Source organism: Zingiber officinale, chromosome 10B, assembly GCF_018446385.1.
Source record: "Zingiber officinale cultivar Zhangliang chromosome 10B, Zo_v1.1, whole genome shotgun sequence".
NCBI classification, from domain to species: domain Eukaryota; kingdom Viridiplantae; phylum Streptophyta; class Magnoliopsida; order Zingiberales; family Zingiberaceae; genus Zingiber; species Zingiber officinale.
In genome coordinates, this window is record NC_056005.1 from 42828 (window position 1) to 112608 (window position 69781).

The 69781-nt window shown below is 38.0% G+C and overlaps 9 protein-coding genes across 10 annotated transcripts; 5 read left to right on the forward strand and 4 right to left on the reverse strand.

Moving 5' to 3' along the window:
• The first annotated feature begins 3113 nt into the window (after positions 1 to 3113).
• LOC122029484 (probable hexosyltransferase MUCI70) lies at positions 3114 to 11122 on the forward strand. Of its 2 annotated transcripts, XM_042588483.1 has the most exons (10): positions 3114 to 3380; positions 3538 to 3817; positions 4723 to 4941; positions 5022 to 5235; positions 5454 to 5563; positions 5686 to 5885; positions 8431 to 8534; positions 9701 to 9888; positions 9983 to 10182; positions 10734 to 11122. In XM_042588483.1, the coding sequence occupies exons 2-10, from the start codon at positions 3592 to 3594 to the stop codon at positions 10938 to 10940; spliced, it is 1668 nt and encodes a 555-aa protein (XP_042444417.1). In that variant the 5' UTR covers positions 3114 to 3380; positions 3538 to 3591; the 3' UTR covers positions 10941 to 11122. The 2 variants fall into 2 exon arrangements, with proteins under 2 accessions (XP_042444417.1, XP_042444418.1); XM_042588484.1 differs by having other exon boundaries at positions 3115 to 3750.
• A 299-nt stretch (positions 11123 to 11421) lies between these two features.
• On the reverse strand, positions 11422 to 20845 carry LOC122029466 (dolichyl-diphosphooligosaccharide--protein glycosyltransferase subunit STT3A-like). Its single transcript, XM_042588454.1, has 23 exons — positions 20636 to 20845; positions 20415 to 20477; positions 19879 to 19934; positions 19720 to 19791; positions 19521 to 19626; positions 19371 to 19421; positions 18965 to 19060; positions 18738 to 18797; positions 18549 to 18662; positions 18343 to 18429; positions 17771 to 17874; positions 17582 to 17677; positions 16887 to 17007; positions 16199 to 16279; positions 15982 to 16113; positions 15594 to 15875; positions 13540 to 13683; positions 12898 to 13084; positions 12716 to 12813; positions 12222 to 12301; positions 12043 to 12130; positions 11776 to 11862; positions 11422 to 11698 (listed from the first exon to the last, which is right to left on the reverse strand). The coding sequence occupies exons 1-23, from the start codon at positions 20753 to 20755 to the stop codon at positions 11636 to 11638; spliced, it is 2388 nt and encodes a 795-aa protein (XP_042444388.1). The 5' UTR covers positions 20756 to 20845; the 3' UTR covers positions 11422 to 11635.
• A 2857-nt stretch (positions 20846 to 23702) lies between these two features.
• Positions 23703 to 24170, forward strand: LOC122030339. Its single transcript, XM_042589551.1, has one exon. The coding sequence runs from the start codon at positions 23703 to 23705 to the stop codon at positions 24168 to 24170; it is 468 nt and encodes a 155-aa protein (XP_042445485.1).
• A 374-nt stretch (positions 24171 to 24544) lies between these two features.
• Positions 24545 to 25902, forward strand: LOC122028528 (gibberellin 2-beta-dioxygenase 5-like). Its single transcript, XM_042587369.1, has 3 exons — positions 24545 to 25035; positions 25109 to 25466; positions 25538 to 25902. The coding sequence occupies exons 1-3, from the start codon at positions 24551 to 24553 to the stop codon at positions 25739 to 25741; spliced, it is 1047 nt and encodes a 348-aa protein (XP_042443303.1). The 5' UTR covers positions 24545 to 24550; the 3' UTR covers positions 25742 to 25902.
• LOC122028527 (NADP-dependent malic enzyme-like) lies at positions 25871 to 32349 on the reverse strand. The gene is made up of 20 exons (XM_042587368.1): positions 32189 to 32349; positions 31766 to 32004; positions 30021 to 30141; positions 29848 to 29922; positions 29606 to 29757; positions 29428 to 29533; positions 29262 to 29327; positions 29047 to 29142; positions 28897 to 28968; positions 28716 to 28799; positions 28481 to 28579; positions 27937 to 27984; positions 27779 to 27832; positions 27583 to 27681; positions 27161 to 27250; positions 26960 to 27037; positions 26781 to 26855; positions 26596 to 26686; positions 26301 to 26429; positions 25871 to 26226 (listed from the first exon to the last, which is right to left on the reverse strand). The coding sequence occupies exons 1-20, from the start codon at positions 32216 to 32218 to the stop codon at positions 26138 to 26140; spliced, it is 1893 nt and encodes a 630-aa protein (XP_042443302.1). The 5' UTR covers positions 32219 to 32349; the 3' UTR covers positions 25871 to 26137.
• Positions 32350 to 38540: 6191 nt separating this feature from the next.
• On the reverse strand, positions 38541 to 43716 carry LOC122029545 (hexokinase-2-like). Its single transcript, XM_042588576.1, has 9 exons — positions 43322 to 43716; positions 43055 to 43205; positions 42772 to 42954; positions 41480 to 41554; positions 41222 to 41377; positions 40946 to 41044; positions 40726 to 40856; positions 39275 to 39356; positions 38541 to 39170 (listed from the first exon to the last, which is right to left on the reverse strand). Exons 1-9 carry the CDS (start codon positions 43597 to 43599, stop codon positions 38841 to 38843), a joined length of 1485 nt encoding a protein of 494 aa, XP_042444510.1. The 5' UTR covers positions 43600 to 43716; the 3' UTR covers positions 38541 to 38840.
• A 57-nt stretch (positions 43717 to 43773) lies between these two features.
• LOC122030340 lies at positions 43774 to 46024 on the reverse strand. Its single transcript, XM_042589552.1, has 3 exons — positions 45730 to 46024; positions 45493 to 45668; positions 43774 to 43779 (listed from the first exon to the last, which is right to left on the reverse strand). Exons 1-3 carry the CDS (start codon positions 46022 to 46024, stop codon positions 43774 to 43776), a joined length of 477 nt encoding a protein of 158 aa, XP_042445486.1.
• A 4438-nt stretch (positions 46025 to 50462) lies between these two features.
• On the forward strand, positions 50463 to 51690 carry LOC122029546 (syntaxin-related protein KNOLLE-like). Its single transcript, XM_042588577.1, has one exon. The coding sequence runs from the start codon at positions 50541 to 50543 to the stop codon at positions 51480 to 51482; it is 942 nt and encodes a 313-aa protein (XP_042444511.1). The 5' UTR covers positions 50463 to 50540; the 3' UTR covers positions 51483 to 51690.
• A 5868-nt stretch (positions 51691 to 57558) lies between these two features.
• Positions 57559 to 64006, forward strand: LOC122030341 (probable LRR receptor-like serine/threonine-protein kinase At5g59680). Its single transcript, XM_042589553.1, has 13 exons — positions 57559 to 57705; positions 57797 to 58358; positions 59561 to 60039; positions 60453 to 60588; positions 60673 to 60744; positions 60882 to 60953; positions 61026 to 61097; positions 61629 to 61789; positions 61894 to 62153; positions 62547 to 62673; positions 62906 to 62974; positions 63042 to 63237; positions 63338 to 64006. The coding sequence occupies exons 1-13, from the start codon at positions 57579 to 57581 to the stop codon at positions 63756 to 63758; spliced, it is 2754 nt and encodes a 917-aa protein (XP_042445487.1). The 5' UTR covers positions 57559 to 57578; the 3' UTR covers positions 63759 to 64006.
• The last annotated feature ends 5775 nt before the right edge of the window (positions 64007 to 69781 follow it).

Below are 69781 nucleotides of genomic sequence, written 5' to 3' on the forward strand. Positions count from 1 at the left end.
CATGACTATCAATAGAGAAATGGAACAAATATTCATCGTAACAATGGAACCTCCAATATAATCAAATAGTATATGTTTGTTTTCGAGAGATAATGATGTAATAATAGTTAGGTTTTTTAATAAATAATTAAAGGATTTAAATTTGAATCTTAGTTATGGTATACTGATGAAATTCTCTCTAGTAAAAAATAGGTCTAAGAATAGTACTGAGCCTCTATTAATATTTTATAATTTATCCGTGTGACGGATGGAAATTCTCATGGAATCGGATCAATCATCTCCAGAATTAATCAGTTCAAAGAGTTGAATACCTGAATTAAAAAAAAAATTATTACAAGTTTGCTTCGCTCATGGCATAACCGAGTTGATCATCATATGGTATATTTATAGAAATGGATATATAAGGGTCGATTCTCGATGAAGACGGTAGAAATACCCTTTCATATGATGATATGCTCGATTTCCTGATTTACTTCTCTACATATATGGTTGTGAGGCCGACCTTATGGGGCGTTTGGAGTTAGCATATGACCTTGTAGAAAATACTATAGGTTTGTTGTCCCCATAAGTTGGTGCAATTGGTACTTCATCCATAGGTGGTTGCTCCAATATATAGGTCTTGGGGTCAATTTTCAATGGATGTAAATGTCTCTTTGGATGCCTATACCATCGATTGGGTTAGATCCATCGAATTGACTTATCTCATCAAATAATTTAAACGAATTGGATTAAAATTTTATCTCAATACATTTAAAGATAGGTCCAAGTGGACCTACTCACGTAGGCCCACTACCCACATGGGTTGACACACAGTAAGCTTGGATTGACTTGATTGGACTCGTAGTGTGACTTAATCATCTCTGATGCTTCCATCATGCATGTTTGTTCAGATGTAATTTATTTTTAGTTGTTGGCCTCTTCTTATGGACCAGTCCATCCCTTTCAGGTTTCAACTCATTTATCTTCACCTCAACTAAATAATTACTTTAATTGTAATTACTATTAGATCATCTAAATCCCTTGGCCTTTGGCTTAAGAGTATTTATCAAATTTATATTAACTATAATTCAATTATAAAATAGTCCACCCTTATATATTTTTCCTTATGTTTTGGTACCTATATTACATATAAAATATTTTACTTACATGATTAAATTTTTATACGAGAATTGAAATTCATTTGAAATTCTAATTAGATTTTGATTAAACTTTTTATTTTTTCCCTCCTTATCTGTTATAGAACTAAATTTAAAACTTAGATGCTATTGTCCGAAAGGAGGCGTGTGGAAAGTTAGAAGGTGATGACTTCGCTGATCGGATGTAGAACTTGCTTCAATATGTAAAATAGATGATGTCAGTACCAAGCCAAGGAAGGGGTCCTCGATGTTGGTCCTCCGACTCTTAAGTCAGTCATCAAAATATGAAACAGAAGCAAAGCAACAATAGAAATATGTGTCAAAAGTAGATCATGCGCACCTCTGTCGATGATTGATCCTCCTTTATATAGAGCTCTGGTGGACGATGTACATACTCCTCGAGACATGGACACCTTCTCTAATATGTTCGTGGTCACATTCTTCAACACATTCATGATCACGTTCTCCAACATATTTAGGGTCACACCCTCCACTATGTCCTATGAAAGGATGTCGCGATGACCACCGTCCTGCTGCTAGGCCGAGCGGATCAGCCGCTCGACCAGGAGTTCTCCACTCTGTCAACTTCCGTTGCCATTCCGCGCAACGTCTGTGTAGTAACCTGCATTTCTCCGTTCGGACAAAATGATCTGATCTTCCTCATCGTCTCGATAATATGACTTGAGCGTCTCCCTATGATATTCTCCCGAGTCGGAAGGATTATCCGCTTGGACTTGTCCTCCGCCGATCGAGCCCTATTTGTCCCAACTGGCCATTGTATTTATCCTCCGTTCATCTCTTTGACAGTTGGACGTTGACCATCTTAATTTTGACCTCTATCTTGATGATTAACTCCGTACCAAATGAGCCTCCTCCTATTGCTGCATCAGTCTCTGTAAAAAAAATTATAGGTAAATTAGTTTTTCAAATAATAAGGGCTTCTGTTTTACTAAATTAAATACAATAATTTTTTTTAGATGTGCCTATAATAGAAGAATCAAATAACCTCGAATACAAATATCAATGAAGAAGGCTAGGGGGCTCACGTACTCGCCTTGCCACCATTAATGAAGAAATTTTATAGAAAATAATTTAGACTAAATTTTAAATTTTAAGAATGTTTTAGTGACTTTGGAACTTATGAGTAACTTTTAACGGTAAAGATATCATTTGGCAGCATTCGAACAGTGGAGGGAGGGATCTTGGCCCACATGCTGTGGGGCCCTTTCGGTGGTGCCCTGTCTAACCTAGGCCTATTTGATCCATCCTTGCCCCGCGACGGTGGACGCCAATGGTAGGGAAATGCGGAGGATTTTCTGGTATTTTTTATTTTGTCGACCAGGGATGATTGATCGTAATCCAATTTAATTACTATTAGTTATGATTTTTTTTTTAATTTATTTTTTCACCTAGATTATAATTTAAAACAGGACAAACGATAAAGATAATCCGGAGACCATCATGATTGACAAAGTTACCGGGCTACCATGCGCTGAGTAAGAGATGACCTAACAACTTTCGACCATCTGTTCAATCTAAATTACAATTTAAATGGAAAGATGGAATATTATAATTAATTATGATTAAATTATAATCATAATCTAATCACAGTTAAATTGTGGAACATTCCTTTGGTCCTTAAAATTTTTTTTTTTTTAAAAACCAAAGGACCGGTCTCAGAAAATGCACTGTGGACAACGAGCGACGAGCGGTCTCTGGATTGCATGCGGATGATGAGTGACAACGGTAATGGAAGCGGGTATATTTTTTATTTTCATACCCATTTATTATTCATTTTTTAAGTTTATTTTCATCCCATTAGATTTTCAATTTTCATCCCAATAATATATTCATCGGGTGAGCCTACGAATCGAAAGCCCACAAGCATATTCCTCATTATGTGTGTCTTAATGAATATTCCTCATTTTTATTTTTATTTTTATTTTTAAAATAACATCTCTTATGTTTTAACTAACCCTAGTTTAGTTTAATTCACCTGCGCTGGTTGTTTTCTTGTCTTCTCTTTCAATTGCTTCCAACCCGACGCTCGAAGGCCATCGCCAGGGTTTCGATCGGTGAATCCCACAGCTGAAAGCCTAATCTTTGGATTGATCGGAGAAATTGCGGAAACCGAAGAGAAGAGATCCTTCACTTCGTTTCCAATCTATTCCTCGCTTTCGTAATTGTTTCCCTTGAACTTGCATTCTGATCGCTCGCCCGGAGCGGTGACGAAGTAGACTGACTGTAATCCCCCTTCCTGGAAATAAGAATTTCTTATAACGGATATTATTTGGATAATTTTGGAGTTTTATCGTGCTAGAATTAGTAGATCTGGTCTCGGATTTTGGTCTGCTGGCTTCAGGAAGCGGAGATTTAGAGATTTTGATTCATTTGATGATAGGATTATGCAAAGGATCAGGGAGATGAGCGGGTCTACCTTTGGCAGGGAGGGACGATGACTGCAGCGTCATTGGGCTTTCGGTCGGGAAGTAACGGATCATTGCATCAACAGCTACAGAATGGTGCTTTTTCGGCAACTCAACCGATCTCGCTTCGAAGGGCTTCAAGATCCGTATCCGGAAGGATTTACAAGTTTGTGGGGAGGAGGAGGAAGGTCGGAATTCTACTGATGCTCATGATTTCAGTTACAGTACTATCGTTTGTTTCGGTTATTAGTAGAGGTCAGTTACAAGTTTTATTATCTCTAGTGGTTAATTTGATACAGAATTGTAGGTTGGTTATTACATTCATAAGCAATATCATACTTCCATGTATTTGATATTGAATCGTGGGTAGGTTATTCATTCGTGAGTAATATCTAGTAATTAATAATTATACTTCCATGAGATCATGAGTTTTCTAGTCAAGTGGAGGTTGGTTATTCATTCACGAGTGATATCTCCTGAGTTTTAATGATTTTTTATTTTCTGAGTAGAGTAACATAATCTTTTCAATGTTTTGTTATGCTATATCCCAATTCCTCTCTGTCTTCTGAATCATTTGTGGGCAAAAATTTAGTATTAGATAAGTTGTGGCAATATAGATTTGCTTGTCCCTATTGCGGAGACATAACCTGACTGATTTTTAGCTCTGGACTTGACAGGGAGCTCAATAGTTTTCTTTAGCCCTTAGGCATATTGTATCAGGCGGCGTTCCATATGGAGTTGCATACCCTTGATTGTTGTAAATTCTAAGACTAAATTTACTTTGCCATGAGTAATAGCGCATTGCTGGTCATATTGCATCTAACTTGACGTTTGTTGATTCTGAAAACATTTTAAACAGTTACTGTCGAACAATAGTCTTGATTATGATTTTTTTTATTTCATGAATGACATTTTCTATTGTGCTAATACAAATTACAGTTAAGTATCAAGACAAAACCCATATCCTGGATGCAAAATAAATGCTTATTTGGATGCAGAAGGATGTCTATTCCTTCATGAATTATCCTTGCATTCTTCAATATTTTTCCTTTGTTGTTTTCAATTTCATATCCCATTCTAGACCTTCTTGCAGTTTTGATATATGAGCTATTCCGTTATGCATCATCATGGCATATGATAGACCTCCATTACTATTTCAGATGAAGATTCATTGGTAGGTTCTACTACCACACTTACGTATTCGGAAAATCTTTCAATGAAAAGCTTCAAGTCCCCATTTATTGTTCCACATGAAGAGTCTTCAGTTAGACAGAATACAAGTCTTATTTCTCTTCCCTCTCGTCGCACGACACCACATCCTTGTGAAAGATTCCCTGTTTCTTCTCCACCAATGGATAAGAGGCACACTGGCCCACGTCGTATGTGATGATCTCTGATCTATATTCATAGCAACTTTTAGATTATTTGTCACACTGACTATGTCATTTCTATTTTGCAGCGTGTCCTGTATGTTACATCCCTGTAGAGCAGGCTTTGCTTTGCATGCCTTATTCAGCATTTCCATCACCAGTTCTTAAGAATTTACATTATTTTTCAGAAGATAATTTAATTTCGTATCAGCCAAAAGGGGGTTCTAACTTTGGTGGACTTCCATCTTTACAGCATAGAAATGAATCTTTCACTATAAGAGAATCAATGACTGTGCACTGTGGGTATATTTCATAACTCTTCCTACAAATCCATTAATCTTGTTGGATAAATTGTAAATGCATGAATATAACAAATTGTAACGACATGAACCTACAGACTAAAATGTGTATGATTGCCTCTTCTCATTCTGTAGTATGTACTTGCTTATGTAAGTGGATTGAAGATCCTATTACTGTTATCATTCTCATCACAGTTTTAACTAGGTTTTCTACTCTGTTAGATTTGCAAATGGAAGGAAACCTGGTCAAGGAACTGGATTTGATATCGATGATGATATCCTTCTGGAAATGGAAGAATGTCATGATGTTGTTGTAGCTTCTGCTATATTTGGTATGAATACAACGACAATTCCATGACCTTTCCACCTTTTATGTTCTTTCTCTCATTCCTCATTTCTTCTCCAGGTTCTATTTGCCCATTTAGATTGATTTGTTGCTCGTCATGTTAACCAGGAAATTATGATTTAATGCAACAACCCAAGAACATTAGTGAATATACAAAGAAGAATGTGTGCTTTTACATGTTTGTTGATGAAAAAACTGAAGCCTATATGAGAAATTCTAGTGGACTAGATGATTCTGGAAAAGTAGGTCTGTGGAGAGTGGTGATGGTTCAAAATCTTCCATATGAGGATTCAAGACGCAATGGGAAGGTATATTTTACTCTCTTTACTACAACTGGATCACTATAACTGCAATTAGCATCTTTTGACATCTCAAGCTATCATCCAGGATTATGCACCAGATACCATTTAGATTTGGTTGTTTTACTGATTAAAGTCAATTGTCCTTTTCTGGTTCAACTGTTCAGCATATTTTATTAGCATTTTATAAGGGGAAATAAAGTAAACATAAAAAAAAACATGCATGTTTTTTCACCCTCTATACCGTACCACCTGAGCTCATTTAGTATCTTAAGCTTATTTCTGATTGATGTTAACTACTAGACTGTATAATAGCCTAACAAGCTCTTAAAATTATCAATTGAATTATACATAGTGAAAGAATGTTTTAAAACTTCCAAAGATAAATTGGTCTTCTTCAATATGGAAAACATCAAAGAGATGACTGGGGGGCAACCCAACCCCGATCAAGCTTTGGAAAACTAGTAAACAAGGCAGGTGGTCTTCCTTGCCTTTATCTTCTTATTAGTGCCTTTTTCTTCGTATTAGTGATGCTGAGTGCACGATGTGCTAAACAACAATTAAATTATCTGTTAATTCAGTTTTTTAGATATGGTATGTACAATAAACATTATTGTACTGGAAATCTAAGAATTTCTTCTCAACTCAATATTGAGAAGTATCCTTATGATATTCTCAATAAATCTTGGAGAGATCTGGGTAATGTAAAACAAAAGTGATGTCACCTTCGCCAATCCTTCCATGTTGCATCATCTTCTTTTATACAACTAGTTGACATTACCTACATTTTGTCACCATCTATGCAACGTTGCTTGCAGTGCTACAACCATGTGACCTTTCTGCATAACCCTCAACCGCTGAAGCATTGTCACTCCTTCCAACTCGCCCCAAGATTACAATGCCTTTCCATCTCACTTCTCTTGATGCAAGGATAATCTTAACCAGTATATGTTGATGATAGCTACTTAATGGCATCCCAAAATTTTCATCTTCCAATTATCTTTGATATAACATTTGCAACTTAAGATGCAATTAAATATATTATTCTTCAAACATCTTTCTTGTCATAAAATTGATGTCCCTTTCTCAAAGTAGAATTGATGTCTCCTGATATCATATATTTTTTTTCTCCTTTGAAAACTTCAATCCTTTCAAAGTAGATATTGAAATCCTAATTTCACTTATGTTTGACAGTTTTTTGGCCTCAATTTCATTTTCAAAAGACTGACTGGGCATGCCTCTCTTTGTATATTCTCCTCATGTAGATGTGACAACATTAATAAGTTTCCTCTCTGACATCTCCATTTGCCACTATCAGTGAAGCCCCAAATGAAATATATAGAACACATTGAAGTTCCAAACTACAATCTGTATTCTACTTGCTGTTAAACTTTCATTTATCTGAATCTGTATCAGGATGTGAATAATGTGATGTGATAGCTCTCTTTTTGAAATGAATGCTATATTTTCCTCTCAACTATGACCTATAAGCTGGACAAACTTTAAATAAAAAACACACTATTAGAGGAACCCCCAAGTGAAATATATAAAAATATTATGAAGTTCTAGGTTGCAGTTTTTATTTTTCATATGGCTTATCTTGTCCAGGATGTGGATGATTTTGTATGGTAACATCATATACTTTATCTTCATAAAGCTTGTTTCTGTATTTGCATAATTTTATTGTATTTTTTTTTTTGCTAATGATTCTGGTGTAACCATGTTAGTATTTAGTCACTTGAACATGAACATCTCGAAGTAGTTGGACCAAAGACATGAAGATTCCTGATTTCATCATGGATGCATCGATGTGCATGACTTTCATCATTTATGGATTTGTGAAACATTTTGATTTTAAATTGCTAGTTATATGTTGCATACCTACTATACATTTATGGAGAAAGTGCTAGGCAAACAACAAGCTTAGCACTGCGATCATTGATGAATTCAATGTTGAAATAATTTTGTAATTCATATAAAATAGAATTTAGACAACTCATAAGAACATTAAAAATGAATTAGTAAAAGGGGATGGATGAGTTTCATATGTAAATTGCTGAAAATAAGAGGTTCTGAAGGGATAAAACTTAAGCAAATTGGTAATCAGCAGGAGAAAATTTAAAAAAAAAAAGTTGTACGATTACTTGAAATCAATATATATGTGGTCCTACCTCAATTTCTATTTTCTTGAATGATCAACAACACCTGATTCAAGTTTTTCGTGCATTTTTTTTAAATGAACTTTAGTATAAATCTAAAATACATTCACATGAAGTGCAAAATGGTTGTCCCTCTCATGATTTTTTTTTTGAATAAGCTTGATGAGATGCACTATTACAAGTTCACTCTTGCTACAGCCATGTTTGTTCATAATCTTTTGCAACTTTCATATGCCATTTTTAATTTGCAATTTATATTACAATTGTTTTTACTTTTTGTAACACACATACTTTGCATGTTCCTTAAGTTAAAATGTCCTGATCAATACCAATCTCTTTTGTTAGAAATGATCTAAGGAAAACTAAAGATTTTCTTTTTTGATTAACATTAACAGATTCCTAAACTTTTACTCCATAGACTTTTCCCAAATGCTCGGTTTTCTATTTGGATTGATGGAAAACTTCAGCTCGTTGTGGATCCCTATCAAATTCTTGAGAGGTATACTTGAGTGAAGGTCTTTGCCATTTATGCATGAATTTTATTTTGCATCACCTATATTTCTAGTTTTAGTTCATTGATCTGCTTGTTGCCTCTCTTCAGCCATGAAATTTTGACCTATTCCTTTGTTAAAATATTGTACTTTACCCTAGGCAGATTATCAAAAATTTTATATGTTTGTATCAATGTATTAGATGGTTGATCTATTGTAACATGATTATGTTTACTTTTGACCTAGTTGTCAAAATTATCTTGACTATCCAAAACTCAAAGTAGCTTGACCTAATGCACTAAGTGACCTTTTCTATTATGTGCTAGAATCTGTTATTTGCAAAGTGAAAAATCTTGTCCTTTTCTATAGGTAGATGTAGCTATTATTTATAACTAATGCTAAGATGGTAAAAGTTGAATAATCAACTTTAAAGGAGTGGAGGTAAAATAAGGAAAATCTTTTTACCTGATTATTTATGTGATCCAAGTGATAAAACATAGGTATTACTAATGAAATGACCTTGTATATAATTCAATGATGTGGTAAAATTTTCATCTCCATTCACATAGTTGTGGACGTATAACTTAATTGTTGTAATTCATGTCCCATGGCTTCAAAAGTCTAAATGACATTTTTTTAATGAATAGAATTGATTGTAGTGGGTATTTAGTTGCACAACTAAGTGCAGTATTATGAAGCCTCCACGGATTGGTGCAGTTGGTACCAATATGAGTGTTTACTCCAATATGTCTTGATATCAATTCTCAACGGGTGCAAAATGCCTTGTTGAGTGTCTAATCTCCCCATCCATATGGTTGTTGCGCTAGGGTAAAATGTTTTACATGATTTACCTACTTGTATCTTACCGTAGGGTCAGCGATATTGGCCGCTTGGGGTGAGTGATTAGTGATATTACCTTTTGCTCCAGTATTATGATTGTAAGTAGTTGTAAATTTTGCTTTTGAGAAACATTGATGTATCTATTAGAGCTGCAAAAAGACGTGGTAGTAATTAGGAGTAAAAACGAATTTTTTTTATGCTTAGCATTTCATGTATGAATAACAAATGATCCAAACAGTTGCATTTTATTCTCAAATTTGATGCTTCAAAATCTATTATCTGCTAAATTGGAATGTACATGTTGTATACTAAAATTAGTTTAAATCTACATTAGATTCTTGTGGAGGAGAAACCACACTTTTGCAATATCTAGGCACTACAGTCGCTTTGATGTATTTGAGGAAGCAGAGGCTAATAAAGCTGCCGGAAAATATGACAATGTCTCCATAGATCATCAAATTGAATTTTACAAGAAAGAGGGATTGACACCTTATTCTTTATCTAAGCTTCCAATTACAAGTGGTAAATCCTGGTCGTATATATATACAGATTCGTTTGTGAATAGATTGCTTGTCCTCTACATGTCTTATGATTCCAATTATTTTCTGTACCACAGATGTACCGGAGGGATGTGTGATCATCAGAGAGCACATGCCAATCACTAATTTATTCACCTGTCTGTGGTTCAATGAAGTCGATCGATTTACATCCAGGGACCAAATCAGTTTCAGCACTGTGAGGGATAGGATTATGTCTCAAGTTGATTGGACAATTAACATGTTTATGGATTGCGAAAGGCGCAACTTTGTTGTTCAGGTAATCTAAGTTTATCGTGACCTTTCTAACCCTTCTATGTATAACATGAAGGGAATTTTTTCATTCCACCTCTCTCTTAAACTTAACCTCCTTTTCAAAATAATCTTTCAGAATTTTAAAACCATCAAAATTGTTTTGATGTTTTCAAACTATTCTCATCTCACGCGCCAATGATTTGCATTGTTATTTAATAAAAAAATGATGTGATGTGAATATTAGTCATGTATTATTCTTGTAATGAAATAATGTGGCAAAAATAGACGATTTGCTCACCTCAGCGTCCCTACCAATCCGTCTTCGCTAACACGGAGGAGGTAAAAATAATTTTATGATTTTAGTTAGGGGGGTAAAATGGTCGTTAATGTTGGTAGATAATTTTATGATATTAATATTATTGGAGGTATTTTTAAATAGAAAAACTCTGGGTGATGTAATGCTTTAACTTGAAAAATGTACGACTTGGTTTGCCTCATTAATTATGTGTCATGGAGAATGTCTATTACAGGAATAAAGTGCTAATTTGTTTGATGATGACGATGATGATTGTGCAGGCATACCACAGGGACCTGTTGGAGCAGCGGAAGGCGCTTGCGGCAATGCACCACCCACCTCCTGCTGCCGCCGTGACAACACAGGACAAAATCGCGAAAGTACCGCCGTTGAAGAAACTGTCTGGGAAAACGCCCTCGAGGCGTGGTAGGGACAAGAGATCCGGTTCCCGACGCCGGCATCCAAGAGTCATCACTGGAAGATTATGACAAATTTTGTTTCAGTTTATTATTTCTTTTTTTTTTTCAATGTTCTTAAAAGTTAGTTAGCACTGATTATTTTCGAGTGCAAATTGCAAATGATCTATTAATTTCGTGAGGGAATATTGATAATTTAATACTTGTACATAACAAATTTATGAATTAATGCCATTATGAAAAATGATTATTTATAACGATTTGCTCCAAGCTCAGTTTTTTTCCTTGGGTGATAGGATATATTTAATTCTAGAAATCGTAATAAAGTAACTGTCTTCTAGTGGATACGTATCATAATTCATTGTCGTCGATATCGTTCCTCGAGGGATCTCTACCATATTAGTCACACGATTCATCGACGTCCCTTTCGGCATATATATATATATCTAGTGTAATCTGAGATTTCCATCGAAAATCTTGAGGAGCCTGAAGAATGGAAGATTTCAATGGAAAATCTTGAGGAGCCAAGGATCAAGAACGCAAATTGCTGATATGACGAGAAATTTATAATTGCATTTCCAACTCAATGTGGATCCAATAAATTGTACATGGTAAATTAACACAATACATGAAAATTGATTAGATTCAAACAGTCTCTCCTGTCAAAATTGCATGGTTCTCGTAATATAAATACAAAAAGAACGTCACTGATCTGTAACTACCTCGTAAAATGTTCTGACATGCATATGACTAACTGTTATTGTAGTTCACTGCCAAGGATTCTTCTTAACATTCTTGTTTGAATTGATCTTAGAAGTCGTTTTAGGATTCTGCAAAAATAAAATAAGAAATAAATGCGAAAGTGATTTACTCAAAATTAGAAGTATACGAGTGCAATTTGACATACTGTTTTTTTCTTCGATTTTCCACGTATCCTATTCTTTGGTGATTTCAGTTTATATATTCGAACCATCCAATGATGTGTAGTAAACACCTGGATCAAAAAGGTAAAAAAAAACTAATTAAGTTATATGCCATTAGAATTTCTGAACTCTTTTTTTTTTTAATTAAGCTCAACAAAGTAGTCCTGTACTCAGCAAAACTCGAACAATGAATGAAAAAAAATTGGAAAAAAAAACAAGTTTAGCATAGAGAACTAGAGAAAACAAGTTACCTCTTCAAAATGTGTTAGTCTGAAATGTTTCTTCCCTATTTCTGTCCCCCTGACTCTATCAAAACCTTTACCATCTGTTTCCACAAACCTAAAATAAAAAGGTAGAATGAAAATGTACTCTAATTAGAACATTGTATCAGATTGTATCAGGTCATAAGAATAAAAAAAAAATTGCAAACCTGTAGTATGACAACTTGTACATTAGGCAATTGAGCATTGTTGGCGTAGCATGCGCATCGATACGATACTGACCATCCCTCTATATTGCCAGGAAAATAAGCATTTAAATAATCTCTTTAGCATGATTAAAGAAAGCACTGATTGATGTATTCCTAAACCCAGATATAACTATCTATGAGCGTACATATTGGAGCAAATATGTAAGCTCATAGAGACTTGTTGGAGTTCAATGGATTGACATCTTAGATGATGTACAAGCACCACAGTTTGAGTACAAGTGAGGAATTAGAATATTGAATGATATTAATAAATTTTATGCAAACTTAACAATATGTTTCACCTGGTATAACTGGGTTGCAATGCAGTACCGTATTTTATTCATGTAATACTATGCTAAGGCGTTGACAATCAGTCAGATCTTTCAAAACAATGTGAAGATAACAATAAGCAATGTATTATTTGCAGCAGTACAAGATGGAACTCGGACACTCACAAGATAATCAGGCTCTCTGATATGTGGAAAGACACCGCCTCCAATTCGAACCATCCACAAGAATTTGTTAATGTCATCACTTGAGTATCCCACAAGACCTGCTCAATGAAATAAGAAACTAGAAATTAAAGATACAAAGACACAAATTTGAATTTATTTAGATCTCATTTCAGAACACGAACCTCCAAAAACAACAAGAACATATTTGACATCCAGGGAATTGAAGATATCCCAAGCTGGTTTCTCTGGCGAGGACATAGCAGTACCAACAGTAGCAATATGAGTGTTATTCCAGGTATTATTGTCGACAATGACAGTGCGGTTTGCCATTGCAGTTGTTTGATAACCATAGTCCCACCAAGATGCAACCTGTACAATAATTAAGAAACTTCCTTCGGAACTTGCAGATTGTGTGATCTTAAAGACAAATATATAGAGGTTACAATGAGTATTATTCCAGGTATATTGTCAACAATGACAGTCACAGTTCTTTGACATCAATTGTCTAGATCCAATCCACATCAAATTGTTAGCATTTACATGTTCATATATGGAACCTCAAGAACACACATTAAGCATGCACTACAAAGTGGAAGTTGCTTTCTTACAGACAACTTTAAATAACCAGACACAAATGCTAAATTAGCACATTTGACTACTGCTCTCGTATAAAATGATTAATCTACAATTATAAAAAAAAATATAATTCAGTTTCAATCTAAAAGCATAACCAATTTTTTTTTGTAAGATGACAAACTCAGGCAAGAAGCGCGTGAACATTCATGATACATGCAAACAAATAGAAAGGAAAGGAGAGAAATAACCTTATCATCTACATCAGTGTTATGCTTTAACCACGCGTATGCTTCACGAAAATCATCGAAAACATGCAGGCCGTCATGGGAATGAGATGTTAGAACAATCGATGGGGCAGAATAAGCTTCTGCAGCTGCCCAGACACAATGAACCTAATAGCCAACACAATTTCAGTCAAGATAAAATATCCAAAAAAGATAACACCAGAAACAGAGAACGTTTTATAAATACATAATAGAAGAAATAAAATATTACACATTCTTCAATGTCTATGCATTCCACATTCTTCAAGGTCTATAATTGGGTTGGATCCTCATGTTTTGCTAGGAGTCTTGAGTTCCTTAGGATTTATTTATGTTTCATCCTCGTCATAGTAGCCCTCACACCCAAACACCTATCTCTCTCTCTCACACACACACACATCTTGCGTTGTGCCTAGATTGTGACCCAGAGCATCCTTCAATCTGCTAGCATGTGGTGATAACCTTCTACCCTCTGGTAATCCTAGGTTCTCTCTCTCTCTCCCTCTCTTGATCCCTTGTTTCATGTTTTTGCTGCCCCTTTTGCGCTTTGGATCTGAACAGCAACCACCCATCAACCAACAGCAAACGATGGTGCCACTTTTCCCCTGCAGCAGCCCTAGGAGCTCTCTCCTCTCCCAAGATCTTGTCTCTTTTTGGTCTCTCTCTTTCGTATCATTCCCTCTCCCAATGGCATCCCTTCGTGCGGACACCGGCAAGCAGTCATAGATTTTGAAGCAATGCCTGCGGATAGGGCTCCATTTTTTCTTCAATTCCAGATCTAGTGAGCAGATCTGATTTTTTATTTTTGGATTGGAGGACAACCGGTTCTGAGAGTATTGGGCGAGTAAACCTTAGGCCCTTCCTGTTTGTGTTGTAATTCCTTATATCTGCTAGATTTGAATTGTCGTCCTTCCATAGGTTGATTCCCAATGGCAGCTATTGTTTCATTGTATCAATCTCCATCTCCATCCGTGTTCAAATATCTTTGTGGTAAGAATGAGTTGGTTCTCTTCCCTTGCTTGTATTGCTGAATGGCTCTCTATTCCATAGCTAATTCCAATAGTCTATCTAAATTGGTTTTGATCTGAGGCTTCCCATTGTCTAACCTCCTTTTTATTGCTTCCTTGGTTAGGGAGTTGTGGGGTAAGAGTTCCGTTTGCGTTTAGATATGTTTTGATTATTTTGATTGTTAATGTTGGTTCAAGACTGATGGGTACATTCGTTGTTCTTGGATGTCCTTGTGAACCGAATTTTTTAATCCTAATTCTATTTTGTTTTATGCTAAAGCAAATGCTCAAATGTGTTAATGCAGATATAAATATATGTAGTTAGAATAAGTAATATGAAGATTGAAAGATAATTTGCTTCAGTGAAACTCCAATGCTTAAATGTAAATCACAACACCTTTTGACACAAAATCTTTAATAAGCCAACTTTATACTCAGTTTTATGTTTCCTTGGCCTCTAATTTTGCAGGACGGATATTTGGGATCCTAATCCGTTTCAGCTAGAGTTAGAGTTGCTCAGAGATGCTCAAACATGCTCAAAATTGATTTCTTATATTTCTTCTTATCATTTTACTTTCAAGCATCTTGATTTAATTTTATATGTAGAAATGATGTTTTTCTTATAGTACTTTTCTTTCTTTATACGAGACGTTCTTGACCATACTCAAACCTTGTGATGTTACTTTGACAAATGGATAAGACGTTATTTATCTATTTAGTCATACATTGATTGCTATCTTGTGTTATTCCTTTTTGTCATGCATATGGTTGTGGTCTTCTAGCAACTTGTCACCAGGAGAGGCACCTCCTTGTACATGGAGGCATATCCCATATCATGACAGTAAAACTTTGAACATGTTGAGAAATAACTGTTATTCATAACTTCAGATCTAAAAATAATATCCTTGAATGATAGCACATCATTTTCATATAACAAGGAGTTCAGGAAGGTTAAAAGACAAGAAATTCTTTGTGTATCGTCAGCTTAAATGTTAATCATTATACAAGAAATAGAACAAGAGATTTGCATACCACATAAAAGGCTCCAAGAATGATCAGTAGAAGAATGGCAACTGCAGAAGCCTCCAAAGGCAGTACCAGAAGTTTCTTAGCATTTAAAGGTTTATTCGACACCTTATCAGCGTTTTCTTTTCCTTTCTCCTTAATTTCTTTACCTTTCTCCAATTTTTTTTTTTCTTTCTTCCTATGCTTCTCTGATGGTCTTTCCTTTACAGTAGCTTCAGTTTTTTCTGTTGGAGTGTTGTTATCAACCTTTGTTGGTTCATCTTGAGTGCCACGGTTAGTATCCCCTGCCTTGAATTCATATCATAATTATAGATATCAAAAAAGGACAATTGACAAAAAAAAAAATCACACTTTCAATTTTTGAGAAGAACAAGTGACAAATTCATTGACATACGTCAGAAGGCGAAGCTTCAAATAATTTAGGAAGTTGAAATTTGATAGACCGTGTGAAGGCATCAAAGGCTTCTGAGAGAGCAATGCCAGACATAATGCATGCAGCAGGAGCCAAAACAAGCATAAGACGTACCTGATGAAATCATTGAAGGCAATGAGAAAGGTGACAGTTCTACAAGTAATAAGCAACATTAACTAGGAGAAATTGTGCCACTTACCATAACTCCAGAAAAATATACCGAGGTTGCTATATACAAAATCACAAATGAGCTTGCATCAGAGAGAGGTAAAAAGCATGCCTGGAAATCATTGAAAAAATGGTAGTTTCATTCAGCAAAATTAATACTGTTACGAGAATGCATAATTTTTTTTAGAAAGATCCTGATCTTTATGTTAAGAGATAAAGTGTCTAGAAAAATAAATACAAATTACACAAGAAAAACAAAGTAGAAATTACTGAGAGTAAAAAATATATAATTAGATTAATTATAGTTGCAATTGATAGCTAGATAAAACTAGTAGGCTCTACCTAGCCCATAAAAATGAGGGCAGTAAATTCGGGATGGTTCGTTAACTTGATTGGTCTGATTGCTCTAAGATATAGTTTATGACAACTGACTGATATAGCAGGATCTCATCACATGAATCAATTGAACAAATGAAATTTCTGTATATAACTATTGTAATTTAAAAGTTTCAAACAGAGAATTTCAAGTATACAACTCATGTAATGGAATGAAGAATATGGATTATATGCAGTACAAAATATTTTTCCAGTCAGACCACCAAAATGTAAAATGAAAAAACTTAAATGAATTAAAATGAACGATCACACATTTCAAAACAAGACAATAATACATAAGTTGAAACTAAAAAAACCAAATTATAGAGAAAAAAACAACTTACAACAATGCCAGCTGGAACCAAGAAAGCCAACACATTGATGTCCATGAAATAAGAAGGCCATGTTGGTGGCTGATGTTCGCTAACACTAGCAATGATTGGTATGTACTTGCTCGCATAAGTTCTGTTCACGAGGAAAGGAGGATCAAGATAAATTTTTTGTTTAAATTCCAATGATTATTTTACTTGATGCGGAATTCTTTAATATTAGTATGTAGTGAACCAACAGGCAGATTTTACATCTTATTCATTGCTCAGTAACGCACATGATTGACATAACATGTGGCATACAATATAAGATGTAAGTTCTGTTGACTATCAGAAAATATTGGTAGTGTTTTGACCGCCAGCCAATTTACAGGATGCTAAATGGACCTTACTTGAGGGTTGTTCCTCCATCAAATTTCTCATGAGTTAGGCCAAGAAAGCCACTGTCCATTGCTCACTTTTATTATGACTCATACTTTTAGAACTATATCACAAATCGCAAATATTTTTACATATTTTATACAAATGTATGATGATGAATATAACTGAAAGATTACTAATGCATTCTCAGTAAATTTCCTTGTAAAAATGATCTTAACAATTACATTAAAAACAACAAGCAAGCAATGAATGCCAACTATTTACAGATTCACCAAATGTTGGTAATAATTGAAATGTCACTAATGTTTATCATTAACTCAGAAGCTTACGGATCAAGAAGACTCAAGCTACGTCCACTCCAACCTTTTGTTGGGCTAGAGGCAACCAATGCTATGAGAATAGCTAAAACTGCAGAGCAAACAGCACTGAAGGGCGAAGAAACATAGAAGAAATAGTTACATGATAACACATTTATAATACAAAAATTATAAACTGCCATAAGAATAATGTAAGCTTACATGCCAATTGTAACAACAAGTGTCATAGCCACTTTAAACATCTTGGGAGATAATATTCCCTTGATGTAATAAACAAAAGCAACGACATGAAGAATGATGAAAACCTGCAGATTAGAGGCCAAATCAACATAAAAACGTATTGGATTCTAGAAACTACATATTTAATGTTGCTTAGAAAAACAGAGGCACTATAAGCTCTTCTATCATAGTACCACAAAAATGTATCATATGGGATTCTAACAAAATTCATCTTGGAAGTATTAACATTTAAAATGTATAAAAATATCCATGGTTCAAAATGAAATATACAACTTCTCCTTACCTCTTGGCATTTGACCTAATAAGATTACAGAAATGTCATGTAAACACTAAAGTGGTAGAAGGTCTAACTGTAACTATAAGTACTAATAGTGCAATTTTTTAATGAAGTTAACATCGGCCATATGTCATGTACGATGAATCAATGAACTAACAAAGTTTTGCTACTCACATGCTGGGGCATCCATAAAGCATATAAAAATAGAATAAAATGAGAGGTTTATGTAAAGTAGATATGGCACTGAGCTACAAACCAAAAATGAAGCAAAGTGCTCAGACGTCATCACTGCATTGAAACCAACCACAGGCACCAATGAAGCTAATAGTGTTCCTAGAACAACCTGTAAAGTATAGTAGTTTTGTATTACAAAAATATCACCTCTTCTTAAAAAAAACAATTGATGTATTAGAATTAGACGACAGCTAAGCAAACAATTTCATGTTAACTGCAAATACTTACAAGAGGAGCATAGGCAATGTACAAACGTGATGAGTAACGGCCAGTTACAATGCAGAGAAGGACGTGCATTGGAATAAGGTTAATAATGAACGTATAGCCTCCCCAAGAGCACACCTTTAAAACACATCAAACTATTATATACTCTATTTAGAAGGTGAGTCAATGAATAAATGTAAGTGTGTGTTTTACCATGTAGAAGTACGATAGAGCATTCAAGGTGGCATAAAAGAGGGATCCAGTATTCAGTGTCTGCATAAATTTCTTGATATCAGAATAGTTGAGAAAATGTTAAAAACCATAAAGAAAATTTGGCATAGAATCGGCTAATTGAGCTATTCAGTTCTCTCTCTTTTTCTTTTTTTTGCATAAAACAAGAGGAGCATGAATCTCAGTATAGAGTACAACTAGATCTGTACCTTGATATAAAGATAAAAAGTGAAAATTAGGGCAAATATTGCAACAGCTTCATTGTCATAGCTTCCAGCCACAGATCGTGAAATATATGAGGGGACCTGCACAGAGAGGAGAAAGATATAATTTTTTCTGAGATTAAAAGACTATACTAAATGTGAAAATGCAGCATAAGCAAGAAATTGCCCTTCTAAAACCTAACTAGGAAGAAAATTTAATATTTTCTTGCATATATGCAAATGATCTTACTAAAATGCCACCTAGGAGATGAAGAATTCTAGCAGTATTACATAAAACCAATCATATTTAATTCAAAAACAATATAAGAAGACATGGTTAAAGTTGTGCATTCTTTCAAAAAATACGGTTGGTTACAACTAACCAACAAGAGTACAGTAAGAACATGATTACCATTGCCAATAGGGCTGCTGCAGTTAAACCAGCTCCAGTTCCCTTGACTTCCTGCAATTCTCATCAGAAGAATAGGAAAACAAGTAACTATCAAAATCTTTACAAATATCAATATGAAAAGTAAGAACAAACAAATTGATGAGAGGGTGCCTTTGTGAGAAGATATGTAGCCCATGCTGCATTAGCTGAGAAAATAGGAGCTGTGAATACACAGACAGTCTCCACTGATAGAGGAATGTTCAAGTTATTCAACAGCCTGAAATCGTGAAACAAGAAATGCACCTATTACTTAATTAGCATTCCAATGAATTATAGCTTTTTCATGATTAACAATATCCAACAAACATACCACCATATGGAACCAGCTGTTAGTGTTAAACCAGGGTAAACAGTTCCACCTATTACACGACCAAGGGGATACCTGTCAAGGATCACTAACAACATAAGTTCAAAGACAATATCAAGATCAGAGTTCTTGCAATAAGTCGACATGTTCTCTAGATAGTACCAGGTTCGATCATCAAACCAATTCCAAAAGTCGTAAATTCCATTCTTTGTGAGAAACTGAAAATAGTTCATATGAAGACAGTATAAGATGCATATTCTCAGAGACAGAATGTGAGACAATTGACTAGAAAAGGTGGTGTGCTGAGTGTATGAACTCCAACACGTCCCAGTTTGCAGATATAATGGTCAATGAAATCTTGTCGTCAAGTGCCTGGGCATGACAATGTATCTTTTTTCTTAAAATGTAATGAGTAAGATATCAGAAAGTGTATGGGGGAAGTATAAATCAATTCTAATAGTCATAAAATTCAACCTTCAAATAGGCCAATAGTAGAACTATTACTGGATAATTTTAATCTTATAAGTAGTCTCATTTAGAACTGTGATACTAAAGAGAATGTTAAAAGAAACATAAAAACAAAAGACGAACCCGTTAAGATTATTTAAGAGGAGTTCTATCATCATCCCGTTTAAACAAAATACTGGGAGCAAGAGGAGATGTAAGAGTTAAAAAAAAAAAATTGAAAAGAATCAAACCTGAGTGACTCTGTAATTGAAGTACGGATCGAACTCGTGAATCACACTCTCATACTTGATGACCTAGAAGATGAATTTAAACAACAAACAAATGCAACACTGAATCATCACCCGCTATTATCTCAAAATCAACTATTCAACTGCATGTCTCCAGTTCAGTATTGTGTTCTTCGCTTCAGATCTAGATTGGAGGTCATCGATCAATGAGAAGGAAGGCTTACCGAGAAGAGGCGGATCGAGAAGGCTAGGGTTCCAATCAGGAGGAGAATGAATACTCCGAGAACACCCCCGAAGGCCTTCCGCAGGGATCCTTCCCCTTTAGCTTCGGAGGGATCCGCCATTGACGGCTGGATCAAGCAGGGGAGCAGACGATGGGAGGCAGGAGGAGACTGGAGACCCCAACGATGACTTCTTCAGCGTTTGGGATTCAATTCGTCGACCGGCCCGAAATCTCGTTATATACCTCCGCAGATGTTATGGCCGTCGGATTCAATTCAGTCCAAGTTTTATGAAAGTCCGTTTGTACATACGGTTGAGATTGAGAGGTTGAGGCATTGTACAGGTCTAGATTGGTGTAGGGATTGTGCAGGATTTGGCGACTGGCTGATAGACGATAGATGCCGTTCGGAGTTTCAGCACAATTAGAGTTTAAATTTTGATATTTTTTAAAATAAATTAATTTACAAATTATCTATTATTTTTATTCCAGAAAATAGATAATGTTTAAACTTATTTATCCTATATATTTGACGCAGTGATTAAAGGGGAGGCTCCACCCCGCTGTCATGTTAGAGATCAGAGTCAAGACGATCAAACGCCCCTATACCACTAGCCGATCGGGGAGCACGCTCGTCCGATCGGGATAATGAAGACCCGAGCCGACATCATAATAGCTCGGCGAGGTTCCGAGCTTCCGGCACTTAAGAAAGACTATCTGCAAGGGCACGCCAAGCGGCTTCCTCGCTCGGCCTTATATAGAGCTATGAAAATGGGGTGGATGTACGATCGAACTATACAGAAACAGACGAGCGCCCGAGCGGCTTTCCCGCTCATCCAGATAATGGCTCATGGATCAAGACAACAGGAGTGCCGGTCGAGTGGCCTTCCCGCTCGGCCAGATAATATACTCATCCAAGCAGAAAGTAAGAAACCCGAGCTGAGCGGTTGGCCTTCGAGTGGCTATCCCGCTCAGCCTAATAAAGAACACTGCTAGTTAGATATTATCTTTTTAGGAGCATGCGTCGCTGACAGATGGTATGGTCGACGGTCGATTCAAACAGAAGATCGTACGACAGAAGTTTCCACTGTCACTTCAGAGATATGCTCGGCTCTTTGAAGAATTGTGTCAAGGATATTTTACTGATACATCTTTTCAAGGAAAGCTTCGGGAAGCATGCAGCCTTGGGAGCATACACGCACGCTACAGGAGCCCTATATAAAGGGGGTCTAAGTTTCAGCGGAAGTATGTGATAATCTACTGTTACTGTTATTGTTCGCTATTTTACTTCCACATACCGTCGACGACTGACTTGAGCGTCAGAGGGTCATCGCCAGAGACCCCTCCCTGGCGCGGCACTGATGCTATTGTGGTTACAGGATCGTAAGGAGTCAAAATACGATCAACTAGAGCGCTACATCCCTAATTTCCATGCTCTCGACTATCGGACAAGATAAATATTTTTTCATTTCAAACAAATGTAAGTATCCGGAGCTTTTATATACAGACTTCAATCCAATTATAAATGGTTTATTCGCACTATGATTCTCATATTCAAAATACAATGCCATAAGCAAACCAACAAATATCACCTTGAAAATTAGAAGCCTAGCTGTCCATTTTCACTAAGACTAGACGTTCAACATTGGGATTCAAGCTCTTAATCAGACGACACCTTATTAGCAAGAATTGCCAACTTCATAAAATAGCTACAATTTCAGGCTGTGATTGGACGACAACAACAAGAAGAAGAACAAAAAAACACATCCTCCTTGAATCCAAGACTTAGTAATGACTTTTAAACCTCATGCTATCGAAGCTAGCTGACACGCTAGAAGAACAAGTTCACCCGTCATAATATAAAAGGGCAAATCAAGTAATGTAGGTTCAGATATATATCATAATAGCTACATATAGCTAATATCAGAGACGATACCTTTCAATATTAGACAATTGGTTATACGTAAATAAGAACTAGAATCAGTTGTTTGATTGAAATCTAACAACCGATCATCCCAATGAAGTAGGAAGAGTGTGAGTATCTATATGGATAAACTAGCCGAGTCTGCATTTTTGATCACCTTTTCTCCTTAATTCATAGTACGTCTACTGATATTTAATAAATACTAGCGCAAATGACTTAATTTGGGGTTGTAGAAGCTCGTGAGGTGGTCACGAGTGCTGATTTCGACAGATCTTTAACATTCCTAGCAGCCTTTTACATGATAAATCATTTTTCCACTGTATAAAGATCTCCAAGGTTTTGGCTTGCAGGCTTACACGTCCGTCGGTTGCAACTGTCACCCTGTTTCTTAATCCTCACATCCTGGGATATGTGGGCTCTATGGCAACCTTGGCCACCAATTGCAGTTACGTACGTCGATCCATCTTTTATATTGCTACTTTAATCAAGCTTTTGTGCAGCATGACATCCCAATAAATTGGAAGGTTCTTCCCCCCTGTGTAGTGGCATTAATTACTGAAATTTTCATCGCCTTTTCGGCATCCATAAATTAAGGAGGGATCGATTCGATGTCACCATACGAGCCAGCTCCTTGGACCTTGGAGATAGTTACTGAACAAAAGAGGTTTCATGGCTTCGTGCTCTAAACTTTCTTCTTCTGCAGGAGACCCAGAATCAAGCCTCTTGCTCTGCAAGGTAACTATCATTCATATATGATCTCCTCATTGAGTTCGTATATGTATGCGAATGTTAATTATCAGGGGAGTTGATGCGAGGGCTCTTACTTATCAAACCTCTCATCTCCATTTAGACGCTAGTTCATAGTTAAATTCAGCTTAATAGAGATGTTGAAATCAATTATAGATAATTTAAGGACAACAAAGGAAGTAATATGGATAACAATCTTAAATTGATTTCAATCAATCAAGATTTGTTATATTTAGTATTATAATTAAAATCAAATCAATAGAAAAAGATAATATTTTTAAGTTTTAGAATTATTATTATTATTCTATGTCCTATTTACTCTTTCTATTATTATCTAGCATTTACATAAATAAGCCAGGTGCCAAATCGACCACTTCAACGACCATCGTCCGACGCCGGAATGAACAAGATGATCATCGCCAGTAAGACGACCATTGACGAGGTCAATGAGCACTCGAACGAGAAGATGAGCAACTGCGATCTTGACGGAGTTGCTGAGAGCGTGAGATGCGAGTGCTGCGGGATGTCGGAGGATTGCACGCCCACCTACATCCGTCGGATCAAGGAGCAATTTCACGGCAAGTGGATCTGCGGCCTCTGCTCCGATGCCGTCAAGGAGCAGATGAAGCGAGCCAAATATAACACCGAGGAACAAGCGCTGGAGTCGCACATGTCACACTGCATCAAGTTCAACAGGACAGTCAGACTCAACCCCAAGCTCTCCCTGGCAGTCGCCCTGAGGGACATCGCGAGGAAGAGCTCCGAACGCAGGACGAACACTGAAGCGACGATGTCCAGCGAGCTTGTGAGCGTCATCGGCTGTGGCCCGAGTTTGGATCTCGATCACAAGCAAGCGCAGATACAGTGATGAAGCGTACGCATATGTTTCGAGCTCTAGCGATCTTTTAACTTAGCTAGAATCAAGCAGTAGTTAAGATTTGTGAAATAATCGCTAATTCCTAACTGAAGGACCCTGTAGAAGATAGATTAATAAGTCGCTTTTCTCGACGTTAATTAAAATTAATCGAATTTGATGTGCATTTTGCTGATTGTTGTCTGTCTAATGCTGAGAATAATTAAAATGCAAAAAGAATTGTGGAGGAAGAGAAAAGCAAAAGGCTAGATCGATTCCGGAAGGCATGCCATCATCATCGCTCCCGCTCCCTTTCGCTTTTCCTTTTCCCGCTTCTTTATCCCTCTGTAGCTCTCACTCGTCCCCTCCATGCGTCTCCCCCTGCCCCAGACGCCATGCTTCCTCCGCCAGAGTTCCGTGCGCCGCCGCCGTCACCCGTCGCCGGCGCGCACGCTCACGCGCCGGGCGACGGCGAGGAGCTCGCAGGGTTCCTCGCTCAGTTCCTCCGCGTCCCCAAACTCAACCTCCCGCACCGCATCTTCCCCCAGGAAGCCACGCTATGGGACCCGGCGGAGATCGACTTCCGGACGCTGATATCGCCGGATGCCGGCCGATCCGAGGCGGATCTGCTCAAGTCCGCCGCCGCGGCCTTCGGCTGTTTCCGGCTTGCGAACCACGGTATCCCGCCGGGACTGATCGCGGCGGTCGGAGGGGCCGCGGCGGCGACGTTCCGGATGCCGCTCGAGGAGAAGGAGAAGACGAAGGTGGCGAAGTTGCCGGAGAGGAGTTGGGGTTTCGAAGCGGAGGAGGTAGGGGAAGACGAAGAGTTCTTCTGGTGGTGTGGGACAGAAACTTTGCCGCGCAGCTTTAATGACCTGCAGTAATCATCAATCTACTTTCTTTATCCATAAACATCAAAATTAAACAACCAATTCACTTCATTTCTTTCCCAGAGATAAATTGCAAGAGTTATTGAGTGAAATTGAGAAAATAGCGGCCAAAATTGAAGATGTTCTATTGGATGACGATACAAATAAGAACAATGCCCAGCTGCTGAAACTCAGAAACGAGGGCGCAGAAGGCTCATTGATTTGCCTCCGGAAGCATGCTCCGAGCGGAAGGCATAACGCCGGAATAATCAAGCATGAGTTGCTGAGAATGCTGGTAAGGAGCTGGAGCTGCTCGAGCTGTTTGAGTCTGCATCTCGCAGGAGGGGCTTCCGAGTTCCATGTCTACTCCAAGAGGGGTTGGTACCGATTTCGTCCGGGTCACTCGGCCGCTCTCATCGTCACCGTCGGCGATCAACTTCAGGTGATTATTCCACCGTCGGAGAAGGCGAATCGCCAATATCGTTGCCATTAACTGATTGATTTTCCGTGTAGGCTTGTAGTCGTGGGATGTACAAACATGTCGTTGGGAAGCCTGTTTTGGCTCCAGGAGACGATGGAGAATGCATTTCCATGGCATTTCACTGCGTGAATGGCGGGGGCGGTAGAGCATCACAGGGGGGAAAGACTGTCACGCTCATGGAACAAGTCATGGTGGCGGCAATCCTGGCAATCCTCTACTGCTTCTTAGTCTCTTGATCCTCCTCGAATTGTGATTTTATTTGTTTGTGTTCTGATGTTGTATTTTGAGTGTATTTGAAAGGATGAACCATGTTTGATGCTCAAGAACGAAAACAGCACCAACAGTGAATTGTGGGTCAGAAAACAGGAGCATAAAAAATATTATAAAAAACCACTTGAGTAGGGCATCTCATTTGTCCCAAAAGTACCGACATCGAGGCATCAAACATCAAAATAAAACACTCAAAAGGCCTTACCATCATAAATAAATTCTGTTGTCAAAAAAAATTAAAAAAAACACAAGTTTAACTCCAAGTTAACGAATGTATTGATAAAACACCGCCCCCCACAGAGCACTATGCAACTGACTACTATTAGACTGCTAATATGCACGAAGTGCTGGCTCTTGTCTGATTATCTATACTGGTGGTAAACAGGGTTGTACATGAGGCTCTCTGCGTACTTCACCAGGTCCTTGGGATGTGGGTACCGACTCGCCAATCCTTGAAGGACAATTAGCCCAGTTTAAGGTAGATTCATTATGCATTCGGAATAAAGAGATGGAGAAGAAACTCACCAAGTTCATATGCTTTTGCTGCAACATTCGCAGCAATATGAGCAGATATCTTCCTAATGTTTGAGAATGGTGGGTAGACCATTCCTTTGTCCAAGTTCTCCTGCGTCACCTGTTGAGCTAAAGCTTCCGCTGTCCAACAAAAGTTACCACAATTTTACTACTTTCCATAGTTTTGTCGAATATATGGAAAAGTGAAACTCAAAGTTGATGGGGTTTATGGTGTATGGAACAACTTTGAAATATTCATATAGAAAAATAGGAATATAGTAATGGTTGATTCAACTTGTGAACTTACAGGCTGCAAGCAGCATGTCGTCATGCACACGGGTTGCTCCAGAGATCACCAACCCAAGGCCAAATCCCGGGAAGATGTAGGCATTATTTGACTAGAAGAATGTGGGAAGCACCGAAGGTTAGTTTGTAACAAATAGAAATTTTCATATTGAAATAAGTTGTTTATGTTGAGAACAAATTTTAAACCTGTCCTGGCACAAGAACTTTTCCATCATATTCAATTGGATCAAATGGACTCCCACTAGCAAATATTGCTCGACCCTGTGAATGAAAGCCAAAGTCTTCAGTAACAAAAGTTAACTACCATAGTAAATCATGAATACGAATTATGCAACTGTTACTGCAAAAAGTTGGAGGAAGCTTACCTTACTCCAGGTATATGCCTCTTCTGCAGTGCATTCTGACTGAGAGGTAGGGTTGGATAGAGCCAAAATTATGGGTTTCTGTAATCAATGCAAAGGAACTAGTGGATTGAATCTAATACTCTCTGAATATATGTAAATTGTAAACAGAAACGGAATGCATTCCTGTAAGGATTTGGTAGAGGTCTGGGTGTAGAAGCTAACCTCATTAAAAGTAGCCATCGCTTCAACTACTTCCTTTGTGAAAGTTTTTCCCACTCCAGATGACCCAATAAGAACAGTGGGCTTGATAGCCTAAGAAATTGAGCAGGAATAAATGAAGGAATACTCGGAAACTAATGGAGGCAAATTTACAAGGAGGAGGTCCGCTTGAATTGGTACAAACTTCAGACAGCAAAAATAAGATAAAGTATTAGTGTTATAATTTCACAACTAAATGGAAACGTGACCACTGGAGAAACCACTTTAAATGAGTAAACCTGAGTTGAAGAAAGCATTCTAGTCATCAACAATGATATAGCTTAAGAGTCGCACATAGTGAGAGAAAAAATATACAAGTGTATGATAGGCATTTAGCACGTGAAACCACCCGCAAGAAACCAGAATGACACATGAGGCTGCAATACCTTGATAGCATCTAAAAGATTATTGACAGGCTCATGATCATGCGCCCAAGGTTGCTTAAAGTGTTGAAGGGAATCCTTGCGTGAACTCACAATTAAGCCCTGGAAAGGGTATCACAATGCAAACAATGAAAGTAAAACGATTTAAAGTTGTATGCTTGCAATAAGTATAACCAAGGTCCAAGATTCTCTTCCTTACCTTAGAATCGACCATCCATATCTTCTTGCGAGTCTCTTCCAATGGAGCTTTTGTCTACAATAGCCATAAGAAATCCACAACCAAATGAACCACTACGTAAAATCATCAGAACATCCAAAACGTTGTTCATGCACATAAAAAATGACTAAGTTCGAAACCTGCTTTGACATTTCAAGAGCTATGAGTTCTGCAATACCAGTACCAGCCTGTATTGATAATCAGAATAAGGAAACGATTCAAAGAAGTATTGATAATATAAACAGAACAAATATTTAACTGAGATAAGTTCAGTTAATATACTCTTGAAACATGTATCTGCACAGTGCATAATTAAAGTCACAAAACATGCAACATGAACACTCAAACACTAAGTAGCCTAGCAGAAATTATGGCAAACAGTAGTACATTTCAATCTAAACCACAACATTGGAAAAATCATCTTCTACCCTCTCTTTAAAAAAGCAGAAGCCCACCTAATAAATAAAATCCTAATAGACATGATCTTCCTATATCTATTTCTCATATAATTATTTGCGTCACAAGCTTTGTAATATGAAATACAAGGACCAAGCATAAGTGAATAGGAATTCATACTCCCAGAATGGGAAACTAAGATGTTTACAGGCAAATACACAAGTCAACAAAATGAAAGTCGAACACATTCAATAGACCAAATCAACCAATTGAGATTAGGAGTAAAACCTCCCCAGCACCAAGGAATAAGAAACTGTGCTCTGCCAATGTTCCACCAACTATTTTTAAAGCGCCAAAAAGTCCAGCAAGAACAACAGAAGCTGTGCCCTGAAATGAGAATAAGCATATTGAATGGTTTGTAAACAGTGGAGATAGTTTAATGTGAGTGAATCAAGTTCAACAATTTCAAAGAACTATAAAGGAAGATCCTGAAGTCTAAAATAGTATAGCTAAAATCAATTACCTGTATATCATCATTGAAGACAAGATGTGTTTTACGATATTTGGCAAGGAGTTCAAATGCATTATGGTTAGCAAAGTCTTCGAACTGAAAAATAACACAACAAATTTGAGATCAAAATAGCATAAATAGGAAACAAAAAGAAAATCTGCAACCACAAAAACTTATCCAGTCAGTCACTGACCTGAATTAGTACTTTTTCTCCATATCTCTGTTTCACAGCATTCATGAATTCCTCTAGTAACTCTGTGTATTCCTAAATACAAGGAGAAAACTAATCAGACAGAAGTTTACATGAATTAGGATAAATCAAACATATGCTTCGAGACAATACTTGGCCAGTGGCTCTTCTTCGCCTCAACCCAATATAAAATTCATCATTAAGTAACTGTTCATTGTTGGTCCCCACGTCAATAGTGACAGGCAAACACTGCAAATTATCAATTTGTTTTAAGAACAAAAAAGCTACAACGTTCCACAGAAACTAGCATGTGAAAAAAATTTGTATGACAAGAATCATACAAAAATAAAAAGCTAAATACAACTCACAGCGGATGGATGGACTCCACCAAGCGCAGTATATAAAGCAAGTTTGCCCACAGGAATTCCCATGCCCTAGAAAATTGCAATTTAACAAGTTGAAAATCCATAGAAAAAGATCCCAACAAAATGGTTTGCATGTCAGGAATGACAATAAATCTGAGTATAATATTACCTGGCAGCCAAGATCCCCAAGACCCAAGATGCGTTCACCATCTGTGACCACAATAACTTGAATATTCCTTTCAGGCCAGTTTCTCAGCACCTCAAGAATCCTTCCTCTAAAAACTCAATTTATTCCATAAATTTCAGTAATTGGATTAGGAAGCAAGTCAAGCAACATAATAACTTACTTCTCATTCAAACTGATATAGAGGCCTTGAGGATGCCTAAAGATAGAACCGTACTTCTGGCATGCCTCGCCAACAGTAGGCGTATAAACAATTGGAAGCAATTCTTCCACATGGTCAATGAGGAGTTTGTAAAAGAGCTTCTCATTTAGCTCCTGAAGATTAAATCATATGTACACCAAATGAGGTTAGAAATAATTCGAACCAATTACTAATAAAGATTAAATGCCAGTTATCTTAGGTACCTGAAGATCCATCATGGCCATATAACGTTGCAAGGGTACCTGGTATTGACGAAGATTGTGCATGATCTTTTTCTCCTGCAAGAAAAAGGATGCAAATTTCAAACTCATAATAGGGGATAGTAGGAAACAGAATTGTTTTACTTCTTCTTAGGTAATTCTAAATACATACAAACCTGAAGCTCTTGTGAAACACATGTTGGAGGCAAGAGACCTCGCAAATAGTGGGCATCTCTTTCTTTCTCATTGAATGCAAGACCTTTGTTATATTGTGGATTCCGCAACAATGTGTAACCACTATGCAAGAAAAAAAAGAAAGGGTTACGAATTTTAAAATCTCTATTTCAATTTAATTAATTTTGATTTAACATGGTTTCTGGTTTAAATTTAAAAAATAAAGTATTTGATTAATAACCAATAATCAAAACTGCATGAAGTTTTTAATTCAATTTTGGTTCTCTAAATTAATTTTGATTTATTCTGTGTAAATCAATTAACCTAGTTTAGTTTAAATTAGAGATTTAAACCAAGGCCATATCAACAAACTATTATAAAACATTTCCATTGATTGATAAAATATGATTGCATCTTGCTATCTTCTTGATAATGGTTGTTATTCCCTTATGGCATACCCAAAAACTAATTTGCACCACAATGTGGAACCAGAAGTGATAAATTGTATGATATGATGGCCCTTAATTTTCTAAAAGATATATACACAATTAAGCATAAGTAAGAGGAAACTCTACAGAAAAACTTCCATCAGACTTGAGATTGATTTAAAAAAAAAAAATCTATGTCAAAATGAAAGGGTAAATACATGAATAGTCAGTGGATCATGGAGTCCCCAAAATAAAAATTATTTCATAATTATAAAATAATAAAACCAATTAATAAAAGCACATCGGCTATGGCAACTCTGTGAAGATGACATCCCAATACCTGGTCCTAGCAATAAAAGGAGGGCATACTCTCGGCAACAGAAGAAACGACAGCCCACACAATTAATGGTGGGAGGTCAACTTTCTTAATAATGGAGACTGAACCATGACACCTAAATGGCCTGCTTATCCCCTTATGGGAATTGACATAATCAAACCCAGGGAATACAAATACAGATTTGTCTTGGCCTGCACTTATACATCTAGTTTAATACACCAAACAATAAAATTAAAAATTTCCATTTTATATGTCAGCATGACCACTATTCATGCATGTCTAAAATGTAACCAATCCCAAGTGAAAATATTAAAACTTTTTAGGTCTTCAATAGTTAATGTTAAATATCTATATTATATTTGTATCTTTCACGTAAGGAAACATAAACTTTGACTATTTATCAATTTATCGGGTGAGAATCCAATATTTGTAAAAACCATACTTTCTCCTCGATGACAACTTGCTAGAAATAATTTTCGATCAAGTCCAACAAAGGCACACGAATACTTTATAAGGAAATTTTCAAACTTGGCAACGATGAAACACATTATTAAGCAATCAAATAGAATACATTAATATACTAACAATCTCCAGGACGCAATTCGGATGAGTAAATACAGACGAGAAGAGAAAGGATCGCCCAAATGGTCTTGAAGATGGAAACATAAAAGGCAGTAATGAAGTTATTCGATAGTATCTTAAAAATAAAACACCAGGAAACCGCCAATATGTAACCAGATAAAACAAAAAATATACAAAACAAGTAAAGAAATTAATGAAAGTAAAATACAAACACAGAAAAATAACCAGCTGGAGCATTCAAGATTGCTTTTGACAAAGCAGCATGGAAAGGTTTTAACCCTCGTATTCGATATAATCTAAATGCCCCAAACTAGCAAAAAGTAAAACTTCAACAAGATCAAGGAAAAAAACACACACACAACAATCTCGAGAAAACCGACTATCAGATCCGAACACAAACCTGGCGACGGAGACTGTCCACGGCATCATGAATTGTTCATCCCTGTAGCCATCATGGTGCTCTATGTCTTCGACAGGTTCAACCGAGTTCGGCTCGACCTTCTTGATTGTGTTGTCCACTGCGATTCTCCTCCCGTTCAGCTCCCCTCCGCTCCTCGCCTGACACCGCACCGTCGCCGGAAACGGTAGAGCCACCCGCTGTCTGCGCGCCCGAAGTGGGCCTAGCAACTCGTCGCATCGCTGAGAAAACAAAACCAATCAAAACCATTCTCGCATATCGCAGGAAGAAAAGGGTAAAAAAAAAAAACAATCTTTATTCGGCATATGCAAAAACATCACAATCACGAAACAAGGAAGAATGTCGAGGGGCATTAAAAAAAAAATTGAACGGAACCAGAAAACGGCAGGAGAAGAGATTGATTACCAGAAAGCAAGTCCGATCCAACGAAAGCATGGCGACGAGGAGAGGAGGGAGAGGTGGGAGATCGAACGCCGAAGCCTTTCGCGTCTTCTCTTCCTCGATGGGCAAGGGCGACCTGTGAAACCGATTGTGAGAGGGGAGTGAGAGGAGGATTCATCGATGCGGCAGCTTTTAAGAACTGTAAGATGTGCCCGCGGATCAGCCTAAGCTCCTACGTGGAAACAACGCAACGGAAGCAATCGGGGAAGGTGGGACTGCAATCGCAGGACCGCTTGGTGTAATTGCGTGCGGCGACCTGCACGATTGCTTTTGCCCTGGATCTCTTACAATATTGAGAATCTACCAAATCTTGACTTTTGACCGTCCATAGTTGCCAATTTTTTGTTTTATTTTCTTTTGTTTTTCAAAAAATTAAATTAAAATTTTCACAAACTCGTTAATTAATAAAATAACAGGAAAGAAAAAAAATATATAAACATGAATTATAATACGAGTTAATTTGGAAAGAAAAAAAAAATAGTATTTATTTGCATTAATGCGTACACTGGCTGATGGTTGAGGCGCACGTGACCTTGGACTCTCCGCCCGTCGTTGCGCATGACACAACCAACGCTTTTTTAATTATCTAATAAAAAAACAAAAACGTGAATGGATTTTTAAAATAAGAAATTCAAATTAGTTCGACTATAATTTTGATTCGTGATTTTAGTGAATTATAATTTAATTCGTAACATTTGAATTTCAGTTTGTGTTCAATTCCACTACTGAATTCCGATGTATTGTTTTATTTCATCGACAATATCAATTTTGATTTTGACAAAAATAAATAAATTATTAGAAAAAATACAGTTAACGCATGTATTTTCTATCCATTAGCATTTCCCCTCTTACTTAAAAAATAACACTTAGCCTTCTTTCACCAAAAATCAAATATGAAAAAATTTGTAAAACACAATTTTATCCTTGTCTTTTTGATATATTTTTATAATATTAAGAGAAAAAATATATTAAATTAATATGGAAAATAATTATATATAAGGGATCAGCTCTTTAAATATTGATTAGTTGGAGGGTGTACGTAAGGAAAAAAAATATTCATAAAAGGGCAAAAAAAAAATAAAAGCATTCGGTGATTGTATTCTCCATGACTCGCTCAAGATAATTTTTATGTGATCAAATAAGTTAAGTTAAGTTCTGTTGTGTTTAACCTTGTGTCTAAGTGTATAGAAACTTAGGAGCACAGGACGTCGAGCAAAAGACGCAGCTAGCGAAAAGGACAACACGGGAGAGAGCCGACGGACTCGATGCATCTGAGGGACGAGGTGCTGCGGAAAAGTACGCTAGCGGACGAGAAGAAGGTGCGCAGTGTTTCCGAGGGACGAGAAGTCAGAGCAGAAGCTTGCTTGAGAAGGTCGGAAGTTGAGTTCGGGTGAGCCCTATTTCGGATGGTCGAAATCGCCCAAGCGAGCGGAGCCGAAGCGAAAGACCCAGACCGAAGCAAACGGAGCCGAAGCTGGAGGCTCGAAGTGAAAGTCAACAAAATGTTGACTTTCACCCTTCGCACCCGGACTCTAGGCACTCGGAACCCAAATTTTATCAAGATTGATGTGGCCTTTGACCGGGGCATCGGGGATAAGGCTTTATCCCCCTCCAGGCGCTTGGAACCCTTCCAGGCGCCACAAGCAGGGTTATATAAGCAGTCTTGCTCCCAGAAGCTAATAACAACAAGAATTATTCAAGCAACACTTGTACACGCTTCTTTGTCTGTTTTAGCTTCGTCTTTTTATGTTTCATTGCTGTAAAGAGGCTTCTCCGTCTGAAGAATAAATTAACGCAACTTTATTTCTTGGATCAGCAATCTCCCTGGTTATAACCAAGTAAAATTTTATGTGTCTCGTCTTTTCAATTTATTTCTTATTTTGTTTATGCAAGTGTTTTATTCTAAGTTATAAGTCCAAGAAAGATATTTATTTTATTTAATTTGTGCAGGGGTTATCCCCCTCACCCCACCGCCTCCTCCTCCTCCTCTAGTCGGTCGCGCTAAGGGTCTTGAAAGTTTGTTGTGTGTCAGCTCTCGATGTTATGGAAAGCAAAGTTTGTCAGCCGAGAATTGTCATTGTCAGTGTTACCTTCTTTGACGGTCAAGTCAATGATGAACTAAGATATAAGGCTCGCAAATATGCATGAGAAAGCAAAAGAGCTCGAAGAAGATGAAAAAATTTACTTTCATGTAAAAAAAATTATACCTTTAACTATTTTCATAGAACCTTATATAATCGTGAATAAGACGTATCTAAAATTTTTAAATTAAGAAGAAGTAAAGAAAATAATTATTATCCATTGTATTCGAAGGTAGCGCAGTCGAAGAATTAAGTATTAATCTTTATATATTATTGGAAATTATACATAATTTATTGATTTTAAATAGTAAATCAACAAATATGCACATGTTAAAAATATCAATTAGGATCTTGAATTGTCTGAAATTAATTTAGATTTAAATAAAGAAAATAAAAGTTGACATAAATTATCAATAAATTCAATATGTTTTTCTTTCCTCTTTGATTATTAAAAAAATATCAAAAAGATAATGACATAATTATTTTTATAATTTTTTCAAAATTTAACTTTGGTAACAAAGGAATTAAATGTTATTTTTTAAATATAGGAAGATAAAATATAGCTGGATAGAAAATATATCTAGTTAAAGGTATTTTTTCCTAAATTATTAGAATTACTATTTTTTACCTTTTTTTTCTCTTTAAAAGCTAGTGTTTTCATAAATTACTATTTTAACATCCTCAAAATGTTGGCAATGCCTTCTCTTCGAGGACTGGCTGGATTCTTGATAATTTATTTAATTACCTAAGTATATAAAAGAGAAATGATATGCTCAAGGAATACAAAGCACGTCAAGGAATGACTCAGCGTTGCCTACGTGGGAAAAAAGAAAATAAAAAAAAAAAGAGAAATGAAATGAACAGCGAAGCTTTTGCCTTAAAATCCCCGCGACTTCTCCTTCTCCTCCACCTGCGATGCGACTTCTCCCTTCTCCTCCACCCATATTCGCGACGTGACTTCTCCCTTCTCCTCCACCCACATCCGCGACGCGGCTCGACTTCTCCCTTCTTCTCCATCCACAGTCACGGGAATCACCCACGAAACTAACCTAAAATCACTACCTCTCCCTTCTCCTCCACTCTCGTTGCTTTTCCCTTCTCCTCCACCTATAACGACGACCAACCAAACCCTAAGACGCCACCCCAGCAAAGCTACGAAGCTCGTCCTCCATGGCCTAAGCCCTAAATCTTCTCCACCAGCGAAGCTCCAAGCTAGTCTTGGCAGTGAAGCTCCTCCGCCAGTGAAGCTCCACCACCCAACATCCACCAGTGAAGCTACTCCTGATAGTATCATACTTCCTTCTGCCCTTTCTATTCTGGTAACTCACTGTATCTTCCCTTATATTTTAGTTAAATATCATGGAGATGATTGAATAATTCATGAACTTTCTTGTCTATTTTTGATGAACCAACATGGATGGATAGACATAGCAGAAAAGCACCTTTAAGATTTCTTCCTATGCAAAGAATTTCCAATGTATAGGAAGTGGATTCATTCACTGTATCTTCTCATGTATTTTAGCTAAATTTCATGATTCATTATCCTGCTTAAAAGGGTATTTCTTCCTTTCGTGTGTTGTTTATTTCTTGCTATTTTGTAAGTTATGTGTATTCATAACAGCAAAAGAAACCTATTGAATTATTTATTTATGTATATTTCTTGTTATGTTTTCATTTCAATTTTTTTTTTTAATGATGTTCTTAAACATTTCTTTGTGCTATTATTTATTTATATTTGTCAATAACTATTTTGTTTGAATTTAGATTGTAAAATTATTATGGAACAAGAATTATTAATGCGTACGTCACGGATGTAGGTGGAATAGAAGGGAGAAGTCACGTCGCAAGTGGAGGAAAAAAAAAACCATGGAAATTTTAGGACAAAAGTTTTAATCTTCATTTCATATATATATATATATATATATATATATATCTAAAAGAAATCCTGAGCATTTTAGGACAAAAATTTTACTGTTCATTTCATATATATATATATATATATATATAATCCGGCGGTAAGAATGGGGGGCCCACCCTCTGAAGGGTCCCAGCCTAAGGACGGATGGAGGGTTGGCCCAGCGGATAATGGTCCGAGCGGAGCTATAGATAACCCATCCATGGGCTTGGGTTTCTGACGCCAAGGCAGGAGGATCTAAGGGCCGAGCAGGAGTCCGCTCGGCCAAGATAAGGGCGAGGGTACAAAGGTAGCCGAGCGGCCTATGCGCTTGTCTCGAGATATGGGATGTCAGAGAAAGCACGTCTGATGATAAGGCCGTACACAAGATTGCACGATGGAAGATCCCGCCGTCACATCAGGGAGAGGTGGATACAGTAGCAGTATGGTCTCATATATGCTCTTCTGACAGGCCCATACTTGGGTATGGTCTAAAGCAGATGACTGCTTCGATTGACGTGCCTGGGCTCTTTCGATAGTTCTATATAAGGCCTCCATTTCTTCACCGGAGGTACGCGCGTCTGGATCTCTGAAGCCACTTCTTTGCTATTTCCTCGCCTGACTTGAGCGTCGGAGGGCCGTCGCCGGGACACCCCCCGGCTCGGTTCTGTTGCAGGTTCACCGGAGCACTCAAGGATCCAGCAGGGAGCGCCACGTCCCCAGCGTCCGTTGACTCCTAGTTTAGACAGGATCAATATATATATATATATATATATATTTTTTTTTTTTCATGTAAGAAATGTTGAGTCATTCCTTCCCTGAGCACTTCGTTATATATATATATATTTTATGTAAGAAATGTTGAGTCATTCTTTCCCTGAGTATTTTAGGACAAAAGTTTTATGTTCATTTCATATATATATATATATATATATTTTTTTTTTTTTCATGTAAGAAATGTTGAGTCATTCCTTACCTGAGCACTTCGTGGTCCGTATTAGTTGAGCACATCATTTATCATAAAATTAAATAATAGTTAATTCTAAACGAGTCTAATCAAGTCATCGGAATTGCACGTGCAAGACAGGGGGCTGCGACTGTCGGCTAGCGGAGCGTGTGAACAGCACGGAGTGGGTTTTTTATTTCCTCCTTACTTTGGGCTGAGTTTGGTAAAGGTCGTAAGTCTCTATTGACTGACCATAACTTGGCACATTTGTTCACCAATATACCCTTTTAATGAACGAAGAGTCCTTTTCATCCTCCTCCTCCTCTAATCTTATAGACCGGTGGTGCCGTCGTCAATCTGCACTAGCAAAAAGTTATTTACACAAGTGAAATCTAATTCCAAATCCAAAGAATACAAAACCACATTGATCAATTAATCTCAGAATTTTTGTCATCCGTCTGTCATTTGAAGTGGTCCAACGTTTGAATAATTAAAGAAATCAACGATAGAGAGTCATGTTGAATTTTAATATTGATTTGGAGCGATGAGTAAGGACGAGCCACACAACGCAATTTTTATTTTTTGACCATAAAGATGTCGAGACTTGTTGTGGAGCGCAGTTGCTCAGTTGGCTATTAGGCATCGGCTGCTGAGAGGATGGTGACATGGTATAGATAACAAGAAGATAAAATCATCATCTCAACAGTCCCTCTACAATGATCTCATACTGTCTAGAAGGGAGGAAGGAAGATAAATCATGAAGGTTTTGCTAAGCTATAACAGCACATATGCAAAAAGGGATTAAAGCAACCAGTAAATCATTTTGTATTCGTTGATAATCGATCCAAGTCTATTGATAATAATATTCTTGTATGAACTAACTATGCCAATTCATAGGGGGATGGTGACATGGTATCGATCCGTATGTTGTCGTAAATTGAATTGATTGGGAAGACAGATTATTGTGGGAACAGGCGACGCCAATAATTCAATTCCATAAGGCACGACGTGCGGTGTTAGTTGCCACAGAAGAGAAAGCCATGCAATTGCCCTCGCCAACGTGTTCCTTCGTGCGTTTTGGGGAAGCACATTGACTAATGTGAACGTTTTCTCCGCATTGATTTTGTCTTTTTAATATTCTATAACTTTAATAAAGTTAAAATCATAAAGAACGGTTGATAATTTTTTACATGAACATGTTTTTTTTAATATTTGATTCAAAGGAAATCTGGGGTTTCAATTTTGTTAAACTTGCAGTTTATTTTTAATAAAAAGCAGCTAATTTTTAAGTTTCAAAACAAGAAACAGATTCACCTTTTCATTCTCAGTCACATAATTGAAATTTTTTTTTTGTCAAGATCTGGTACAGCCGCTTTTAAATAGTTCATCAATAAGTGGATCAGTAGTCTTGATGGCTGCCACCATCAATCTTATTTAATTCATCAATTCTTGAGACAAAGAACAAAAGAACTAAGTGGATCAGTAGTCTTCTTGATCCTGCTTTAAGCCATCAATACATTATCAAGATAAACTCTTCGATTGCCCCACTGTGGTGTTAAATTAAAGCCACCCATAATAACTATTAAATTGTAAAAAAGGCAAAATCTAAATAGGTTTTGGATTAGAGATCGATTTTTTAAGTTTTAAGAAACTAAGAATCAGATGCTGCAAGAAGAGCAGCTTAGGGATGTATCTTTAATCTTCAAGATACTGAGAATGAGAGGCTGCAAGAAGAGAAGCTCCAATGCCTGATCCATCATTGGCCATAATAACCAGCACTGAAGCTGAGGCCTCTTCTCCGAGAACTTCTTTCAGTGTGGCGAGCAAGCTTTCTCTAAAGATAGTGTAGTGTTCATATAGCCCCCCGTCCATGGCAATCACAGTCCTCTTCATGTTGGGGCGGTCGCATCCGAGCTTTTTCAGAATGCCAATGATTCCCGCAGCAGCGAGACGAGCCCCACGCTTAGCCACAATATCGCACACTTGGACGACCAATTTCCTTGCTTTGAAGGAGGAGTTGGAGATCTGAAAAAGGAGAAGAGGAATGTCGTAGTTAGAGACAAGTAGTGCACACGAATGGTGCATCACTGGAAATTGAAATGGTTTGGTAGATAGGAATGTATCCAGACCCCCAAGAAATCCTGCATTTTGGCGCCAACAACTTTGAGATCAGCTGAAGTATCATGATGCATTGCTGACATGACTGGTGTCCTGTAAAATTTTTATAAAAAAATACAGTGATTATGCTTTTGACAAAAAAAAACACATAAAAGGTAGGCAAATGCAACTGAAATCTTAGAATGTGTGATTACTGCAAATAATAGTAGAATTAAATCAATGCAACTAACAAACAAATGGCAACTCAGTAATGAACTATCACATAAATTAGCTTCTTTGAAACATTCAATGTATTCAGTAGCCAAGCACAATGAATCAACAGGAAACTGGAAGCATCATATTGTAAAAGGAATATCTAATGATAAATGTGGAAATTTATTGGCAGGAACATAAAATTTCTACCGTGAGAAAGAAAAGGTTGAAACTGGGTAACTATTGGAACTAAGAATTGTCTTCTCTACAGCATGAATCATGTCAATTGCATAAGTATAAATTAAAACATGTATACTATATGAGATTTATAGCTAACATTCTAGTTGGCTAAAATTATGATAAAATGTACCTTTGCCTTGTAAGTTTATGCAATCGAATTAAGAAGGACATAGAGCACAGGCAGCAAGTTAAGTAACAAAATAGGAAAAACAAAGCAAAAGAGCTCTCCTTATTTTCATTATCATTAAAAGAGCGCCCAACGTTAAAAGAAAATATATCAAAAGCACGCTTCATCCTAAGTTTTCTTTCCAAATTACTCATTTTACCGGTTAACCAGTTTTGGATAAATCTGCAGGACCGGTCTGATAAAGAGTATAATTAAGGAGAAAAAGTTAGGGTGGAGTGTTCTTTTAATTTTTTTTTTCAATATGAGGTACATTTTAACAGTAATCAAAATAAGAGGCTCCCTTTTAATTTTTGCCCATCAAATTATTAAGTGGAATTTGATATCAAAGAGATAAACTATGGCAACCGTTAAATGAAAGCCGACCCCACCTAGTTGATGGCAAAAGGTCATATGTTGACCTGGGCGCCCCACATGAGCAAGTCAACTCCACCTAGTGGGTAAGACTTGGTTGTTGTTACTAATATCAAAGAGATAATGTAGTCTCCACTAATAGTGCTTGTTACCCTAATGTACTATGTGTTTCAATCTCATAGATTTGCTAAGCGGACTATTCTATTAGAAATACCTTTGCAGCAACATTAACATTACAAATTCTTTGTGCTTAGGCATCATGCCAAAAAGTATTTTCGAGGAAGCACAACAATAATATGATAGTCAAGAGCATAATAAATTGTCAAAATGGAAAGCATTTGAAAGGGTTAATACCCATACACATTAAGAAAAGAAGTGTAAATGAAAAAATGAAACATGAAATGCATATTTGATAGAAAAAAATATTTGGCATCAAAAGAAACTAGTAATTGCTGCATCCTAGCATCCTAAGAATGGCCATGAATAACCTACTGTAGCACAAAGGGAACTTCAAGTTGTGGAGGAACATTGTCTCCGAATAAGGCAGCTTCTACAGCCAATCTCAATAGAACTCTTCGGACTATTTCACCCAGATACATTCCAGAAATTAGCTTCTCATAGATCTGTTAGTCACTAGAAAAATCTCTAAATTAACAAATCACATAAACCAGGAAAAGATAAATAGACTGTTGGAAATAAATGCAGTAATGACCTGTTGACCAGGGTTCAAACTTTCAGCATCGAGTGCGTGATCATAATCTGTTGTTGGCAGATATGAGGAGCGAAAGTTTCCCCACTCCATGTTAATAACCTAATGTACAAGGAAATTGCCTTAAGAACTTATCTAATTTGTAAAGTTTTTCCTATGTAACATGATATAATCCATGAGAATCTTGATGCGAGTGAAAAACTGCATTGGCATTAGATTCACATGACTTTCGTTTCAGAATCACTCCTGTTTAAGTCATGCTCAATTTCACAGTCTTACCATTTCTCCAGAGTTAGGAAGTGGACCTTGCCACTTCTTAATTGCATCAGCACGCTCCACATATGCTGCATTTGTACCGGTGCCAAGTATAATAGCAGCAACAACATCATTATCATCATAGATGCCACCAGCAAGGGTTCCAACTGTATCATTAACCTATATCAAAAAGTTAAATGTGTGCTTGATTTTCATATATATATATAAATCATGACAAAACAGATCTCAATGAAATGAATAGAAAAATAGAATGGAACTAACCAATGCTGTAACTTGCATATCAATACCCTGTCTTTGCAGGGCCCTAGTCAGTTCACCCACAACATCCTTACCAACCTGCCTTCACAAACAGAACTGAATTAAAACGCATAATGACCAAATAAATATTCAAAATGGAGTATCATAGCAATTGTAACATCTATATTGATGTTTTAGGCTCATGATGAAACTACCTGATCAAAAACTGTACAAAGTAATCTCTTTGTCAATATTCGACCATGATTTCTTTACCATACAAAATGCTTAATGTAAATGCAAACTGACACCTCAATCTTTTGATAGAGTATGCAAAAAGTGAATTCAAATTTATATGAGATTTCAATCATCTATATGACTTGGGATATCTTGTTAGATCTTCAAGACTGATGGATACGACTTGTATTAGGCAACCAATCTCAACCACATAACTTGTGACACAGTATGAGCATTAATTTATTTCTTATCTTTTTTTGCAGGGCTAGCAGGTTAGACAGAACAAGGATAGCCTGGACAGTATGATTAAAGGAGATCAATCGTTTTCACAACCTATGCTTTGGTCTAATGCTATGATCCATGCACTTGAATTCAATAGATAAACATCACAACATGTGACTGTTATATAAAGCAAAATAATAATAATAATAAATAAATAAATCGAGGCATGTCGTAGATGAGGTGCTACACTACTGTTGATTAGATTCATTTTTCCCATTAGACAATTTATCTTTTAATTAAGTTTGATTCACAAGATATATATTTAATGAAGTTTGTTTTTCAAAAATAAATGAATGCATTTCCATATTAAAGCAGAATGTAAATGGTAGAATTCGTCATAACTTGCAACTTGTAACTTGTATTTTTAGTGAAGGAAAAAAGTTTTGAAGGGCAATTATTAAGGACCTAAATGTACGTACTAGCAAACTATTTGTGAACTGCATATATTTTAAGGATAAGTAATATTTCAATTAGGAATAAATACAAACAGAAGGAACTACAAGTAATCTTTTCCATGTATATGGTTCATAAATCAACCCTTTTTGCTGGGACTTACAATTCCCCTACCAAAGTTTTCATCTTCTCAAACTATGGAATGAAAATTCCTATTGAATATATTCTCTTTATTTTTTGCAAAATTATATATATCTTCCAAAAACTGCTCTTGTTATCACATCATTTTATCTCAACAACAGTTGAAATCAACACAACCTATTCCTCATACTTTGACCAACTAACAAATAATACGAAACTAAAAAACGAAGTATAATTTCGCTAAATAGAAGGGAAGCAGAACCCACCGTTCCATTTACATTGAAACCCTTTGTCCACTTAATAAGAGTGCCGGAAGCAATTGAGGTTTGCTTAACTGGAAACGAGAAGGTAAAGCCAAGTTCTCTCTGTTTGCCATTGGGAAGGTGAAAATCCTCATCTTCAGAAGCAACAAAATTCGCTAAAGCTGAAGCAATGAAATCAAACAGTTCCTAGAAACATAACAAAGCCAAGAACAACCAACAGAATCAGATTGGAACAAGAAACATGATATCCTTGAGGAAGAAAGAAGAGAACAATCAGTCGACTTACATCTGAACCACCAACCATCAGATCCTGAGGGATTGATACCTCCTCACACTGTTGATTCACGACACGCCCTTCCTTCCCCCCTAATTGTACGCGCAGTACGCGGAAGTTGGTGCCTCCGAGGTCCAAGGCGTAGAACAATCCTCTCTCATCCCTGTCAAGGTGGCAATCGAAGAGCCCATGATGCCATCGTGTTAGATCTACGATGAATCAATCGCAACGGAAAAAAAAAGGGGAAAATTTTCATTTCGGAGGAAGGATAGATCGCACCCCGTGGGGAGTCTGTCGACAAAGCTAATGAGCATCTTGAGCATGCTCCCGTCCTCGGACTCGAGGCCAGCGTGCATCTCCTTCGTCATCGCGTCGGCCACCTCCTTCACTTTTTCGACGGGCGTGGCGCACTGCTCCTCGAGCTCCTTCAACACAGCGCCGGCGCGAGCCCATCGCCCGTTGATCCGCCTCCGGCGCCGCACCACGAACGCCGTCACGGCGACGGCCGCCGCCGCCGTCGCGCAAATCACCGCGGTCCTTATCAACACCTTCCTCATTCCCCCGAAGGATTTTTAATGGATCAAATTCTAGTTTTTTCCCTCTTGAATTTGAACACCGAACTCACAAAATCCAATCTTAGGTTTAGCTTTTATAATATGAAATCAAAAAATGATTGAGAGAACTTTACTTTTTAAAGTGGCGTACGCAGAAAAAGTCAAAAATCTATTTAATTATTCCTATAAACCATTGAAACATTCAAAAAAAAAAAAAAAAAAAAAAAAAAAAAAGAAGCAAAACTCCTCATGAACAAGATATTTACGGCAGCTTGTTCAATTGGACCGGAGGAATAGAATCTCCAGTTGGATTTTTTTTTTCCAAGTCAACGGAAGAATTTTGTGTTTTTTTTTCTATGCATTAACAAATATTTGGATTAATTTTAGTTTTTTCCTTGTATATTTATATTTTAGAATTTTTGGCATCAAAATTATCTTAATGTCAATTTTTCAATTTCTCATTTACAATAATGGCACTGCCATAACTTAACTAGTAATATTGTACATATCTAATAATATGATATTATTTTATTAAATTTTAAATTTAAATATAACTCAGATAATTTTTAAAAATAATATAATATTCAAATATATGAATGAGTGCTATATATAATTAAAAATCATTTAATTGATTTAGTTCCATTTTAAAAGTCCAAATTCGATTAAATCAATTAAAATGAACATATTAGTCGAGTATTATACTCTGACTGAAATTTAAAATTCTTAATTTGTGATTCACTCTCATTACTTAAACTCAAAGAGGAGTTGATGGATCGATTGCTCGATAGATCACTCGACTAATAGTTCAATGAATCGACGGTCTAAAAATTTGATTATTTAGATTTTTGATAGAATTAATTATTTTTTTTATCAATTCACCCTGTCTGATTATCATAAGAAAGTAAGGTCGGTTCAATTTATTAAAAAAAATAATTTATATGGTTTTGATTTAATTGGCTTAGTCAATTCCATTATTATAAAGGATAAACATTTATACATTTTAGGAGTGCCCAATTTGAAGGGTTGAAAAGGAAAGCACATTCTGTCTAGACAATGTCCAATTTGAAGGAAAGTGTCGCCCAATTAAGCATCAAATTATTACCGCGCAATATTTACCAAGGAATATCATATGAGCATTTATAATTTGACATAGGTCATAAAGACTGAAAAAGTTAAAAAATCTATTAAAACAATCAAAAATATATTTCTAAAAAAGACTGAAACTTCAAATATTGAATTGGTCGTTCTAACAAAATATTTTACCAAAGGAATCGAATCTCAAATTGGATTTTTTTTTTTTTTTTTACCCTAGTCAACGGAGGAATTTTGTGTTTTTTATATATAATAAATAATTGAATTAATTTTACTTTTATCCTTGAAGATTTATATTTTAGAATTTTTGGTTATTATCTTAAACTTAATTTCTCATTTACAATAATGGCATATATAATTTAACTAGTAACATTGGACATAGCTAATAATATGATATTGTCTTATTAACATTTTAAATTAATTGTAACTAATATATATAGACAAATTTTAAAAGTAATATAATATTCAAATATATAAATCAGTATAATAAAATAATGAATATGTTTATAAATGTTACATATATAAATAGGGATGAGTGAAGACTGATTAAATTGAATTAACTAATTTGAAAGTTGGGATGGGTTATTTCCCTTTTTTTTTCAAAAAAATATTGATTAATTCAATTTAATAGATTTGGTCTTAATTTTAAAAATTTGAATTCAAGTAAATCGATGATCATATCTGCTATATTATCAACAAATTAATTGATTTTTTTATCTTATCAACAAAATAATGATTTTTTATCGATTCCATTTATTTAATTTTTTAACATCAATAAATTATTTGATATTTAAAAAAATTCACGGGGTTGCCTCCCTGGATTTGATACACAACGGGGTTGCACTCTGGCTCGCAGCCGAACTGGAACACGAACCGCGGGTCAGGCTCTGTCCACACCAGCAAGTGGAGCCGCGCCGCGCCCTGCCCGCTGGCCATGCTGACCCACCCGTTCTGCACCACCGTCGCCTGCACCGCCGCCGCTTCCAAGTGCACCGCCACCCTTACCCTTCCCAGCAACCTCAGGCGAGCCCACAGGAGTACGTCCGGCGTCGGCCCGCCCCGACATCTTCTCTAAGGCGGCCGGATCGAGGTTGATGATGACTGGAGAGGACGGAGCGGAAGCGGCGGCAGCAGCGGCGTCGATTAAGTTGGTGCTCGACGTGAGGTCGAAGGCGCGGGGAAGAGGAGCAGTCAATGAAGGAAAGTCTTGAAGTTGAATGGAGCAGAAGCAGGGGGTTGGCGAAGGATGGACGCCGGGGCCGGCGAGCCTCGCCGCCGGCGGCAACTTCAACGCGAACGATTCTACTATGAGGCGGACGAATGGGCAAGGATCCATTACCCTCCCAATCCCCCAACCCAAGTAAATCTCTAATGCCAACGGTATAAGCTTGTCGAGAAAATTATCAATGCTTCCATCTTGTTAACCTTTATACCCGTCACTATAAAAGAATTATTCATTAATTTGCTAATTCGAGAACTCAATAGTCGATCGTCTTCATCAGGCACCAATCTAGAGTTTGATATGTGCAAAGCTACGTCTGAGTTGAACTCTCGCATACTGGAATTAACAAAGGCTTGCATGCGAAGATGAGATTTCATGATCGAAACACCAATCAATTAGCAAGCTCTGGCCAGCACAAAGGGGCATGCATGATTAACGTAATTGATGGCACTCAGAATGGATGGAGGCAGTTCACTAGTGTTGATTTAATGAATCAGATGGTTTTAGTTTCTTTAGAAATAAGGAAATCAATTAGGAGGGAATTAAGAAAGAAGAAAGGTAAGATGACAACCAGAGAGAGAGAGAGAGAGAGAGGATTGCATGTAATAAAAAAGGATATATAGGCTAGAAAGATGGTTGGTGCATGTGATGCTGTCATTGGACCCAACTCAGCTGGAATTGGCTGGGTTCGGATCCTTTCCATGTTAGCATACAGAGAGACAGTATTTGATGTGGATATAGATGTGCAATTACTTTCAAACATGGTTGATTAATGTTTGCTTCATTCATCATTGGATAGATAGATATATCTGTCTTTAACTGCAGGGCTGTTCTGTGCTAAGAGCTGAACAGGTATTAACTATAAATGTGGAGTTGCAATGTTGGATCATTTGTGTTATTGTGCTGATCTGACTTTCTTGCAATTGACACTACAAAAAGAGTCGCGATTAACGACTGAATATTCCGTCGGCATTCCGTCGGTAAATGAGCTTTCCGACGGAATACCGACGGAATTTCTGACATCGGGAAGAATTGGGTCGGCGCTTAATTTACCGACGGAAATTGTATTCAGTCGGAAATTACCGACGGAATGTATGACTTCCGTCGGTATTTATTAACGACAGAAAACTTATCCCGTCGGCAAAGGGCAAACAGCATGTAACGGAGGTTGCCGACTGAATCAAATTCTGTCGGTATTTTACCGACGGAAATAAACTTTCTGTCGGTATTTTACCGACGGAAATAAACTTTCCGTCGGTAATCACCGACGGAATTAACCTTTCCGTCGGTAAAATACCGACGGAATGTATAATTCCGTCGGAGAATACCGACGGAATTCAATTTTCCGTCGGTGCTTACCGACGGAATTCAATATTCCGTCGGTATTCTCCGACGGAATGTAGAATTCCGTCGGTGAACACCGACGGAAAGGTTAATTCCGTCGGCATGGTATCGTAAAAACTTGTTGTTGTTCGATAAATTACCGACGGAATGTAGATTTCCGTCGGAAATTACCGACGGAAAATTAAATTCCGTCGGCAATATGCAGTAAAAAATTTGAAATCCCTGCACTGTATTTCCCACTTATCATATATACAATTTTTATATAATAAAAACCATCACAAACGATGGTAAGACAAGCACAAATCATATATAATCACAATCCACACAATCAACGACCAACACAACATACAATATGCTCACAAACAAATAATAAAACTGTCTAAAAAACAATACAAAACATATAACAAGTGGCCATATCTTCAAAATTTAATACAAAATAAAACATAACCAAATATCAAGTACTGACAATCATAAACATCCAAAAGTACTGATAAGTCAACGTTAAATACAAAATATCCAAACTTACCATGATACATCACCTACACATAAATCTAAATATAATCCTGTAAAAGTCAAATATAAGAGATTATAATCAGACTGAATCGATATAATTGTAATATATAACTAATTTTGCATATAATAAAATACCTGAATTATATTGTAGATATCCAATGATAGTATAATGGTGAATGTATCAATATGGACTCCTGCAAAATGCAATACAATTTAAGATAAATATCTAAGAATATCCAAATAGAATAATTATATTTGACTTAATTAATGTATGATAAATTAAAATCACTTAAGAATCTGAAACTTAAAAACAACTACAATATACTTTAAGCATACAACTACTAAAATTGAGCCACCTCCACAACCACTTAAGAATCTGAAACCTTATAAAAACAACTACAATATTTATTTTATGATTGAAGTAGTTCAAGTTATTGTATCATAAGCCTAATGAGGACAACAGACAAATCTGAACCTTTAGGTTATGCTTAGAACCTTGTCCCATTGGAGGACATATTATGCATGAAATCTAGTGTCTATGAGTTTGCTTGTCAGCAGAGTTGTATTGGAGTTGGTTTGGCCATGGAACAATACAACACTAGTACTCAAAGAAACAATAAGAATATCAAGTTAGTTTCTGAGTGTGCATAAGCTGCACTCCGAATTTACTCGATAGTTGAATTAGGGAAAGGTTGTCTATCTCAAAAATTAATCGGGTGAAGTTTGGACACTTGGATTATTAAAAAAAACAACAAGTGAAAGTTTAACAAACTTAGAGTTTGTCACTAGGCAAAACAACTTAAAGTTTAACAAACTAGAGGTTGTGGAGTGCTTGGTTATTGGTGTTAAGGATGGTTAATCAATCAAATAAGACACTGTTAGTATATCAATAATCTAGCTTCTTTATTTTTTCTACTTCTTCCAATAGCATGGTTAAAGTGTGGTTATGAGAAATTTTATGATGGAAAAAGTAAACCAGATGTTCGGTTCACAATCAAACAACACTAATATTGAATTAATAACAACTAGAAACTGTAGATAACAACACTAATATTTAAGACATAAGCTATATGTTTAAAAAAGGAACATAAATTATTAATAATTAAAAAATACTTACGACTTTCCGACAACCCTAAGAACGGTAGATCCATGAAGTGGTGGTGCTGGATGATCTGCTATGAGATATAATATCTACAAAATAGCATTACAACACATCATAATAAAGTTTACAAACATGATAATCAGACAATAAAATAGGATTGAAGCATAACTTACTTGATGAACAATAATGCTAAAATGTAATCAATGCTAGACTCTGGAAACAGTTCTACTCAACATCAACAGTTTGTAAGTCGTCGTCGCTAGACTCTATTATTTTCTAATCAAAGTTATATCAGACCTACAATTGTTTTTTATAAAGTTTACATTTCTGCATAGTTAACATCTTCCAGAGAAATCTCCAAAGAATATTACCCAACGAAAGACAAACAATTACAAATAATCTAGATTCCTCTGCAGAGAGCCTATTATACAGCATAGAAATCAGCAGCGTAGATGAGATTTAAACCGACATAGGCTCTCTCTCGCACATTGGAGAGACAAACTCAGTCGCTAACAGATCCGATCTCATACGAGAAGCAAAAAAACTAGAATCGAAAAGCAGTAAGCAGTGTAGATGGGCACGGGCCTGCGACAACTGCCTGCCGCGAGCAGGGGCATGCGGCGCTGGCCTGCAGCGAACAGGGCCCTGTGGCGTCGGCCTGCGGCGCCAGCCTGCATCAAGTAGGCGCCATCGGCGGCCGGTTGCCACGAGCAGGTGCCTGGGGAGCAGCCGGCGGTGGAGCACACGCCCGGGGAGCAGGCGCCGGCGTAGCGCCGACGTGCGCGTCAAACAAAAGAGATGAGGGAGGAGAGGAGCGTACCAAAGTCGCCTGTTGCTGATCGCCGACAACGAGAGAGGACACGAGGCTGGACGCCGGTTGTCGGTTGCAGATCGCCGAGGAAGCGGAGAGGAGAGGAGATCAAGTTCGCGCGGAGAGGAAAGTTGCACCGTGCCCTAATTTCACTCTGTTTTACCGACGGAATTGTGATTCCGTCGGTAAACTCTAACCCTGATCGGATCGCCCGATTAGCGATATATACTGACGGAATGTTAACTCCGTCGGTAAACATCAATACCCGAACCCGTTAAATGAATTGCCGACTGAAATATATATTCAGTCGGAATATTACCGACCGAAATATATATTCAGTCAGCATTTACCGACTGAATTTAATTCAGTCGGTAGTTACCGACTGAATTTAATTCAGTCGGTAGTTATCGACTGAAATATATATTTAGTTGGTATTTACCGACTGAATTAAATTCAGTCGGGAATGCCGTCGTTATTTACAGGTTTTTTTGTAGTGTGAGTTACGAAGACTGCAATATTGCTATATGAATGCTCTGTGCTAAGAACGGGAAAAAAAATTAAATAAATAAAGGCAGAAGCAAGGGAAAAAAACAACATAAAGTATCTTTTTCCTATAATTATTAGATTATTCCTATAATACAGTGCTGACGTTAATTTATATTTAAAATTTTAAAATTAAATTAGATTTTGTGGGAAATGAATCCGATTCAACGGTTCGGAAGATGATCACAATTTGAAATTTGTAGCCGTTGGGGAAGGGGGCTCCTCCTGTGTCTTAATCTCATGACCGTTGGCCTCCTCTCCTCTCGTTACATCGGAAAACAACGGGAGATTCAGAAGCAAACGAAGAGGAAAGAAAGATGAACAACCTCATCACTAAATCCTTCTACAGCTATGCCGATCTGAAGAAGGAGGTCCTCAAGGATCTCGAATCCGGCGGCAGCGAGGGCGAAGCCTCCATCGAGATGGAGGCCGCCGGAGCTGATGGCCACCTATACCAATTCTTCGAGGAGGCGGAGGTTGTGAAGGAAGAGATGGCGTCCATCCGCCAGCTCCTTGAGCGTCTCCAGGCCGCCAACGAGGAGAGCAAGTTGACCCACAAGCCGGAGGCCCTCCTCCGCCTCCGCGAGCGGATCAACGGCGACATCGTCCAGGTGCTCAAGACGGCTCGCGCCATCCGCGGTCGCCTAGAGTCCATGGATCGCTCCAACGCTGTTAACCGGCGGCTGTCCGGCTGCCGGGAGGGCACGCCGGTGGACCGGACCCGCACCGCCGTCACCAACGGGCTGCGGAAGAAGCTCAAGGAGATCATGATGGAGTTCCAGGCGCTGCGGCAGAGAATGATGGCGGAGTATCGGGAGACGGTGGAGAGGCGGTACTTCACGCTGACGGGAGAAGCAGCGTCTGAGGAGGTGATCGAGCGGATCATCGCCGGCGGGGAGAGCGAGGGGATGATGAGGAAGGCGGTGCTGGAGCAGGGGCGGGGGACGGTTGCCGCAGCAGTGCAGGAGATTCAGGACCGGCACGATGCAGCCAAGGAAGTGGAGCGGAGCCTGCTGGAGCTGCATCAGGTGTTCCTGGACATGGCGGTGATGGTGGAGGCGCAGGGGGAACAGATGGACGACATCGAGCACCACGTCGCCAATGCCGCCCACTACGTGAAGGACGGCGCCAAGGAGCTCAAGTGCGCTAAGGAGTACCAGAGGAGCAGCCGCAAGTGGCTCTGCATCGCCATCATCTTCCTCCTGATACTTGTCCTGGTGGTTGTCATTCCCATCGCCGCCAGTTTCAAACATTCTTAGTTAAATCCGACGACAATGGATTGGGAGATTTCTTAATTGGAGTTCTGTTCAAGCTCCTCTATGATGAAATTCCCGTCTCTGTTTTTACTGCTCTGCTTTTAAACGCCCCATGATTCTAGTTCTTTAGTCCAAGTGAGAATTACTCAGTGACATGATATGTCATTTTAAGGACTTCATTTAATACAATTTGCTTATTGTGGATCTTGAATCTGGTCTTCATATAACTCAATTCCCTGTCAATTTATGGTGGATCTCCGTTTGTTTCTTTGTTCCTAAAGACAACTGCCTCTCATATTTCTGTCTCACAATCTCGAAAATTTCCAAATCACAAGGGAAGGAGACGATTGAGAAGAGAATGCATCTTGCTTACTTTAGTTTATTGGATTAAACAGAGTAAGTATAGAAATATTATGAAATCAAAGTAAGACTCGCTATTGCTTTTTCTCTGATCGATGAGATTGAGCAACCTTTTACAAGAATTGAACTTTGAGTTTTTTTATTAATATTAAATAAGGAAAGGTATCATCAAAGTTTGAGCTATACATTTATATTTGTACATTTCTATATATCAATCAATCTGATTGGTCAGCTAGAAATATCTATCTATCAATTATAATCCATATATGTACATACATATAATATTATTAAAATGTTCATATATATATATATGCATGTATATATTCTGGCTAGTCAAATTCTGATCATTTAACATATACATCTTATAATATTAAGATGATATTTATAGCTTAGGGAAAACTCCTCCCATTTTTTAATTATTTAATTGTCAGTTATAAATTCATCTCTTAATTTATTTCTTTTCACATGACATATATACAGATTATGAGGGACACATGATATTTATAATCACGGAGCATTTAGACTTTTTAAGCGATTAATCAGATATCTAAAGATCGAATCTAATTGTGACACACTATATGAAAATTTTCTCCATTGGTTTAAGATTAATCGATTTGAAAAGTTAGGTATCTAAATTAAAAAATATATATTTATAATTTATTAAGTAGAAGTAAGATTGATTAGAAGTGTTATTGTAGCAAGTGATTATGCTCATTCCAGATGTCTTTCATAATTCGTCTCCAAGTTATGTAAAGATAAATAAATTACGAGGTCAGCTTCTAGTCGACCGTCAAATTAACTAGAGGTGGGAGAGAATTTTTTTATGGACATATACCTATCATATAATAATCCTTAGTTAATTGGGTATTCTATGGAGACTGATTAGAAGTGTTATGGTCAAAGTCTCATAGGTGTTTAATCCACCACGTTAAAATACTATTTCTGTTACTACCACTAATAATTATAATAGAGGATGAAGGCTTCCCCACATATATATATATATATATATATATATATATATATATATATATATATTCTGTTAATATTGTTTATCTGTTTATAATGCTTATCATTTTGCAACCACTAAGCATTTGTTATTTGATGGAATAAAGAGAGAAAGTGGAGACCAAGCAGACGGTGCAAGGAACATATCAGAGCTTTTTGCAGGTGTGTTTGGTGGTGGCTTCAGCCTTTGTAGAGTCTCTCATAACTCATAAGGGACTTTACCATGAGCATGAGCTCTGAACACTTTGCTTTTACGGTTTATTAGGTGTTCAGTGTCTCCTTCCTTGGAAGGACGAGCGGTCAAAAAGAACTTATTTATATAATATTAATATTCTTGAATATAATACTTTTTGGTTTCCAAAGTAGAGAAAGAACTTATTATGTGAGTGAGGTTGTGAGCAGTGGCGTAGTCATGGCACGCTGTTGAGGTCATGCCTGATCTCGCCACCTCGTTGCAAGGCCATAGCCCAGGCAAAACCTCACATCGAGGTCGCGGCCAAAGCGAGATCTCTCCCTGTGACGTCGCTGCGAAGCTATCGCTAAGAGAGGAGAGGGAAGGGGAGAAGATCGAACATACCGATGGAACGATGCATACTGGTGCTAGAGATCGAAGAGGAGAGGAGAGGAACGTGCTAGAGATCGGAGTGGTGGTCGATCAGAGAGGAAGATTTTAGGGCGTTGGGAAGAAAAATCGAGAATAAAAATCTTAATTAGAAAATTAATTAATGATGAAAACTCAATTCAATCACTAAAATAGCAACGGAAACTTAGTTTGTTGCTAAATTAGTGACCATAATTTATTTCGATTTCTAATTAGCGGCGGAAATTAAATTTCATCGCTAATTGTGAGTTTTCTTATAGTGAATTATATGATGAGTTACAATAAATGATATTATTTAATTGATCAAATTTTTGAAGGCTCACCAATGAAATTAATCGCCTTCATATAACAAATCAAACAATGCTTGACTAGCAAACAAAAATATAAATATATGAAAAATTAACATTATATGTTTTTCCAACATTTAAATTCGTAATCAAAAGAAATAAAGCAAGAAAACTTTACCTTAATCAAAAAGCGTTTGCTGTGGAGTATCTGCGAAGCGACGATGACAACGCTGGCAGCAAACGATATCAATGCTAGTGATAGCGGCGTTCGGCGATAACAACATGGACGACAACGACATCAATGTGTGGCGGAGGATTTTGAGGGTAAAATTAGGATTAGGGAAAGGGAAAGAATAATAAGGGGATTATAAGAGGAAGATGACCACGGGAGTGAAAAAAGGAAAGGGGATTAGAAGGAAGAAGAAAATATGGGAAGGGAGAGAGAAAAAAGTGTTGGTCCAACCTTAGGTCAAGGTTGACTTGGTTGAACTGACTCGAGTTGGTCAAGGGTGACCTGACTCGAGTTGTATTTTGATGTTTGACAATGTTTGACGAAAATATAAAAGTTGTATTCTGATGTGTTGACAAGAATACGAACTTGGGAGATTGTTGGTGCAACCGTAGGTCAAGGTTGACCTGAAAAGTCCAAGCAGGGAGCTTGGCACTGGAAGAGTCCAAGTATGGAGGCTTGGCACGAGGGAAAGTCCTAACTGGGATGTTAGGCAGTTGGAAAGTCCCGGTGAGTGAAGCCAGGCAATGGGAAAGTCCTAACTGGGATGTTAGGCAGTTGGAAAGCCCTGGTGAGTGAAGCCAGGCAGTGGAAAAGTCCTAACTGGGATGTTAGACAGTGTGGAAAGTCCTGGTAAGTGAAGCCAGGCAGTGGGAAAGTCCTAACTGGGATGTTAGGCAGTTGGAGAGTCCTGGTGAGTGAAACCAGGCAAGGGAAAATCCAGATGGATCAGGGATGATCGAGACTTGGTGTTGGAAAGTCCAAGTAGGTCAAGGGAGTGATCGGATACTTGGCACGAAGGAAAATCCATGGATCGGGGATGATCGGACATCCGGTGTGGAAAAGTCTAAGTGGGTCAAAGGATTGACCGGACACTTAGCGGAGAGTGCTAGCAGTCAAGGGAGTGACCGATGCTAGGGATGATGTACCAACAGTCAAGGTTGACCGGATATTGGTGTGGAAGCCTTAGGTTTAGGGTCGAAGTTTGGATCGGTCCGGTGACCGATCTGCGCGCTGAATTTGCTGATCGATCGTGGTCGAAATTCAGCTGTGTAATCTGATCGGTCCGGAGACCGATTAGGAGGCAACGCAATCTCGCGAGAAGAAAGCCGTGGATCGGTCTGCCGCTCACTGATCGGTCGACGGACCGATCGGGCATAGATCGATGGCGGAAGAACCGAGCCCGATCGGTCTATGGACCGATCAGGATGTTCCCTGATCGGTCCACAAGACCGGTAGGGCGGTGGAAGAAGGTCTGGCCGTAGGGAAGGCGGCTGGCGAGGCTAGAGTTCCGGTGAGGATGAGAGAGTTGCCGGTGTCGACTACGGAGGCGCCGCAGCTAAAGAGGAGGTGTAACGACGACGAGCTAGGCTCCCAGCCTACTTCTTCTTCCCGACATGCTCTTCCGCTCTCGGCTTCCTGCTCTTCTTTCCCTCTGTTGAGTTCACTGACGTGAGCTTCTTCCTGTTGCTGGTTTTCTAGCTAGGCTTGGATCCGAGAAGCTGCTGCTTCACCAGGGTTCCTGCTGACTTCAAGAAGGCAAGCAAGTGTTGTTTACATTTCTGTTCTTGTTTTCTTGTTCCTATTTGTACTCCTATTGCTGTTGCAAAGATTGTGGTGAGGTTTCTCCACCCACAAGGAGTATCTATTAGCCGGGTTTCCGGGGACTCATCCACCGACGGATTGATAGGCTTCGTCCACCTTACGGACACGCCAAGGAGTAGGAGTTCATCTCCGAACCTCGTTATATGGTTTGTCTTTCTTCTCCTGTTTTCTTTCTACGTTGTATTTCCGCTGCACTAACCTAATCGTAGGAAGAAACGCGAAAGATTGGGGTCGGCTATTCACACCCCCCTCTCTAGCCGTACGTCGGATCCTAACAAAAAGTACAGGCAATGAGAGAGAAAAAAATATCAAGAGAAAGAAAAAAGTTGGCTGAGAGAAGAAAAAAAAGGTTTGGGTTCTCTTATTTGTTTTAATTGAACAATTTGTAAAAAAAAATCTTGATATTTTTAGAATTTATAATTAAATTATTTTAAAATAATTTCACTGTATTAATTTTTTCCTAAAATAATAAAATAATTTATAATTAAATTTCAGGGGGGCGGCCACACCCCCTTGGCTCTATGTAGCTACGCGCCCTGGTTGTGAGTGAATATATATAATATTCATGAATAACTCACTACTAAATCCGATCCTGGGTCGGATCTAGCTCGGATTCGGCTCAGGCTCATAACTGGATCAACTGACCGATTATCCGTTAACTTGGTTCGTCCGGTCAAACCGGAACCGGAACCGGCCCGGCAACTTGCAAGGACCGATTCCGGTTCCATTGGTGCAAAATCTGCAGACCGCCAGTTAACCGCCGATTGAACATTTAGTTTTTTTTTACTGGCTTGAACCGTCGGTTAATCGACGGTTCATAGCCATTAGAACCGCTGGTTAACCAGCGGTTCATAGCCGTTGGGAGAGGGTGAGAGAGTTTTTTTTTGGGTATTTTTTCAACGGTTAGGATCATTTGACCGTTTTTTTATCAATGGTTATGATTTAGTGTTCATTACTATCAAAACTCTATAAATAGAGAACTTATTTCATCATTTTCACACACATCTTCTCTACTTTTAATCTCAATTTTGTATTCTCTATACACTTTCGTTTCTAATTTTCAATTACAATGAAAGGAGACCGTGGAGGTGCGCCATCTCGAGCTCGGAAGGGAAAGGAAATAATGAATCCGCGGGAGGATGACCCCAACATTCAATCTACCGAAGATGAAATATCGAGCATCTACCTAATCCGATACCCGAAATACAAGAAAGCTAAGTATCGATGTAATTACTTCTAAGGTTTGAGAATTTCCTCCTCTAAAGTCTTCTATTTTCACTAAACATTTTGAGAATGTCACTCTTTCGTTGGGAGAAATGCGTGCAAAATATTAGCACTGCAATACTTTCTATAAATTTCAAACCGGCGATGGTTATGAGTCGTTGAAACGATAAATAGAAACGAAGCACCCGACGAAAGTAATTTTTTTGATGAGAAAGGCTCGAAGAACGGGGTGGTAATCAATTTTTTTTTTTGGTCTTTCTCGACTACACCAAAAGCATAAATAGAAGACTGGTTGATTTCGAGGAAGCAATGGGTAGCTTGGACTCATCGATGACCATATTTCTTAGGCTCTTTCTTCTGCTACAGTTTGTCGTTGTCAAAGTTCACTACTCAAGGCGATTATCCATCTTCCACCATGCTGTTTCCAATCAATAACACACGCATTCCTAAGGTGAGATTTGAGATTAGTCAATTACTCATCAAAAGTGAGTATATAGCCAAACTATTCAAAACAAAATAATCAAATAGTGGTAATTCATATTCATAGAGATTAAAAATTAAAAAACATGGTCTCCGTAATTTATGATTATTATATTATAAAGTCAAATATGATAAATTTTCCCCAAACAATAAAAGAGCGAAAGAGTATTTTGAAATATTATTAGAAAGTATAAATATTTATTGACAATATTTATAATTTAAAGATCACGTCATACATGCTCGCAGCTACAAATTGACATAAATTTAGTCTTCTCCTTCTTCAACCGAAAGCAGAAAGCAGAAAGCAGATGCATTCTATGGGTAGCAATGCACGCATCTTCTTCCTCTTCTACTCATCCAAAATGCTTTTCTGGCTCTTCCTTCTGCTCGAGATCATCGCCATCGCAAAAGTTCATAGCCAGCCTTCAACTCAAGGTGATGCTCCATCTTCTGATCAATCTCGCCAGTATTATCAATGAATCCAGTGAAACTTTGTTGATTAATGTTTTCAATAATCCATCGGTAGGCTTCATCAGCATCGACTGCGGCAGCTCCACGAACTACACCGACGCCACCACAGGCATACCGTACGTTACCGACGACCTGTTCACCGACGACGGCGTCAACTTTCACGTCGCCGCCGGCTACGGCTCGTCCCCGCTGGGGGAACAAATGACAACCCTTCGGAGCTTTCCCAACGCCATCCGGAGCTGCTACGCCCTGAAGCCGGTGATTAAGTCCGGGAAGTACTTGCTTAGGGGCACCTTCATGTATGGGAACTACGACGGCCAGAACAGAGCCAACACCGAGAATCCCCTGCAGTTCGATCTCTACTTCGATGCAAATTTCTGGCAGACGGTCTACATCACGGATCCGAAGTATACTGTCTGGTACGAGGTGCTTGCGGTGGCGACGGCCGAGTCTGTTTCGGTTTGTTTGGTGAACACGGGATCGGGAACGCCGTTCATCTCGATGCTCGAGTTCCGGCCGCTTCCTGACGTCATGTATCCGGCTGTCAACACGACTCAATATCTAATCACTTGCCTGCGGCTTAACATCGAACCTTCATCAGATTCTGCATACGTAAGGTGAGATACATATGAGACTCGTTCATTGTTACACAGTTCGTTGCTGCACCAAAACATAAATATTATTGTTATATATAATCCAAAAGGTAAAAAATCCGTGGTTGTTAGTCGTCAAAGTTTATTTTAAAGGCAAAAATAAAGGGAATGTTTTTTTTTTTTTCCAAATCATCAAATATTTTAATTTTTCATAAAAGTATCTCATCCCACACCATGAACATTATAGCTTAATGTAAATATTTTTAAAGTATATGTTATAGAAGTTGTGAACTCTAATTAGTTGTTATAACTTGTTCTGCAACCTCGATTTAGAATTTAGGTGGAAAATATAAACAAGATGAAAATAATATATTAGAAGGTAGTTGGGTAATTATATATAAATTACTAATGAGTAGGATGCTCTTGTAAAAAAAATTCAAATCGGACATTCCTTAAATAATTCTAAAAATAACATAGGGGCGTTTATTTGGCTTTGCCCTTATTTTTAACGAATCAAACTTGCCAACCTTTTGCTTTCATTAGTTAACCGTCGGCTTTCAGATGACACTGAAAACAGCCTGTTGACAAATAAAAAATAAATTGGGGGCATCTTCCAATCCAATAAAAATAAATGGGGAGAGATTTCAGTAACAAGCTTTTATTATTTCTTTATTTCAATAATTTTAATTTGTGTTGGTCCCTTGAATATTTAAATGCTCCACCACCTAAAATTATTTTGTTTTGGAAAAATGACATAACTCGGGCAAAAATATTTGGATGCTTAGCACTCTTACAATAATGATCTGTTTGTTAAAAAAATAATAATATACTTTGGTCAAAATGCATGTACATAATAATCCAATTCTGAGATAAATTGCACATATGTACTACCTTTTATTTTTTTTTAAACAAATTTTATGTTAATCAATTCATATTTGGGAGTGGTTATTAAGACTAAAGAAATGTAAAGCGAACTGAGAAATGAAAAGGGAAATATAAATCTATATAATAGTAATATCTTAGGTATTATTTGAAGACAACAACACTGAAAATGTGTTGTCTAAATTAATGATATTTATATATCTAAGTGCCGATTCCATTAGATAAGGTTTAATTTGATTGTTGCTTGCTGTGGTTATATATCTAAGTGATAATTCAGTTAAAATTATATTGTTAAGACAACGGTGCATGTCACACTACTCGACCTCCCTTGTGATTTGGAGCAGGTACCCGCAGGACCCCTATGACAGGCTTTGGGAATCATGGGCTCCCGATGCCTGGACCGAGATCACCGTCGATGTATCCATCGTCAGCAGCACCGATGATTATTTCCAGCCGCCGTCCATCGTCATGCAGAGCGCCGGCATGCTTTCCTACAACTCCACTGTCATGGAGTTCTCGTGGTACTCTTCCTACTTCGGCCTTGGCGTCAGCGACGAGTACGTCAACTTCTTTTTCTCCGAGCTCATGCCCAACGTTACGAGGTCGTTTAACATTTATCTCAATGACGGCATATGGTACTCCAACTGCACTCCACCCCACCTTTCACCGTACTATACTCACCACACCGGGCCCAATACCCCAAGTGAGGAATACAACTGGGCTTTCAACTCCTCGGGCCTGTCCAACCTTCCTCCGATCCTCAACGCCGAGGAGGTTTACACAGCGATTCAAGTCAATCCGCTCGTGACAGACTCCGACGATGGTATAATATATATATGATTCCTGAGTTTGATGCATTTAAAGAGATATATATGATTGGTTTGTTAGTTTTCCTATTCTCTTCTTACTTTACAAAAAATAACGAGAATAACAAAAATCCGAGCATTTAACAATAAACTTCTAAACCTCTTATTTCTTTACGTGAGAGATAGAAAAAAAAAAATATGAACCTTAATGTTCATGTGAAAACAGACAAAACATATTAAGGTAGGAGAGAACAAACAGTATGTGTATCTTCTCTGATACTTCACCTTTTTGTATTTCATAATTCATATGCTCAAAACTACTTTAGCTTTTTGAAACTTTTTTTCTGAACATTTTGTTAGAGAAAGGTAACGTTATTAATTCCCTGTAGTATAATTGGGCGTTTTGGTATTTTATCACTTTGGACTTCAGCATATGTCATCAATGCCATCAAGGAACTATATCTGGTAAAGAGAAGTTGGATAGGTGATCCATGCGTTCCCCAACAGTACCCATGGGATGGATTGAATTGTAGCTACGGAACAAATCCAGCAAGGATCATATCAATGTGAGTTCTAATTTAAAATATATTTAATTAATTAAGAACAATATTGTGAAATAAAAACTGTGAGTGATTGAGGGTTTTCTGCAGAAATTTATCTTCAAGTGCATTGGCCGGTTCTTTATCCACCTCGTTTGCCATGTTTGCAGCAATCAAGTGCCTGTAAGTGCCTGTGGTTTATCTGAAACTTTTTAGATTAAACCGAATATATACCCTTTTAGAATATATGCTTTTTTATTTTTATTATTATTAATTTATCTTTCATTGTGATTTTAATTGCTGGTTGACTTTCCATTCAGAGACTTGTCTTACAACAACCTAACAGGACCAATACCTGATGCTTTAGGAGCATTGCCATCTCTGCAAATCCTGTATGAGTTGTCCATAGTAAAATTTTATGATCGATGAACTATGTTTAACTGTTGAATTTTCACTTCTTGTAGAAATTTGACAGGCAACAATCTTACTGGAACAATTCCAAGTTCCCTTCTTCAAAAACAAAATCTAACGTTCAGGTTTCTGTGACATCTGCAATGCTTTCTTCTAGTATTTAAACTGTTTTGATCTTAGTTGTAAAGGAATCATTTGTTTGAATAATAAGTCTAAGGAATGAGTTGATAAAGGTTCAAACTATCACAACCTGAAATGAACTGTGGAATTGCATGAGCAAACTAATTAATACATTGCTTTGTCGTTCTGCCCTAGCCTTGAGTAGTATAATGGGATTGTTGACAATTTTCAAAATGCATATCAATATATGAATCTATAGCAGCAGAGTCTAGATACTTCTGGAAAGAGTTTAGAAATAAAAGAGAACTAAAAAATGTTCGTCTAAAGTTTAGCTTTCCTTTAAATTCTTTTGGAGGACTAGAGTTAGTATGAGGTTTCCATTCTTAGCATCGTTTACAATAGAAGTTCTTATCGTGTGAAGGTGAACTAAATATACTCAAGATTGATTATATAAAGGACTCCTATTTGTATCTTATCCATACTACATCTTGTTACTATTCTGTAAAAAATTATGCTAATAAAAAAATGATGCTTAGTTACGGAAGCAATCCAAATCTTTGTCCGGGGGGGACTTCATGTGGAGGAGAGACGAAGAAGAAGCATTCAGGTGTTGCTATTATTGTGATTATATGTGCTGCTTCTATGGTTCTACTTATTGTGGTCATATTCATAGTATGGTCAATGATAAAAAAACGAGGTAAGTGTTTCTTAGGTGAATTTTGCTTCTTCATCGATGACATTTTCTTTTTAGTTTCGATGTAATGGATAATTATTAGCGACATAATGTTTTGTGCTTGAAAGGATCGAGCAGAACTACCTACCCAGAGCAGAATGTTGTACAACCGATGAAAGAAAATAATGCTCAGGAAAGTCCTTTGCCAATTGAGAATCGGATGTTTACATACAAGGAGCTGGCGATAATGACTAATAACTTTAAAAAACAGCTTGGCAAAGGCGGATTTGGTCCTGTCTTCCATGGGAGCTTACAAAACAATGTTCAAGTTGCTGTCAAGATGCTATCTCAGTCATCTTCTCAAGGCAGGAAAGAGTTTCATGCAGAGGTATTAGTTCAACTCTAGTTAGTTCTATAATAGTTAACTTCTTGTTATCAGTGCTGCTCGATTGTGAAGAATAATTGATAGATTATGGGACAAGAATATTCTCTATAAAAAAAAGTTGATGCCAAGTTTTGGGTTGGAAATCTTTCTCCATCCAAATGTGAGTACTAATTGGCAATATCCTTGTAAACTTATGGTATATTTCCAATGGATAGTGCTAATTGTGAGTGTCAGTATCCTTATCTTCCCCTCCATATCGGTAAACTTATGGTAATTAATTTAACTTCCCCTTCATATGTAGCATGGATCTTTTTTTTCTATTTTATTGTCTCTGTCTGGGTCCTCAAGAGTAAGTATCCTTTGCTTTAATTTCCATTCACTGTGATACTGTAACAGGTTGAAAACTTGACAAGGATTCATCACAAGAATCTTGTTCCTTTAATTGGCTACTGCATGGAGGGGAATGATCTAGCACTTGTCTATGAATACATGCCACAAGGAACCCTACAAGATCATCTTACAGGTTCGAATCACACATTTCATCTGACTTACTTTGAATCTTGAATCTGAAACGATTTGTAGTCAACCTCTTTCCTTCTTGGTTTCTTTACTTTTTTTGTTTCTTTACTTTTACATGGCCTAATGTTATCACCATCATCAAGCCATGTTGGTGCCAACTAGTTGGGGTTACATTACACAAACGTGCCCCTGTTTCAATTGCCAAGTTTAATGTTTGATCTGATTGTCTTTCATAGGTAAAATTCATAGTGATGTTACTGACAGTTGGGCACAACGTCTTAAGATTGCAATTGGAGCTGCACAAGGTTTGTTAGTTTATCCATCTCTACGCACCCATTGGGCCTTTTGTCATCCTCTTGATTTCAAACGCAGGATTGGAGTATTTACACAGTGCATGTGACCCACCCCTCATCCATAGAGATGTGAAGAGTTCAAATATCCTGTTGAGTGCGAGTCTAGAGGCCAAAGTAGCAGACTTTGGACTGTCAAAATCTTTTGACATGGATAACCGTACTCATATATCCAATGTATCTGCAGTGGTTGGTACACCTGGCTATCTTGATCCAGAGTAAGGTTCTTGCTCTTCTCTTTTTCATTTTCTTTTTACCTATTTACACACATAACCTCATATGGAAGCTAAATTGGCGATGCTAACAACTCTTACTCAGGTACTATTCTTCCCACCGACTCAGTGATAAGAGTGATGTCTATGGCTTCGGAGTGATTATCCTTGAGTTGGTTACAGGCCAACTTCCCGTGGTGCGATCTATGAAAGATGCTATTAATTTAGTTCAATGGGTATTTCAAAGGCTTGCCGGAGGGGACATTGAAAACATAGTCGATAGAAATCTGAGAATGGGGTACGACATAAATTCCATTTGGAAGGCTGTTGATCTAGCAATACGATGCACAGAGCTAGACCACCATCAAAGGCCAACTATGGCTCATGTCATGAAGGAACTGAATGAGAGCTTAGAATTAGAGTGTGCCTATTCTAAAGGCATTACAGCTAGAAGAAAGCAGACTGGCACGACGAGTGGTGCTTTGCGAGTCGAGCCACCACAGTTCATTCCTCCAGTAGCAAGGTAAAAGTATGGCGGAAAAAAAAAAGCAAAAAAGTTACTCTATTAGTTATCCGTTTATCCAACTGTGTGTTGTTTGAATGCTTGCTCAATCTTCTTTTATCTGTTTATCCAACTGTGTGCTGTTTGAATGCTTGCTTAACCTTCCTTAATTCGAACAGCGTCTCTGTTAGTTAGTGGGTTTGTGATGTACAGATTGTAATTGGAGCAGCAACTAAAGTTGTAGTTGGTGTGATTCAGACCATACATGCTGTGCTTTTTAAAATGATACGATATTAATGCATGGAAACAAGTCCCGTTTTGATGAAGCCAGTTCCAAACTCTAAGATCTTGGCTAACACTTTACTTTTAAAGTCTTTTTACCACCTTGTGATTGTTTAAATGCTATCTTACATAAATTTTGATCGAGAACTTTTTCCACCTTGACTTTAATGCTAGCTAGTCTGTGCTCCATAACCATCAGAATCAAAAACTAGATCACTATATACAATCAATATATCTTTCTCTTGATTCTAGTTAATACCTGAAATTGAACTTGATGACTGATCCCGTCCGGAAGCTGAGTCGGATGAAGGCGGGCCTTGTTGTGCTAAAGGTTGATGAAGAGTCGACGGGGTGCTGAGTCAGCGAGGTACCCACTGGACAGGTGCACACGAGCGGTTGCAAGAAAGAAAGAAAGGATCAGGATGGTGGCGCTGTTGCTATGCACACACTCAGACAAGTCACACGGTCGTTAGAGACCAGGAACCAGGGAAAAAGTCCCCGGATCAGGCCCTCCGACGCTCAAGTCAGGTACTTTTTCCCCAGAAATTACAGAGAAAGCAAGAAAAAGTAAAAGACTAGTAAGAAATGACGAGTGAGCGTACCTGCGTAAGGGACAAAGCATCCCTTTTTATACTGCAACTGAGGCTTCTGGAACCTGGCGAATGTCAGGGAATGTCGGGTGTCAGGCTCTGTCTGGCGGTGGTCGATACATGACTTTCTCTCATAGGCCGGCGGAGAAACCAAGAGGGGTATGAGCCTCCCACTGTTAGAATATTTCCTGACATGTAATGATTGTTCTCTGACAGGTGGTTACGATTCCTTGCAGGCCTATTTGTCATGTAGCGTCTGGCCTCCCGACCCACCTTCGTCTGTGTCATTCGAAGTATGTATATTTTGACAATCTACTGATTCCCGACCTGCACGATGGGTCAGCTCCTCGACCTGCATCTGTTTGTTGTTACTTATGGTATGAAGATCCCGGCCTGAACCCTGGGTCGGCTCCCCGACCTCCATGCTGAGTTCGCTCCATGATCTGACTCTGTCTGTTGTTATCCATGGTATGATCGTCACGACTTGCACGTATGATCGTCCCGACCTGCATGTTAGGTCGGATCCCTGACCTGTGTCCATCTGTTGTTTATCCATGGTATGATCATCCCGACCTGCACGTTGGGTCTATCCGTCGACCCCTATGTGTCTGCTGTTATCCATGGCATGACCGTCCCGACCTGTACGCTGGGTCTGTCCGCTGATCCCTATGTGTCTGTTGTTATCCATGGCATGACCGTCCCGACCTGCACGTTGGGTCTGTCCGCCGACCCCTATGTGGCTGCTGTTATCCATGGCATGAACGTCCCGACCTGCACGCTGGGTCTATCCGCCGACCACCCCTATGTGTCTGCTGTTATTCATGGCATGAACGTCCCGATCTGCACGCTGGGTCTGTCCGCCGACCCCTATGTGTTTATTAGCATTTCTATTCGGTATACCCATCCAACCGTTAGGCTGGCTCCTTGGTCGCATCCAATCCTTGATTATATCTGACCCATGGGTCTGATCCTCGATTGACCTTGGTCCTATGGGTCGGGTCCATTTCCGATTCCCTTCGAGGTCAAATCCGACTCACCTGGTAATTCTGATCCCTAACCTTCACAATGACATTGTCCCAGAGGCTGAACTTCTGACCTCCAGGCTGGCGTGAGTTTTGACTAGCCACGAGGGCTAAACTTTTGACCTCCAGGCTGGCGTGACTTTTGACTAGTCACGAGGGCTAGACTTTTGACCTCCAGGCTGACATGACTTTTGACTGACCATGAGAGCTAGACTTTTGACCTCCAGGTTGACATGACTTTTGACCCTTCTGTAGCTTTGACTCTTTGCCAGATCATCTCACAAACCCCACATTTATATACCGTATCAATGACCATCGCAATTGTAACTTTCCTAAGCTTATGCTTCACCGTTTCGAACACTGGATCCTCCTAAAGCAAAAATTATATAAAGAAAGCATTGGTGCATGCCATAATCGTGTAGATACACGAGTGAGAAATATGAAGGCTATTTTGTGGAACTAGTATTCGTTGTCCTCAGTGTATTTTATAGAATTAAGAAAAGCTATAAAAGCATTATACTGAAATCAGTAAATCTGAAAACCGTACAAAAACATCAGTGTTTTTGATGTCCTTGCACTAGGGAGTGGCTTAATTTTATTCTAGTGGAAATAAAATGATGAATTATATATATAATGTTCACCATTCTATCCGTCCACATGGCTTCGGTGACCGGACACAGCCACGAGAGAAGCGTGTCTCTGTCGAACAAGCCGGGGCATATACGAGGCGACTAGTAGATCACCCTATGTGTCTCTATGTATAAGGGTTGATCGTTGTGCGCTCGAAGACGTGTGAAGCCTTAATCATTGACTGTCGCATGGGGCTCGAGGTGCACACCATCGATGTGCGCTTGAGAGGGACAACCCACGTGGTGAGGGCCCCATAGGTGTCCACTTGGGTTGTGTCCTCTCATGTGCAGGGTAATATCCTTGCGTGTGCGTATCTTTCATTGTTTATCCCTAACTCGAGGTGTTCGGAAGTGACTCGGGGGCGCTCGAGTCACTTTTAGGCATCCCGAGTCGGGGAGTGTGCAACGTCGTGTAGCACGCAATAAGCAACATTATATATACACGTACACATGGTGATTTTATGTTATGTACCCACGTTGCGCACTCATGTTGTGCGACTGAGATGAGCATTTTTTTTTTGTTTTCTTAAGCTTGGGGTTAAGTCATTTAGGGTTTTATTTTTAGGGTTCATGAGTAAGTTATAGTATTAAGTAAAAAAAATCAAATGAAAAAATATTTTAGGTGCTCACGGGGTGTGTAATGTAATTGGCTTCAAGCAAGATAGCAATTATTGTGTGGGCTAATGAGAAGTGGAAATTGAGAAAAAAGAAAAAAAAAGAGACATCGTCTTCTAAGTTTTTATGAAGAAAAAGAAATTTTATATAATAACAAAGGATTCTCCTTTGTACAGTTAAACATGACTTTTATATGAACTCTAAAGGGGTGTATTTAATGTTGGACTTTTAATTAGATTTTTGTGGATATATATATATATATATATATATATATATATATATATATATATGTTGTTGTGGATCCAGGTGCTTGGACTAAATCTAAGTACCTGGATCATTGCAGCATGCACAAGTGTGTGACATCTCATCCGCATCATATTATACAGTCATGCTATGCTGCGGACGAGATGTCACCCACCTGTGCGCGCTGCAATGATCCAGGCACTTGGATTTAGTCCAAGCGCCTGGATCCACAGTAATGTAAGTGTCTCGATTGAATCTAGGTGCCATTTTTTTTTAAATCGACATCTTCTCAAAGAACATTATACCCTGTGAGTATTAAAATGTTTAATCTTGAACACTATAATCGAAGTCTGAACTCTAAGGAAAAATTTTATTAGCTTAAACTCATTATAGTCCAACTCCTAAATCCTAAATTTTTAACCCTAAATACATATAATATACGCAGTGAGTATGTAAAATTTTTAATTTTGAATATTATAATTCAAGAGGGAAACTTGAACAATAGAGAGAAAATCTTATTGAATTATAACCCAACTCCTATAAAATCAAAAATCTTGAATCCTAAATATACATAATATACCCCAAAACAAAATAATAATAAAAAAATACTGAATCCAGACACCTAAACCACTATCGTGCACGGATGTGCGACGAATGGCCCGTAGCATAGCACTATATTATATATATATATATATATATATATATATATATATATATATATATATATATAAAAGTGCGAAAGGAACTAGTGGGCCAATAAAGAAATCTATATGAGTGGAAGAAGATTCTACCATGGCTAAGAACATCTCAGAGGTTTGTAAAATTAAAAAATTTTAATAAAAAAGTTTGAATCATTGTATAAATATCGTCCATGTGATACTATGCTCCAGAGATCTATATAAACATAATTAAGAATTCTCTGTCTTGTGTGTAATTATCTTGAACTACACTCAATTTTATTTTTAAAGAACACAATACTTGTAGAAATTGAGTTTGCATGTCTTGACAGGTTTCAATAAATTTCTGTTATGAAGTTTTATCATCTCACGCTCACTGATGTGAACTTTTACTCACTTTCATTACTCCACTTATAAATTTATAACTACAACCATTACAATCTAACAACACATAATATTCTAATCACACCATTAAATTGATTCTGGTATTTTATATTCCAACAACTTTATAAGATGTATCGTTACTCATAGTAATAGAACCAAAATTACTGATTTATAAGTGTCAAACCAATCTTTATTTGGTGTAATGTGGTAGGAACATATTGAATCTAGAATCCAAGAATCTATCAATTGCTCTGTAACGTCCCGACCTGGGCAGGCCCCTGTAACAACCCGGCCCCTTGGGTGGCCCAACTGACGACCCCTTATGTCCTCGACCGACGACTCTCGGCTGTGTCGTTACTCACTTGGCTACCAGGATTTATAAACTCTAGTACTTACCTTGGAGGTTTAGAGTTCGAATCTTGGGGAAGGCAAAAATCCACTGGCAGGGGTGGGAAGACCTGGTGAGTAACGACACGGCCGGGGTCGTCGGTCGACGACATAAGGGGTCACCAAATGGGCCGCCAGTTGGGTCGCCCAAGGGGCCGCCAAATGGGCCGCCCAAGGGGCTGAGGGGCCGGGTCGTTACAATAAAAAGACGCATTTTTATTGTAACTACCCGACCCCTTGGGCGCCCCATTTGGCGGTCCCTTGGGCGGCTCAACTGACGGCCTAACTGGCGACCCCTTTATGTCGTCAACCGACGACCCTCGGGCGTGTACCGTTACTCACAAGATCTTTCCACCCCTGGCCAGTGGATTTTTGTCTTCCCCAGGATTCGAACTATAGACCTCCAGGATAAGTACTAGAGTTTATGAATCCTGGTAGCCAAGTGAGCGTTATTGTAACGACCCGACCCCTTGGGCGGCCCATTTGGCGGCCCCTTATGTCCTCGACCGACGACCCTCGGCCGTGCCGTTACTCACTAGGACTTCCCACCCCCGGCCAGTGGATTTTTGCCTTTCCCAGGATTCGAACTCTAAACCTCCAGGAACCCCACCAAGATCGAACCGAGAAAGTCACCAGAATTACCCATCGGGTTGACGACTAGCTCCACAGACCACCGGAGGTCTTTTCAGCGTGCTTTGCCCTCACTCGCACGCGCCTTGGAAAACTTCCCAAGAGGTCACCCATCCTCAGATTTCTCCAAGCCAAGCACGCTTAACTTTGGAGTTCTTAAGTTTGAGCTTCCGAAAAAGAAGGTGCATCTTGGTGATATGGATAGTACCATTTAACCTTTTAAGTCATACTTAACCAGAATCTCAGAACCGGAGTATTACATGCTCTGAACTAAATAAGACAGGAAACATATTACCATCGCCGCTATATGAATTTTCCTCTTCCACTATATTTATAGATTTTGATGAATCATCTTTATTCTCTGCATTTACTGTTTTTTTTTCTAGACAATCTCGCTTGATATGACCCTTTATCCTGCACTTATAACACGTGATCTCGTTCTTTTTTCTCAATTTAGATCAGGTTCTATTATTACCCAACTCATATTGAGACTTGCTTCTGTCATGTTCTTCGTTACCTCTCACCACGAGCCCTTCATCTTGAGAAATCTCATCACTAGGTTTCTTTCATTAATAAAACCTTAACATAA

Excerpts from the sequence above, each read along its gene's own strand:
- LOC122029484 (XM_042588483.1), top strand. The coding sequence starts at position 3,592 with ATGACTGCAGCGTCATTGGGCTTTCGGTCGGGAAGTAACGGATCATTG. Across the intron at positions 5,564-5,685 it reads TGTAGCTTCTGCTATATTTG|GAAATTATGATTTAATGCAA; the intron begins GTATGAATACAA and ends CATGTTAACCAG. Across the intron at positions 8,535-9,700 it reads CCCTATCAAATTCTTGAGAG|ATTCTTGTGGAGGAGAAACC; the intron begins GTATACTTGAGT and ends AATCTACATTAG.
- LOC122029466 (XM_042588454.1), bottom strand. The coding sequence starts at position 20,755 with ATGGCGGATCCCTCCGAAGCTAAAGGGGAAGGATCCCTGCGGAAGGCC. Across the intron at positions 16,114-16,198 it reads TATATTTTTCTGGAGTTATG|GTACGTCTTATGCTTGTTTT; the intron begins GTAAGTGGCACA and ends TGATTTCATCAG. Across the intron at positions 13,085-13,539 it reads ACACTGATGTAGATGATAAG|GTTGCATCTTGGTGGGACTA; the intron begins GTTATTTCTCTC and ends ATTATTGTACAG.
- LOC122030339 (XM_042589551.1), top strand. The coding sequence starts at position 23,703 with ATGAACAAGATGATCATCGCCAGTAAGACGACCATTGACGAGGTCAAT.
- LOC122028528 (XM_042587369.1), top strand. The coding sequence starts at position 24,551 with ATGCTTCCTCCGCCAGAGTTCCGTGCGCCGCCGCCGTCACCCGTCGCC. Across the intron at positions 25,036-25,108 it reads CGCAGCTTTAATGACCTGCA|AGATAAATTGCAAGAGTTAT; the intron begins GTAATCATCAAT and ends TTTCTTTCCCAG. Across the intron at positions 25,467-25,537 it reads CCGTCGGCGATCAACTTCAG|GCTTGTAGTCGTGGGATGTA; the intron begins GTGATTATTCCA and ends TTTTCCGTGTAG.
- LOC122028527 (XM_042587368.1), bottom strand. The coding sequence starts at position 32,218 with ATGCTTTCGTTGGATCGGACTTGCTTTCTG. Across the intron at positions 29,328-29,427 it reads TTGGGGATCTTGGCTGCCAG|GGCATGGGAATTCCTGTGGG; the intron begins GTAATATTATAC and ends GCAATTTTCTAG. Across the intron at positions 26,227-26,300 it reads AGCAAAAGCATATGAACTTG|GATTGGCGAGTCGGTACCCA; the intron begins GTGAGTTTCTTC and ends TTGTCCTTCAAG.
- LOC122029545 (XM_042588576.1), bottom strand. The coding sequence starts at position 43,599 with ATGAGGAAGGTGTTGATAAGGACCGCGGTGATTTGCGCGACGGCGGCG. Across the intron at positions 41,555-42,771 it reads GTTTCAATGTAAATGGAACG|GTTGGTAAGGATGTTGTGGG; the intron begins GTGGGTTCTGCT and ends TTGTGAAGGCAG. Across the intron at positions 40,857-40,945 it reads GTTTGAACCCTGGTCAACAG|ATCTATGAGAAGCTAATTTC; the intron begins GTCATTACTGCA and ends AGTGACTAACAG.
- LOC122030340 (XM_042589552.1), bottom strand. The coding sequence starts at position 46,024 with ATGGATCCTTGCCCATTCGTCCGCCTCATAGTAGAATCGTTCGCGTTG. Across the intron at positions 45,669-45,729 it reads GGGGCGGGCCGACGCCGGAC|CGGCGGCGGTGCAGGCGACG; the intron begins GTACTCCTGTGG and ends TGCACTTGGAAG.
- LOC122029546 (XM_042588577.1), top strand. The coding sequence starts at position 50,541 with ATGAACAACCTCATCACTAAATCCTTCTACAGCTATGCCGATCTGAAG.
- LOC122030341 (XM_042589553.1), top strand. The coding sequence starts at position 57,579 with ATGCATTCTATGGGTAGCAATGCACGCATCTTCTTCCTCTTCTACTCA. Across the intron at positions 60,589-60,672 it reads CCAGCAAGGATCATATCAAT|AAATTTATCTTCAAGTGCAT; the intron begins GTGAGTTCTAAT and ends GGTTTTCTGCAG. Across the intron at positions 62,154-62,546 it reads GGAAAGAGTTTCATGCAGAG|GTTGAAAACTTGACAAGGAT; the intron begins GTATTAGTTCAA and ends ATACTGTAACAG.